This window comes from Pseudorasbora parva, chromosome 9, assembly GCF_024679245.1.
Source record: "Pseudorasbora parva isolate DD20220531a chromosome 9, ASM2467924v1, whole genome shotgun sequence".
Lineage (NCBI taxonomy): Eukaryota > Metazoa > Chordata > Actinopteri > Cypriniformes > Gobionidae > Pseudorasbora > Pseudorasbora parva.
In genome coordinates this window covers 22,658,336-22,727,253 of record NC_090180.1, presented here as the reverse complement: position 1 = coordinate 22,727,253, position 68,918 = coordinate 22,658,336, and the positions used below count along the sequence as shown (strand labels likewise).

Here is a 68,918-nt window from a genome sequence, read left to right as displayed (position 1 = left end):
GTTCTGCAAAAACAGTTTGAGGTAAATAAATAATTTTGTAATGTGCTGCTGCTGTGGCTGGATGTGCAAATGTTTGCCCTTTGTTTCTGTTTGATAGAATTGTAAATATATATATTAAAATACTGAAATTCTGCTCTATAACTCCTCCCTGAACCTCCTGCTGCCCTGTATCTCACTCTCTCATTGGCTGTCGGTGTAATTTTCAGTCAGAACGCAGTTCACACAGCAGGAGTTTGAATCGCCGACAGGTCCAGATATTTAGCATGCCAAATATCTCACCGGCGTCGGCGACTCGTCGGCGATTCTCTCTGATCGCGTCTTTGATTATTCACACTGCGTGATTGTCACTCGCGTGCACGAGCACCGATTTGCTTGTGATATCGGGCATTTGTCGGCGATTTCACAAAACCTGTCGGCGACTCAAAATCGGGGCAAAAATCGGGCAGTGTGAACTAGGCTTAAGAGATGCAGATAACTTGATCTTGACCCTTTAAGAAACTTTAATTAATGCTGCCATGTAACAAATCTACTTAAAATGTATTTAAAAATGTAATGAATTGCTAATTACAACATTTTTTAATGTGTCAAGTTTTTTGCCAGGTGGCTTTTTTAATTATATGATGTCATTACGTTGTCTTGACGCCAGCCAATCACTGCATTGCTGATCGTGATTTCGAGTATTGATGCATCTGCTCTCTTCAGTAAATGCAGGAGCGCGCAGTAATCTTAGATAACTTAATTCAGATATTATGATCCAATCCACAAATTCGTGTGAAGAACCAAATCAGCCAGAGATCAGTTATCACGATTAAAAGATCTGGGATCTGACAAATCATCTCAGATGTATTAAGCTATGTGCGAAGAACGGAACCCTGTTCAGTCCCTGTTGGTGTCATGTGTGTTCCTGTCTTCAGTCTTGACCCCACCCCTCTTGTTGTCTGATTATTGATTAATTTGTCCCACCTGATGTTCCCCATTACTTGCCTTGTTTGCCCCCTATTTAATCTCCTTGCGTTTTCAGTCCTGTGCTGGTTTGTTGTCTTTGTTATGTTGTCTGATGGCTCCTGTTCCTTGTTCCTGATCCCGTTGTGTGTCTTTATTATGTTTGATTTTCCCGCTTGTGGGTTTTTGTTTTGTGTTTATTTTTATCTTTAATCTTATCTCTACTGCAGTTGAGTTCTTACTCCATTCCTTTTCTACCCATATGTGACATAATGAACCACCCTACAGAGGACTCAGCAGGAGATGGATTTCCTTCATTCGTCGTCTCCCCCCATGGAACTCTTCACACATCTGTGATCATGAGATATGTGAACTCTAAATACATCCATCAGCAGGGGGCTGATATGAGAGATTTTGCTTGCCAGTTCCTTGTGGAGGTGGATCATATAGAGGCGGAGAGCAAGGAGGTTTTTAATGTCTGCCTGGACATGCCATTCTGTCACTCTCAGATGGAGAGTCTTGGGAAGCTGGGATTCTGGGACTTTGACTCCCAAAGGAGTCTGAACATCTTCGACCAGCAGCATCCCAGGCCCACTGATTAAACACTCTGTCCATCTACAGTCAGTGGAGGCCCCAGCCGCAGCCCCAGAGTCCGGTTGATCTCGAGGCTGAACATGGCCAGGAGGGCTGTACGTTTTTTTTTTTGTGGTGGCAGTCCTACGTGCTTGGGATGAACAAAGGGCTTCCAGTGGAGATTTGGGGCCTTTTACTGAGCAGCCTGCAGTGGTCTTGGAGGAGTATCCAGAGCCTACTGCAGGAACTTTCCCTAGGAACTAGTAACTTTGGGCTGGTACTCGGTGTGTCTTTGGGCTGGTACCACTGCAGGAACCAGGGTCTAAATTAAGATCTGGGTACATATTTCCCCCTTTGATACTCTCAGCACGCAAAGTAGTACTTTTTCAAAGTTCCGGAACTTTCGGGGGTGGGACTTGGGTTCTGAACATGCTGTTTGGTTTAGCTCACGCAAGTAGTTTATTTCAACCACCGTTTTTAAAAGTCTTTTGCAAGGTTCGTTTTGAGTTCAGTAAATATCAGTCTTGCTCTTTCTGTCTGATCTCACAGTCATTGTCCGTATAGCTGATAATAACGTGTTGTCTTATTTTAAATCTAGCTTTACAAGCTTTAAGCAGAATACGCTTTAGTATCAAATCTGTACCAGCTATAACGTGTTCCTGCTGCCCGTTCAGAAGAAGTGAGTGTAGTTTGAAACATGTGCCTGCTTCACAATGAATGCAGCCAAAGTGGGTAAGTTAAATTACGGCATTCTTTCTATGTATGATGTTCTCATTCATAATCCCACGTTTAAAATTAACAACACGTTATGGTTACTGTGTTATTACAAACTGTTTACGCTGGTTTTAAAGTTAACGTGGATGTGGTAAAACTACACTAAGCTTAATTATCTAGATGGTTTATAATGGTGTCTGTTACTGTCAAAAAATGTTTTGTGTTGTAAAAGTTATTACAATGCATAGATAGCATTACGCATCACTGACATACTGACATTAACAGAAAAAAAAGGTTTTATTGGCTTTAGCTGTAACATCAATCTGTCAATGAACTAACGTATACATCAGTAAACACATAGCATTTGTACTACGCTAACGTTACCCTGCCAGTACATAAATCCAGATCAATGTGGCATTACATTAACCAACTAGTCAGAAACGTCCTGTTCGAGCCTTAATTGTCGAATTTCATTGGGGCTGTCTTCTTGTCCCATCCTGTTCTTGTTCTGTATCAAATTGATACAGTTGCACAGATGTGTCCTCAGCAACTCCTGTCGCCATTCTTTCCCCTCCAATGTTTTCTAGGCAACGACTCCACGTGAAAGCACCCCACAGAACAGAGGAGCAGGTGGGCAAAGCTCATTATCATTAAAGTTGTATGCACTGAAATGTGAAAACTTGGTGAAAATAGAGCTGATTTTGACCAGGTAAAATGATAGTTTTCTTACAATACTAATGAGAATTTTTCATTAAAGTATATTACAAAGTTTTCAATTAGATACAAAAGAATCATTTTAACTTGTACACAAATGGCATTATATGACCACTTTAAGATAATGTTGGAATAATGTCACAGACATAGCCTGGCTATATGCAATCTCATCTGACAGCGTTTGTCCAAGCACTTTCTACTTCCACTGCGCCTGACAGAATCATATATTTTTCTGAGGTGTTTCTTACAGCAACACCAGATCGGTTTAGATAATGTCTCATGTAAACTGGCCACAGAATCGTTCAATCGGAATCTTTTTAATCGGAATGACATAAAGTTGTGCAGGTAAACATGGCTATTAAAGCATCCACGTCACACGCATGAGGAGTGCAGATGTCGCTCTGCAGATTCAGGAGCACAGAAACTTGTTCTCAGCGCCAGCCTGCGACTTTTAGCAATAATAATAATAATAATAATAATAATAATAATAATAATAATAATAATAATAATAATAATAATAATAATAATTCATTACATTTATATAGCGCTTTTCTAGACACCCAAAGCGCTTTACATATAGAAGGGGGGAATCTCCTCCACCACCACCAATGTGCAGCTTCCACCTTGATGATGTGACGTCAGCCATATTGCGCCAGAATGCCCTCCACACACCAGCTGATTGGGGGAGGGGAGACAGAGTGATTAGGCCAATCATAAAATAAAACAACTAAGCTACTAGACATTATGTTGATGATGGGGTTACATCGCTATTTTTAAGTAATAAACACATGAGTTCTTCCTAGTTCTTCCATTGTTCTTCCTAGAAACTCTCTCTCTCTCTCTCTCTCTCTCTCTCTCTCTCTCTCTCTCTCTCTCTCTCTCTCTCTCTCTCTCTCTCTCGATAATTCATTCAAATAAATGCTATAATCAATTTATTCAAATAAATGTAATCTTACGCATTAGTTTCTCTGTGTCTGATTCAAAGGAGGCAGAATGCTAGATCTCACAAGCCGTAACTAATGAAAATAACCGTCAGTTACCCTTCCAATCAAATATTGCGCATCAAACATCAATAACAGCTGTAAGTTGTCAATGCTTTGTCAGTTGTCAAGAGGGCTGGCATTTTGTAACCAAGCTCCTTTTTAGGTACTAAATCGTCATTGGAGGCTGATGCTGCTCTTCGTGTATACTCTCAGACAGGTGTTGTTGTGTGCACTAGGGAAAGTAAATGCGCCATACGTCATTGCGTCGCTATATTGATATTGCGATATGACACTTTTTTTATCATGTAAAAATGTATACCGGTATTATTGTGGACGGTATGATATGCCATACTCCTACTGCACAGTCAGTCAGATTATTTATCCCAAGACATTATTAGAAATTACAAGGATTTATGAAAACTCTCTGAAGAGCAACAGACCCAGGAATGGTAAGTGTGAATGTTACAGATGAAATATATTTAAATGACATTTTCATTTAATTACAAATAGCATGCAATTACGTGTCCAAAAAAATTACATTTACACATATGTCTACACATAGTACTGTCTTTAAAAGGTTGCTAAAGTGTACTTAATTTTCACAAGATGCACTTTAAAATCTTGAATAAGCAGAGTTGTGCATTTGCTTCAATCAAAACAGTTGCTAGAACAGAAGTTCTCTAGTGAACCTGTCTAGACAAATATAGGTGAACTTTGGGCAGTTCAGGAGGCTTCTTACACTTTAAATTTAATTGATATCTCTCTTTTGTGATGAATAAGTCTCTTTTATTTGAAACGGACGTCCTGAGACAGGGATTTGAAGAATAATGAGAAGGGCAGTGAATTTTGTCAACAAAAAAGCTAATAGAGACCAATTAAGATGATGGATATCAAAAATGAAAACAGCAGGGATCTTCTTTTTCTTGGAGTTGAGGCTTAATTGGCCAGGTTCACATAAACCTTTTAAAGTGAATAAGTATCAGATTTTATCCTTACAACAGTTCAAAATAAATACACATGTCAGTGACGGGGTTGGAAATTGCGTGATAAAAAATAAAGCGCTTCTACTTGTCATTGCATATCTTCTCTAATGAGAGACAGGAATGCGAATCAGGACATTTGCAATGGCTACAATATAGAACTATGGCTTCATTGTAAAGTTGTCAATATGGCTGGTGCACTGCGGATGTAAAAATAAATAAATAAAATAACAAAAAGAAAGGTCTAAAAAACATATAATGCGTTAAAATCTTTTGTGAGCAGAAAATAAGAAAATGGATTCAATTTAAAGAAGCCATCAGGGAGTACCATTAAATAGCTCACAAATAGCTTGATGTGGACAGAAGCTTCCCCAGGCAAGTCTTATTCTTCAAAAAACACAAGGAGTGCATGATTTTTGTCAGTTTTGTGTGTATTATTAAAGCAGGAAACATAATATTTGTTGTTGTTATTGAAACGTGAATAAGCAATCATATTGTGAAGGAAATTTGGAGAAAATATGCTCAGCATGACATTGTGAATTGCATCAGCTAAGCTTTACCTTGAGCACCTGCAGTAATCCTTTCTCTCACTGCAAATATTACAATAATTATATTTCTCCTTTCGAAGTCTTGGGTACAATTCTTCCATCTTCTATAATTTTTCGGTTCAACCACTGGTTATCATTGTAATACATAACACTGAGATGTCTTGTGCTAATATTGTTATTCTAATTACACGGTATTAGTCTTACTTATTCTTTATTTACTTTAGTAAAGAATTAAATAAAATAACATAAATAAATGTTATATAAATAATAAATTAAATAAAATAACAAATCATATTTAATAAAATATTTAGTAATGTATTAAACTGCAGTAGGTAACTTTTGTTAAAATGTATTTTTTTACATATTTGGATAACACTTTAGAATACTGTTTCTTACTTAATGCATAACTAATAAAGAGTTACTGCAGTACTAATGAATAATTCTTCATTAACACTCAAGTCACTAATATTAACTACTAAGGAATGCGTGTTAACTAATCAATATATAATAGCATTTTCTAATTGTGTTAAGTATCAATTAGTTAAACAGTAACTATTCAATTCAGTCATGCCTCCTTAAGAACTACTATTAAGTAACTACTAATTTAGCTTCACAAGGAATAACTATTAGGTAACTACTAATTAACAGTGATGCACAGTATCAGATCGAGGCCCTTTCTTCTTCTTTAGTACTAATGTTGTTAGATAAATGTACTAGCCGGTACTATATGTAAATATTCATTTACATTCACTCGCAAATGTGCCGATTAATGTTTCTGTCTGTGTGTGCCCACGCTATAATGTTGCAGTTCTTACAGTATTAAATCAGAGAAAACAATTCTAGTGAAAGAGTACACAAAGATTAATGAATGCACATGCAGGTCAAAATGTGAGCGCACACGCAATTTCTGTGAGTCCAGTTTTGTGCGAGAGAATGGATTGAGATTCCGCTTGTAAGCAGAGATTCGTTGCTTGTAAACTTGATGTGCTCTCGCGGTACAATATTAATACTACATTAATGAGGATGTTGATGATTTTTTTTAATTATTTTTTTTTAATGTAAGTATTGTCTGCAACCAGAAGTTCAGGACGGAACCCCATCCCCAATCTAAGTGCGTTGCCAACATGGCTCAGGCATTTTATGTTTATGTGATACCAAATGATATCTGTATTTAAGGCAATGACTGAGGGGAAAATGAGAATACAGGGAACCTATGAGTCATTAAAAAATAATTACCAAATAGTTCTCAAGGAATTACTTAGAACCTGGAACAGTATTCTAAAGTGAAAACATAAGAAACCCATTCATAATTAATGAAGAATGACTAAAATGGTTCTCAAGGAGTTACTAAGAACCTGGAACAGTATTCTAAAGTGAAAACATAAGGAACCCATTCATAATTAAGGAAGAATTATGAGAAAGAGAAGGAATTGGGGGAGAGGGGGTCAACAGGGAAAGATGTAGATTAGTTGATAGTGAGGTGAGACTTGCGTCTCCAGTGGTGTGTGAGGGACAGTTCAGATGTTAGTTTCCTTTATTTTCTCAGAGGGTCCTCGTTCCTCATTTAGACATTTCGGCATCTACTAGCTTTTCCAGCCTTACATTCTATTTCATATTTCTGTATTCAAATCATTTTGTATAAAACATAAAACTAATGTCATTGCATTAGGCCAGTTGTTCCCAAACTCTTTTACCTGCTGTGCCTTTCTATGTCCCGAACGGGATGGCGCACCCCCAATTCCCACTTAAAATGCCACATAAAGACTCATGTCTAATCATGCACAAATAACCAGAACACGAATGACAATAACATTAAAAAAAAAGTTTCAATATAATGCAACAAAGCTACGCACAAGCTTCCACTTTTAAGAGGATATGACACACACAGGGTCAGTAACAGAAAGCATGGTTATTTTCAGCCGCATAAAAGAAAGATTGTAGCAATGGGCCACTATTCAATGACTGTGGAGCTACCATCATCATCATCATCATCATAACACAACGGTTATGGAAATAGAACGACAGTACATTGAATTAAATTGCAATGAAGTTAGAAACGATCCACAACATTAAAGAGAATAAGGTCAGAGATAGATCAAATAAATAAAAACGAGGATCAATCTGAAACTTTTCAAGCGCGACAATAAAATTAGCCTACACATGATCCACAACATAACAAAGTAACAAAGAGATTAATAACGGAGCAGATCAATGCGAGTAGGCTACTTTCAATGAATTCCTATGAAAGTTAAGCTTCCATATGCATCAACTGAAACCGCGCCAGTGCGCACACACCGTGAATGACAGCTCGTCAGTAAATGCTTGCTCTGTGCGGCCGAGCAGATTTTAGTTTCGGTTTAGAATTAGCACTGATTCGGAAGCGGGTTGCTTGAACTGTAGGTTAATTGGCCTATTATTCTTAAGGAAAAACACAACAACACACAATGAAAAATTCACTTCAATAGGCACTTTTACATTTCATTTTGAATCCAAATCTTCCGTGATCATCTTGTATTTTTTATTGTATGGAAAATCCCTTTAAAAAAACAGACTGCCATTACATTTTTCCTCTCGCGCACCCCCTGGTGGCAGCTTGCGTACCCCTGGGGGTACGTGCACCCTACTTTGGGAATCCCTTACCTAGACTTATACCTTCTGTAAAAAGGTCCAGAAAAATGACCTCGGTTAATAATAATCCTGTTTGACTAGACCTGCTGTAAAAATGTATGGTAAAATTCTGTCATTTCCTGTTTAAAAGTTAAAGCGTGTTTTCTGAGCATGGAGGTGCTTGAAGCATTTGGTTGTGTTGTAGGTGGTGGGACAACTCTGTTGCAAACATCTAGTTTTTTCCACATATTATTTAAAGCAAAAAGCTAATTTAAAGATCAAAAGCACTTATTAGAGGCACAACACTTATTTTAGCTCTAGGAAAGTGTCTATTACCAACACAATTCTAACCAACACAAGACTGTACCTAACTGTTTTATAAAACATGTACAGTCTTGTTCAAAATAATAGCAGTACAATGTGACTAACCAGAATAATCAAGGTTTTTCGTATATTTTTTTATTGCTACGTGGCAAACAAGTTACCAGTAGGTTCAGTAGATTCTCAGAAAACAAATGAGACCCAGCATTCATGATATGCACGCTCTTAAGGATGTGCAATTGGGCAATTAGTTGAATTAGTTGAAAGGGGTGTGTTCAAAAAAATAGCAGTGTGGCATTCAATCACTGAGGTCATCAATTTTGTGAAGAAACAGGTGTGAATCAGGTGGCCCCTATTTAAGGATGAAGCCAACACTTGTTGAACATGCATTTGAAAGCTGAGGAAAATGGGTCGTTCAAGACATTGTTCAGAAGAACAGCGTACTTTGATTAAAAAGTTGATTAGAGAGGGGAAAACCTATAAAGAGGTGCAAAAAATGATAGGCTGTTCAGCTAAAATGATCTCCAATGCCTTAAAATGGAGAGCAAAACCAGAGAGACGTGGAAGAAAACGGAAGACAACCATCAAAATGGATAGAAGAATAACCAGAATGGCAAAGGCTCAGCCAATGATCACCTCCAGGATGATCAAAGATAGTCTGGAGTTACCTGTAAGTACTGTGACAGTTAGAAGACGTCTGTGTGAAGCTAATCTATTTTCAAGAATCCCCTGCAAAGTCCCTCTGTTAAAAAAAAAGGCATGTGCAGAAGAGGTTACAATTTGCCAAAGAACACATCAACTGGCCTAAAGAGAAATGGAGGAACATTTTGTGGACTGATGAGAGTAAAATTGTTCTTTTTGGGTCCAAGGGCCACAGGCAGTTTGTGAGACGACCCCCAAACTCTGAATTCAAGCCACAGTACACAGTGAAGACAGTGAAGCATGGAGGTGCAAGCATCATGATATGGGCATGTTTCTCCTACTATGGTGTTGGGCCTATTTATCGCATACCAGGGATCATGGATCAGTTTGCATATGTTAAAATGCTTGAAGAGGTCATGTTGCCCTATGCTGAAGAGGACATGCCCTTGAAACGGTTGTTTCAACAAGACAATGACCCAAAACACACTAGTAAACGGGCAAAGTCTTGGTTCCAAACCAACAAAATTAATGTTATGGAGTGGCCACCCCAATCTCCAGACCTTAATCCAATTGAGAACTTGTGGGGTGATATCAAAAATGCTGTTTCTGAAGCAAAACCAAGAAATGTGAATGAATTGTGGATTGTTGTTAACGAATCATGGAGTGGAATAACAGCTGAGAGGTGCCACAAGTTGGTTGACTCCATGCCACACAGATGTCAAGCAGTTTTAAAAAACTGTGGTCATACAACTAAATATTAGTTTAGTGATTCACAGGATGAAATGATTGTACAAAATAGTTTTGAGTTTGTACAGTCAAAGGTAGACACTGCTATTTTTTTGAACACACCCCTTTCAACTAATTCAACTAATTGCCCAATTGCACAGCCTTAAGAGCGTGCATATCATGAATGCTGGGTCTTGTTTGTTTTCTGACAATCTACTGAACCTACTGGTAACTTGTTTGCCACGTAGCAATAAAAAATATACTAAAAACCTTGATTATTCTGGTTAGTCACATTGTACTGCTATTATTTTGAACAAGACTGTATATAGAAGAGTTCATACTGGTGCTCATGTTGTATGTTTGCTCAGGTGATAACGGCAACATCATACGCACATGACGACATGGTATTTCTGGAAGAGAGAAGCTCTAAACGGGAAGCAGTTCGTCGCACTCGACATGAACGGCCATAGTAGTAGTAGTAGTATGGTTCTGTTCTGGGCAAGAACTACCTGTGCATCATGGATAAGAGCAGGGAGAGCAGTGACACCCCCCCCCCCCCCCAAAAAAAAAAACAAACAAAAAAAAAAAACAATACTGATATCCCCCAATCAAAACTAATGAGAACCACAAGCAAGCTGCCAATAATATCAGAAAGCCTTAAGCAACAAGCATGTTGCCCTTACCCAGATGACCTAACAAAATATATTGCCAAAACAGTAAGCATTAGGCCCATACTTGAAGCTAAAGCAACACAAAATTTTCATGAAAAATATGCCATCTGGAATAAAGTGAACATGCTGCTTGCTTATGGTTCTATATCAGCAGTCCAAGTTCCAGTTCTTGAGTTGTGAATGCTACTGCCACCTGCTGGTCTGGACTTTTATTCCCGTCATGCAGATGTGCATGCCTGTTATTCATAGTCTTGTGGTAAACCTTCATCCCTGCAAGCTGTTTTAAATAATCTTTACTCAATATGAATATGTGTTCCTTCTTCGAAACGTCAGATGACCACATTGAGCTTATTAGCTCTGGAGAAACACGATTTTGGCTGATAATACTGAAGGGGCTTATATATGAAGGCTCTGTTAGGCATTCTATTCCTATAGGTAGACGTAATCAGCTGATGAGAGCTTGACTAACGTGGTCTGCCAGAACTAATGGGGAATGGGGACAGGAATTTATATTGGCAATGAAACGTTTCATTGGAATAGAACTAAGACATTGGGATTTCATATCTCTTCCGAACATGGGATGCCCACATTAAGTACATGATTACAAAAGTACGCCCTAGAATCTACTTTCTTTGTGTTGCTAAAAAGCGGGTCTCTCTTGTGATGTTTTAACACAAATGAGAATTCTAGCCTAGTATGGGGTGGATTACCTAAAGTTCTCTCTGATGAGTTAGAGAGGGTTCAAAAACATTGCAGCCAGATAAAAGGTATTCTGACATCAACACATTTTACTGAATTAATTAAGAACAATCCAACACCTAGTTATCTACTTCGGCAGTGCAGGAACTTTGCCATGCCCAGGAGTAAAACAAAAAGACATTAAATTTATTTTATCCCACATGCATTTAAATTGCTTTACAAATAACTTTTAGGTGTCTGATTGTATGAAGTCTATTTCTGCTATTTTTTTCCTGTGTATTTGGGCTGTTTGCAATTTGGGCAAGCTCCAGGGGCCCGTTCTTCGTACCTCACTTAATACATCCAAGATGATTTGACAGATCCCAGATCTTTTAATCCTGATAACTGGCTAATTTGGTTCTTCAAACGAATTTGCGGATTGGATTAATATATCTGGATTAAATTATCTGAGATCACTGCTCGTGCCTGTGTTCCCTGAAGAGGGCAGATGCATCGATACTCGAAACCATGATCAGCAACGCAGCGATTGGCAGGCGTCAAGACAACGTAATGACATCATATAATTAAAAAAGCCACCTGGCAAAAAATATTTTTAGGAGACATTGACATTCTGAAACACAGTTGTACTAATAAACATATTAGGGATATTATAACAGGTGAAACAGCTACTCATAAAAGTGTATTGTGGAACAGTGTATTTAGGAATATAAACTGGCATGGTGTATTTGTGAAGCATACTGCTTAAATAATAAAGTAAAAGAAGTTACATTTAAAATTTTACATGGTATATATCCAGCTAAAAATGTATTAGAGAGGTTTAATTTAGATATTGATTATTCATGTGATTTGTGTTCAATAGAAAAAATAATCTATTATTCATCTCTTTTGTGTGTATACACAAATATTTTTTTGGGTGGACATTGAAAATTTAATTAGAAGGAAAACAAATGTTATATTTAAATTAAATAATTTTGATATACGTATATATTATTCCAATGAACGTGATAATAATAATTTCACCTTTATTGTACAACTTTTTATTATTTTAGGAAAAATTCATATACACAAGAAGAAATGGTCAGGATCCAAGCCACATTTTATTCATTTTCTTCTGGAGGCTTAGGACTATTGCACCAGTTTAAAGAATATTATGAATAAAAAAGCAAGAAAGACTTGTAATATTCTTAAAGAATATAATTTTTTTATTAATTTATCAAGGTTTGTATACTCTGGCATTTTTTTATTGTTTAAAACATCTTAACCGTCACGAGGACGAGGACGCACTGAAGCTCTCTTTGCTTAAATTAGCTCAAAATTACTATCAGATGTAAGTAATTACCTTGACAAACTATATATCATTAAAAAGATCTAAGACTAAAGTTTAATTTTTTTTTTAAAGTTTTTTTTACCTCTGTTTTATTCTCAAAGTCTTATAGTGACCGTAATGTCTTAATATGTGCCAGGAGTTATTAATGATCATGGGCGTCGTTACCGTTTGATTGTTATATGCGCGTCATTTGCTCCCATTCATAAAAAACTCCTCTGTGGTCGTCATGAAGACACTTGACAAAACAACTTCCCTCAGTGCTTTTACTTCAAATGTGTGCAGATGTTGAGAAATATTGATAGATTCTCACATGTTTGAGTCAAATTTCTATACAGAGAAGTATTATTTATTCAATCTTTATCCAAAATCCATGGATGTATCATTATGAGCGCAGTATACTGTGATATGCTGTGTTTTCAATTCATTCTGGCAGCCAGAGGGCACTGGAAAGCTGTACTACTGAAAATTCACTCCATATATGGATAGATGAAGAACAGACACACCATGTGACATTCAGGAAGTATAACCAAAACAGCTTCCAGAGATCGTCAGATCGCTATTTTATGCAGATAGACACGTTTTAAGACAATAAACACACAATCATAATCTGTGTTCTTTATGCCATGTTGGGTGGTTTCATAATAGATTATATTTATAATGCAATGCTATTCCACATAGCTTTTAGCATTGTATATTTTCTGTCAGATTTTTTGACCCGAAGCTACATGAGATCACATATTGTTATATAAAACACTCGACTTATAAATTATAAAGTAATATGAAGCAAGTTTTGAATAAAACATTATTTTAATCGTATAAATTGTTGTTTTGCTGGTGTGCTAAGCTAACATGCTAGCTTGCCCTAGATGCACCTGCCACTGAGTAAATACTTAATTTTTATGAACATTTTTTAAATGTAAAACTACTGAAATGCTTATTTGGACGCAATGCATTCGATAGAGTCTCAGTGAGGGTAAAGTGAGAGGTTTGATTTAGAAATGAGGTTTGAATAGAACAGATTGAATAGAGAATCGTTAGTAATTATAATGCAGACAAAAGAATAATAATTAGAGCCATAACCAGTCCACAGAAGTATGAATGTGTGCCGGGAAGACAAATTGAATGGGGCAGTTTGCACCTCTAAACATTAGAGGCAATACACTGAATGAAAGCTGAGAAGACATGGCAATAAACATCAGTTGATATTTTAGAGATATCTCAAAATAAAATCACATGAAACGATCTTGTAAAACGTTTAATACAATTCAGAGTTTTAGACTTATCATCTTCAGATCTGAAATATAACATGGTCAGGCTTTAGCTGTAGTGCATTTCTAGATTGCTACAAGGCCAACTTCGATTTTATTTTCATAAAGATTATATTATATTTCATGCAAATGAATTTCTAATAACTTTACAAAACTTTGAAGCTTATTAAAGCTTTTTTGATTATAAAAAATATTATCATTTTGACTTTACAGTAAACTGCCAGGTGTCTGCTTTCAAATGAGACCATAATTATGCTTTTAGTGCAAAGGATTCACAAACTGTATTTGTTTTAGACTGAGTATGCGTTTCTTCCCAGATAGCCATTGGACGCTGTAACGGAACAGTGCCGCAAACGGAAAACGATAGAGCCGGTCTGGCTCGCATCCGCCTCACGGACTCGTTGCTGAGTCCAAACGCACATCGGGCCGAAGCCGTTTCTGGTCTGTTTTTAGTTGCGGATATGTGCCAGCGCCGATCCAGCACCGCCTGATCATCCCGTTACAGATGCGTAACGAGTGCGTGAAACGATTCCCCCTGCCGGAGCTGTGCCGGATGTGTTACGATTCCGCTTAAATCACCACTGGATTGTTATAATAACCTATGCATAGGCCTACATTTTTCACAGTCTGTGGAATGTGCAGAAAAACATTTTCAGCCTTGGCTATGAATAAAAAGCTTGACTTTACTTGATAAAGGTTAGTTTCACTTGGAGCAATGCGTAGGCCTATAGGCTATAGCTGAAATAAATAGTTTTAATGATTAAAACGCATAGTACTAAAACAATGTGAACAAAGTTAACAAACACAGAATTAATGACCACAAATTCAGATTTAATTTTACAAAACAAACAATTAAGTAATGAACAAAGTAATGAACAAAGTCAAAAATTAACAGATCAGTCAACAACAAACACATTATTAATGGATACAAAAAACACCTATTGCTATTAACACAACGTGAAAAAAACAGTCTCTCCTGGCGCTCTCCTCTCCTGTCCACCGAAAGGGCAAACCACCTGATTGCATGCCTCCATATTTCATCTTCTGTTGCCGTTGCTGCACCTGGAAAACAGCATTAGGCTACTGATTAGGTTGCATGAGAAATTTGGATCAGTGCTAGGCCTACATGACAAAACAGGCAGAAGTATATTGCATTTGCTCAAAATGAAGATAGCATCCTTCTAATTCGGCCTACTTCTATAATGGTTTGTGCATTAGTTGATGGAGCTGTAATAAAATAATAGCCTAATAATAATAAAAAAAACTGGTCATGTAAAACTGAATAAGACAAATTAACTGTATGTAACCATTGAGGTTAACACGTAGCCCCAATTAGGCCTAATAAAAAGAATAAGAAGAATAAACAGAAGGCATTATTGTTGGTGTATGCTGTTTTACGAAGTCGTCAAAACTGGAAGAATTGAATCTCTCGCGATATAGGTCATTCCAAAATGATAGCACTTGGTAGGTTTGTATATCCCATCCACCATTATTTTTATTGGAAGGAGACGTGTGTTATCCAAGCATTAATGGCAAGGAAAGCCCCTTAGGTTACTTAAGCGGCACGGATATGAGGTGTGTGTGTGTGTGTGTGTGTGTCAGATCTGCTTCAAGGTCTTCATGATAATGTAGCATTTCTGTGTTTAGAATCCAGTATTACTGTAATCCTATTGTTTTTTATGAGTTTAATAAAGAACTCCGCCTTGTCTTCTCTCCAAACAAACCGAAACCATCATCTGTAAAAAATGATCGGCTTTTACGCGCGCCAGGTTGACGCATAGCAACCCGAGAAGAGCGAAATGTTTGAATTTGCATGGTAACTTCAATGTTTTTATTTTATTTTTTTATTTATTTATTTTTACCACTTTCGTTATTTTGGCTAGATATTTCGTTTGTTGGACATATTAACTGAATTTAGAAATGCTTTGGAAAAGAAACAATAGTCATTTAATAAACAAAATTTTTTTTTTTTTTAAATGAAGACAGCGTTTGGAGTGAGTGCAAAATAATTATCGATGCATCTGCCCTCTTCAGGGAACACAGGCACGAGCAGTGATCTCAGATAATTTAATCCAGATATATTAATCCAATCCACAAATTTGTTTGAAGAACCAAATTAGCCAGAGATCAGTTATCAGGATTAAAAGATATGGGATCTGTCAAATCATCTTGGATGTATTAAGCGAGGTACGAAGAACGGGCCCCAAGCCCCAGTAGCAAACCTAAGCATGAACCTATTTACTTGTCTTCAATATGACAAATCTGGCCAATTGGAATCAAGAACTATCACACGTGTATAACTTTAAGAACCAATGAGAATCTTCTGGTAGCATAAGCTCCCATTTCGGCAAGTCTGGAGAATTGTGACTGTTAATGAAGAGGGGAGGGATTATCGTTAATTAGCCAAAATCTGTAGAATACAAAAAGACCCTATCACTACTCTCTCACCTCTGGGAACAGTCTGCATCACTTCCTCCAACTCGCTCCAGAATCTGTCTTTCTCAGCTTGCTTACAACCTACTTGTGGAGCATAGGCACTAACAACATTCAACATCACACCTTCAATATCTAGCTTCAGACTCATCAACCTATCTGACACTCTCTTTACCTCCAGAACATTCTTCACAAACTCCTCCTTCAGGATCACTCCAACTCCATTTTTCTTCCTGTCCACACCATTATAAAACAGTTTAAACCCTGCTCCAATTCTTCTAGTCTTGCTCCCTTTCCACCTGGTCTCCTGGACACACAGAATGTCAACTTTCCTCCTCTGCATCATATCTACTAGCTCTCTGCCTTTACCTGTCATTGTACCAACATTCAAAGTCCCTACTTTCAGTCCTAAACTCTTGCCTTTCCTCTTCTCTTTCTGCCTACTGACACGCTTTCCTCCTCTCCTTGTTTGACTAACAGTAGCCCAATTTCCACCAGTGCCCTGTAGGTCAACAGCACTGATGGCGGTCGTTGTTAACCCGGGACCCAACCGATCCGGTATGGAAGTCATATTCGTGATTCGCATAATGGATTATGCGAATGAATGGATTATTCGTGATTCGCATAATGGATTATGCAAAGTTAATGGATTATTAACTTTATTTTATCTCACATACTCTTAAATTGCTTTACAAATAACTTTTAGGTGTCTGATTGTATGAAGTCTGTTTCTGCCATTTTTTTCTGAGTATTTGGGCTGTATTACCTCACATAATTTAATGATAATATTATATCAGAAATATTTGATTGTACTTGCTCTTTCGATATTTAGATTTCTCTGTTTTAAAATAGGTATATAATGCTAGTTAATATTTCAGCATGTCTACAAGCAAAGCAGAATGCACCAAACATCTACCCAAAGTATTTTGGGCAAGCTCTAGTAGCAAACCTGTGCATGAACCTTTTTACTTGTCTTCAAGATGACAAATCTGGCCAATTGGAATCAAGAACTATCACACGTGTATAATTTTGAGAACCAATGAGAATCTTCTGGTAGCATAAGCTCCCATTTGGGCAAGTCTGGAGAATCGTGACTGTTAATGGAGAGGGGAGGGATTATCGTTAATTAGCCAAAATCTGTAGAATACAAAAAGACCAAAGGGCAGCATCTCAACAGTGTGACTAGCTGTTGAACAATGGCAGGAAGCTGGTGTGCAGTGCAGTCTCTGGCACTTTGTGTGTGGTTTTGTGCTTTCTGTCATGCTGTTCCACAGTGGAGTAATCTGCCCCAGAATCCGCAAGCTCTGATGTTACAGCAAACTGACCAGCGGCTTCAGAAGCAAGTTGGTCAACAGTTTCCTCAGTGGGTTCAACAACAAGCTAATCAGCAGGTTCAGAAACAAGCTAGTCAGCAGTCTCCTCAGAGGGTTCAGACACAAGCTAATCAGCAGGTTCAAAAACAAGCTAGTCAACAGTCTCCTCAGTGGGTTCAGACACAAGCTAATCAGCAGGTTCAAAAACAAGCTAGTCAACAATCTTCTCAGTGGGTTCAGACACAAGCTAATCAGCAGGTTCAGAAACAAGCTAGTCAACAGTCTCCTCAGTGGGTTCAACAACAAGCTAGTCAACAGATTCAACAGCAGGTTCAGTCTAAGCAGCCAGTGGTGCAGGCAGAGCCCCTTGACAAATGTGCTGTAGCTGATTATGAGCAGATCCAATGTGGCCCAGATGGTATCAGTGGTGCGGACTGTGGAGCGCTCAACTGCTGCTTTAACGGACAGCGGTGTTACTATGGGAAGGCAGGTAAGAGTGTTGAGTCAATGTAAAGGGGTTCATGTTAAACTCCTCTTCAGCAATAACCTGCTCTCTTTGTTCCAGTGACTGTCCAGTGTATAAGAGATGGTCAGTTTGTGGTAGTGGTGGCTAGAGATGTCACACTGCCTCGATTGAGCCTGGATTCAGTCCGTCTCCTGGGTGGAAACGACCCACCTTGCAGTCCTGTGGGATCCACACCTTCCTTTGCTATATACCAGTTCCCTGTCACTGCATGTGGCACGAGCATGATGGTGAGTAGCTGCATGTGCTTCTGTTCTGCTTAGAATGGACTGGATGCCAACAGTTACTATTTGCAGGAGGACAGTGGATATGTGGTGTATGAAAACAGAATGACCTCCTCGTATGAAGTGGGTGTCGGACCACTTGGTTCCATCACAAGGGACAGCCATTTTGAGTAGGTGACTTATTGTCTAGCATGCATGTTAATCCTTTACAAATGCTACAAGCTCTCTGTTTGTTGTCCAGGCTTCTCTTCCAGTGTAGGTACTCTGGTACTTCTGTGGAAGCTCTGGTTGTGGAGGTCAACACTGTTCCTGCACCTCCACCAGTAGCTGCTTCTGGACCCCTCAGGGTGGAGCTTAGACTGGCAAATGGTCAATGTGTCACCAAAGGCTGTGCAGAAGGCAAGTGTCTGCCCAAGTATGGATGATTTTCTACAACTCCAGGTTGCAGCAGTTTCTGTTTAAACGCTGTGTTCTTCCTCAGGGGATGAGGCGTACACGTCCTACTACAGTGATGCTGATTATCCGATCACAAAAGTCCTGCGGGAGCCTGTGTTTGTTGAGGTGCGCGTGTTGGAGAGGACTGACCCCAACATTGTCCTGATGCTGGGACGTTGCTGGGCAACATCAACCCCCAGTCCACTCAGTCTACCCCAGTGGGACCTTCTGGTCGATGGGTGAGTAAGGCTGGTCTTCATCCATCTAGTGTGCTGTAAGGCCTTTCTGACTGCCCCTTTGCCTTTCAGATGCCCTTACCGGGATGACCGTTACCTGACCACACTGGTTCCGGTGGCTGGCTTTTCTGGTCTTCAGTTCCCAACCCACTACAAGCGCTTTGTTGTGAAGATGTTCACATTTGTGGATCCAGCATCACTGGCTCCTCTGCAGGAAACCGTAAGCTCCACAGCCTTGCCTGAACCCTTGATATTAGTCTTTTTTTATAGTGGCTTGACCCTTTTCCCTCTCTGCTAGATCTTCATCCACTGTAGTACAGCGGTGTGCCATCCCTCTTCTGGCTCCTGTGAGCAAAGCTGCGCTAGGAAAAGTGAGTGCTTGCTGTAAACTGACTTCAGGAACCATGAGAAATTGGTTTTTAAATGCCCCTCACAATTCTGCCACTTCTTTTCCAGGAAGAGATGCTGATGTCAAGACAGTCTCCATTGGACAAACTGTGGTGTCTAGTGGAGAAGTTACCCTGGTCATGTGATTTTAATGGTCTTAATAAACATGAAACTCAACAGCAGTGTCTCTTTGGTCTTTGCTTTTTCATGACTGTTGGGTTTGCATTATTGGGTCACTAATCTAAACCAGATTTTATTTGAAATGGGTTGACTTAGAAAGTCCTAAGTGCATGTGTAGTCTCATCCTGTCATAATGAGTCAAGGGACTGTCCATAGAAACCTCCCCTGTCCACTTGTGGAACACTTCAAATTGGTGACAGGGGTTACCCTCGGTTATCCTCTATATTTAGCATATCGTTTAGCTTGGTGGTATGGTTCTGTTCCAGGCAAGAACTCCCTGTGCATTGTAGATAAGAGCAGCAACAAGAGCTCCCCTCCCCAACCACATGTAATGAAAGCCGTAAGTGTGCTGCTAATATCAAACATGCGCTCTCTTCTCTCTGCGCTGGAGAGAACTAGAGCTTGGACCAGGAGTTGTGTAGCCTGTTCTGATAGGAAGGGTATAATCGTTCTACTGTTGTATAAGGCAAATCTGCAGGACCGGGCTGTTGCAGTAATGTGGTCAGTGAGATTTTAAATGGTCATCAATCACAACTCCAAGGTTCCTGGCTGTCCTGGATGGAGTTATGGTTGATGAACCAAGCTGAATGGAGAAATTTTGAAGTGCTGGGTTGGTTGAGACAAGTACTTCTGTCTTTGCAAGATTGAGTTCAGTCAGAAATGTCTGTCAGACAGGCAGCGATACGAACACTACTTCTCATTTCAACCATATGATCCTACAGTCAGAGTTGAGTGTCATCACCATAGCAGTGATAGGAGAAGCCACTTCTCACTACTTCTCAAAGCCAATGTCCACTTCTCCCCTTAGCCTTGCTTCCACTACTCTTTCCCACAACTTCATTGTATGGCTCATCAGCTTAATACCTCTATAGTTTCCACAACTCTGCACATCTCCCTTTTTCTTAAAAATCGGCACCAAAACACTTCTCCTCCATTCCTCAGGCATCCTCTCACTCTCTAAGACCTTGTTGAACAACCTAGTTAAAAACTACTGCCATTTCTCCTAGACACTTCCATACCTCCACTGGTATGTCATCAGGGCCAACTGCCTTTCCTCTCTTCATCCTCTTCAAAGCTCTCCTAACTTCACCCTTGCTAATACTTTCTACTTCCTGTTCAACAATATTTGCCTCTACAACTCTTCTCTCCCTGTCATTTTCCTCATTCATCAGTTCTTCAAAGTACTCCTTCCATCTTTCCCTCACCCTCCTGTCACCTGTCAAAACATTTCCATCTCTATCTTAAATCACTCTAACCTGCTGCACATCCTTTCCATCTCTATCCCCCTGCCTCGCCAACCGATACACATCCCTCTCACCTTCCTTACTATCTAACCTTGCATACATGTCCTCATACGCTCTCTGTTTGGCCTTTGCCACCTCTATCTTAACCTCACGCTGCTTCGCCCTATATTCCTGTCTACTTTCCTCCGTCCTCTCACTGTCCCACTTCTTCCTAGCTAACTTCTTCCTCTGGATACTCTCCTGGACTTCCTCATTCCACCACCAAGTCTCCTTGTGTGCTTTCCTCCTTCCAGATGACACACCTAGCACCTTCCTACCCGTCTCCCTGATCACTTTGGCTGTAGTAGTCCAGTCATCCGGAAGCCCCTCCTAACCGCCTAAAGCTTGCCTCAACTCCTCCCTGAAAACCACACAGGACTTTTCCTTTTCCAACTTCCACCACTTTGTCTTCTGCTCTGCTTTTACTCTCTTCATCTTCCTCACCACCAGAGTCATCTTACACACCACCATCCTATGCTGTCTAGCTACACTCTCACCTACCACTACTTTCCACTACAATCGCTAATTTCCATTAAATTGCAGCGTCTACATAAGATATAGTCCACTTGTGTGCTCCTGCCAACACTCTTATATGTCACCCTGTGTTCCTGCCTCTTCTGAAAGTACGTGTTCACCACAGCCATCTCCATACTTTTAGCAAAGTCTACCAACCTCTGTCCTTCTGGGTTCCTTTCTTGAAGACCAAACCTGCCCATCACTTCCTCATCTCCACTAATCCTTCCCCAACATGTCCATTCAAATCTGCCCCTATCACTACTCTCTCACCTCTGGGAACAGTCTGCATCACTTCCTCCAACTCGCTCCAGAATCTGTCTTTCTCATCTTGCTTACAACCTACTTGTGGAGCATAGGCACTAACAAAATTCAACATCACACCTTCAATATCCAGCTTCAGACTCATCAACCTATCTGACACTCTCTTTACCTCCAGAACATTCTTCACAAACTCCTCCTTCAGGATCACTCCAACTCCATTTTTCTTCCTGTCCACACCATTATAAAACAGTTTAAACCCTGCTCCAATTCTTCTAGCCTTGCTCCCTTTCCACCTGGTCTCCTGGACACACAGAATGTCAACTTTCCTCCTCTGCATCATATCTACTAGCTCTCTGCCTTTACCTGTCATTGTACCAACATTCAAAGTCCCTACTTTCAGTCCTAAACTCTTGCCTTTCCTCTTCTCTTTCTGCCTACTGACACGCCTCCTCCTCCTCTCCTTGTTTGACTAACAGTAGCCCAATTTCCACCAGTGCCCTGTAGGTCAACAGCACTGATGGCGGTCGTTGTTAACCCGGGACCCAACCGATCCGGTATGGAAGTCATATTCGTGATTCGCATAATGGATTATGCGAATGAATGGATTATTCGTGATTCGCATAATGGATTATGCAAAGTTAATGGATTATTAACTTTATTTTATCTCACATACTCTTAAATTGCTTTACAAATAACTTTTAGGTGTCTGATTGTATGAAGCCTGTTTCTGCCATTTTTTTCTGAGTATTTGGGCTGTATTACCTCACATAATTTAATGATAATATTATATCAGAAATATTTGATTTTACTTGCTCTTTCGATATTTAGATTTCTCTGTTTTAAAATAGGTATATAATGCTAGTTAATATTTCAGCATGTCTACAAGCAAAGCAGAATGCACCAAACATCTACCCAAAGTATTTTGGGCAAGCTCTAGTAGCAAACCTGTGCATGAACCTTTTTACTTGTCTTCAAGATGACAAATCTGGCCAATTGGAATCAAGAACTATCACACGTGTATCATTTTGAGAACCAATGAGAATCTTCTGGTAGCATAAGCTCCCATTTGGGCAAGTCTGGAGAATCGTGACTGTTAATGGAGAGGGGAGGGATTATCGTTAATTAGCCAAAATCTGTAGAATACAAAAAGACCAAAGGGCAGCATCTCAACAGTGTGACTAGCTGTTGAACAATGGCAGGAAGCTGGTGTGCAGTGCAGTCTCTGGCACTTTGTGTGTGGTTTTGTGCTTTCTGTCATGCTGTTCCACAGTGGAGTAATCTGCCCCAGAATCCGCAAGCTCTGATGTTACAGCAAACTGACCAGCGGCTTCAGAAGCAAGTTGGTCAACAGTTTCCTCAGTGGGTTCAACAACAAGCTAATCAGCAGGTTCAGAAACAAGCTAGTCAGCAGTCTCCTCAGAGGGTTCAGACACAAGCTAATCAGCAGGTTCAAAAACAAGCTAGTCAACAGTCTCCTCAGTGGGTTCAGACACAAGCTAATCAGCAGGTTCAAAAACAAGCTAGTCAACAATCTTCTCAGCAGGTTCAGACACAAGCTAATCAGCAGGTTCAGAAACAAGCTAGTCAACAGTCTCCTCAGTGGGTTCAACAACAAGCTAGTCAACAGATTCAACAGCAGGTTCAGTCTAAGCAGCCAGTGGTGCAGGCAGAGCCCCTTGACAAATGTGCTGTAGCTGATTATGAGCAGATCCAATGTGGCCCAGATGGTATCAGTGGTGCGGACTGTGGAGCGCTCAACTGCTGCTTTAACGGACAGCGGTGTTACTATGGGAAGGCAGGTAAGAGTGTTGAGTCAATGTAAAGGGGTTCATGTTAAACTCCTCTTCAGCAATAACCTGCTCTCTTTGTTCCAGTGACTGTCCAGTGTATAAGAGATGGTCAGTTTGTGGTAGTGGTGGCTAGAGATGTCACACTGCCTCGATTGAGCCTGGATTCAGTCCGTCTCCTGGGTGGAAACGACCCACCTTGCAGTCCTGTGGGATCCACACCTTCCTTTGCTATATACCAGTTCCCTGTCACTGCATGTGGCACGAGCATGATGGTGAGTAGCTGCATGTGCTTCTGTTCTGCTTAGAATGGACTGGATGCCAACAGTTACTATTTGCAGGAGGACAGTGGATATGTGGTGTATGAAAACAGAATGACCTCCTCGTATGAAGTGGGTGTCGGACCACTTGGTTCCATCACAAGGGACAGCCATTTTGAGTAGGTGACTTATTGTCTAGCATGCATGTTAATCCTTTACAAATGCTACAAGCTCTCTGTTTGTTGTCCAGGCTTATCTTCCAGTGTAGGTACTCTGGTACTTCTGTGGAAGCTCTGGTTGTGGAGGTCAACACTGTTCCTGCACCTCCACCAGTAGCTGCTTCTGGACCCCTCAGGGTGGAGCTTAGACTGGCAAATGGTCAATGTGTCACCAAAGGCTGTGCAGAAGGCAAGTGTCTGCCCAAGTATGGATGATTTTCTACAACTCCAGGTTGCAGCAGTTTCTGTTTAAACGCTGTGTTCTTCCTCAGGGGATGAGGCGTACACGTCCTACTACAGTGATGCTGATTATCCGATCACAAAAGTCCTGCGGGAGCCTGTGTTTGTTGAGGTGCGCGTGTTGGAGAGGACTGACCCCAACATTGTCCTGATGCTGGGACGTTGCTGGGCAACATCAACCCCCAGTCCACTCAGTCTACCCCAGTGGGACCTTCTGGTCGATGGGTGAGTAAGGCTGGTCTTCATCCATCTAGTGTGCTGTAAGGCCTTTCTGACTGCCCCTTTGCCTTTCAGATGCCCTTACCGGGATGACCGTTACCTGACCACACTGGTTCCGGTGGCTGGCTTTTCTGGTCTTCAGTTCCCAACCCACTACAAGCGCTTTGTTGTGAAGATGTTCACATTTGTGGATCCAGCATCACTGGCTCCTCTGCAGGAAACCGTAAGCTCCACAGCCTTGCCTGAACCCTTGATATTAGTCTTTTTTTATAGTGGCTTCTGTGGCTTGACCCTTTTCCCTCTCTGCTAGATCTTCATCCACTGTAGTACAGCGGTGTGCCATCCCTCTTCTGGCTCCTGTGAGCAAAGCTGCGCTAGGAAAAGTGAGTGCTTGCTGTAAACTGACTTCAGGAACCATGAGAAATTGGTTTTTAAATGCCCCTCACAATTCTGCCACTTCTTTTCCAGGAAGAGATGCTGATGTCAAGACAGTCTCCATTGGACAAACTGTGGTGTCTAGTGGAGAAGTTACCCTGGTCATGTGATTTTAATGGTCTTAATAAACATGAAACTCAACAGCAGTGTCTCTTTGGTCTTGCTTTTTCATGACTGTTGGGTTTGCATTATTGGGTCACTAATCTTAACCAGATTTTATTTGAAATGGGTTGACTTAGAAAGTCCTAAGTGCATGTGTAGTCTCATCCTGTCATAATGAGTCAAGGGACTGTCCATAGAAACCTCCCCTGTCCACTTGTGGAACACTTCAAATTGGTGACAGGGGTTATCCTCTATATTTAGCATATCGTTTAGCTTGGTGGTATGGTTCTGTTCCAGGCAAGAACTCCCTGTGCATTGTAGATAAGAGCAGCGACAAGAGCTCCCCTCCCCAACCACATGTAATGAAAGCCGTTAGTGTGCTGCTAATATCAAACATGCGCTCTCTTCTCTCTGCGCTGGAGAGAACTAGAGCTTGGACCAGGAGTTGTGTAGCCTGTTCTGATAGGAAGGGTATAATCGTTCTACTGTTGTATAAGGCAAATCTGCAGGACCGGGCTGTTGCAGTAATGTGGTCAGTGAGATTTTAAATGGTCATCAATCACAACTCCAAGGTTCCTGGATGGAGTTATGGTTGATGAACCAAGCTGAATGGAGAAATTTTGAAGTGCTGGGTTGGTTGAGACAAGTAATTCTGTCTTTGCAAGATTGAGTTCAGTCAGAAATGTCTGTCAGACAGGCAGCGATACGAACACTGACTGTAGGATCATATGGTTGAAATGAGAAGTAGAGTTGAGTGTCATCACCATAGCAGTGATAGGAGAAGCCACTTCTCACTACTTCTCAAAGCCAATGTCCACTTCTCCCCTTAGCCTTGCTTCCACTACTCTTTCCCACAACTTCATTGTATGGCTCATCAGCTTAATACCTCTATAGTTTCCACAACTCTGCACATCTCCCTTGTTCTTAAAAATCGGCACCAAAACACTTCTCCTCCATTCCTCAGGCATCCTCTCACTCTCTAAGACCTTGTTGAACAACCTAGTTAAAAACTCTACTGCCATTTCTCCTAGACACTTCCATACCTCCACTGGTATGTCATCAGGGCCAACTGCCTTTCCTCTCTTCATCCTCTTCAAAGCTCTCCTAACTTCACCCTTGCTAATACTTTCTACTTCCTGTTCAACAATATTTGCCTCTACAACTCTTCTCTCCCTGTCATTTTCCTCATTCATCAGTTCTTCAAAGTACTCCTTCCATCTTTCCCTCACCCTCCTGTCACCTGTCAAAACATTTCCATCTCTATCTTAAATCACTCTAACCTGCTGCACATCCTTTCCATCTCTATCCCCCTGCCTCGCCAACCGATACACATCCCTCTCACCTTCCTTACTATCTAACCTTGCATACATGTCCTCATACGCTCTCTGTTTGGCCTTTGCCACCTCTATCTTAACCTCACGCTGCTTCGCCCTATATTCCTGTCTACTTTCCTCCGTCCTCTCACTGTCCCACTTCTTCCTAGCTAACTTCTTCCTCTGGATACTCTCCTGGACTTCCTCATTCCACCACCAAGTCTCCTTGTGTTCTTTCCTCCTTCCAGATGACACACCTAGCACCTTCCTACCCGTCTCCCTGATCACTTTGGCTGTAGTAGTCCAGTCATCCGGAAGCCCCTCCTAACCGCCTAAAGCTTGCCTCAACTCCTCCCTGAAAACCACACAGGACTTTTCCTTTTCCAACTTCCACCACTTTGTCTTCTGCTCTGCTTTTACTCTCTTCATCTTCCTCACCACCAGAGTCATCTTACACACCACCATCCTATGCTGTCTAGCTACACTCTCACCTACCACTACTTTCCACTACAATCGCTAATTTCCATTAAATTGCAGCGTCTACATAAGATATAGTCCACTTGTGTGCTCCTGCCAACACTCTTATATGTCACCCTGTGTTCCTGCCTCTTCTGAAAGTACGTGTTCACCACAGCCATCTCCATACTTTTAGCAAAGTCTACCAACCTCTGTCCTTCTGGGTTCCTTTCTTGAAGACCAAACCTGCCCATCACTTCCTCATCTCCACTAATCCTTCCCCAACATGTCCATTCAAATCTGCCCCTATCACTACTCTCTCACCTCTGGGAACAGTCTGCATCACTTCCTCCAACTCGCTCCAGAATCTGTCTTTCTCATCTTGCTTACAACCTACTTGTGGAGCATAGGCACTAACAAAATTCAACATCACACCTTCAATATCCAGCTTCAGACTCATCAACCTATCTGACACTCTCTTTACCTCCAGAACATTCTTCACAAACTCCTCCTTCAGGATCACTCCAACTCCATTTTTCTTCCTGTCCACACCATTATAAAACAGTTTAAACCCTGCTCCAATTCTTCTAGCCTTGCTCCCTTTCCACCTGGTCTCCTGGACACACAGAATGTCAACTTTCCTCCTCTGCATCATATCTACTAGCTCTCTGCCTTTACCTGTCATTGTACCAACATTCAAAGTCCCTACTTTCAGTCCTAAACTCTTGCCTTTCCTCTTCTCTTTCTGCCTACTGACACGCCTCCTCCTCCTCTCCTTGTTTGACTAACAGTAGCCCAATTTCCACCAGTGCCCTGTAGGTCAACAGCACTGATGGCGGTCGTTGTTAACCCGGGACCCAACCGATCCGGTATGGAAGTCATATTCGTGATTCGCATAATGGATTATGCGAATGAATGGATTATTCGTGATTCGCATAATGGATTATGCAAAGTTAATGGATTATTAACTTTATTTTATCTCACATACTCTTAAATTGCTTTACAAATAACTTTTAGGTGTCTGATTGTATGAAGCCTGTTTCTGCCATTTTTTTCTGAGTATTTGGGCTGTATTACCTCACATAATTTAATGATAATATTATATCAGAAATATTTGATTTTACTTGCTCTTTCGATATTTAGATTTCTCTGTTTTAAAATAGGTATATAATGCTAGTTAATATTTCAGCATGTCTACAAGCAAAGCAGAATGCACCAAACATCTACCCAAAGTATTTTGGGCAAGCTCTAGTAGCAAACCTGTGCATGAACCTTTTTACTTGTCTTCAAGATGACAAATCTGGCCAATTGGAATCAAGAACTATCACACGTGTATCATTTTGAGAACCAATGAGAATCTTCTGGTAGCATAAGCTCCCATTTGGGCAAGTCTGGAGAATCGTGACTGTTAATGGAGAGGGGAGGGATTATCGTTAATTAGCCAAAATCTGTAGAATACAAAAAGACCAAAGGGCAGCATCTCAACAGTGTGACTAGCTGTTGAACAATGGCAGGAAGCTGGCGTGCAGTGCAGTCTCTGGCACTTTGTGTGTGGTTTTGTGCTTTCTGTCATGCTGTTCCACAGTGGAGTAATCTGCCCCAGAATCCGCAAGCTCTGATGTTACAGCAAACTGACCAGCGGCTTCAGAAGCAAGTTGGTCAACAGTTTCCTCAGTGGGTTCAACAACAAGCTAATCAGCAGGTTCAGAAACAAGCTAGTCAGCAGTCTCCTCAGAGGGTTCAGACACAAGCTAATCAGCAGGTTCAAAAACAAGCTAGTCAACAGTCTCCTCAGTGGGTTCAGACACAAGCTAATCAGCAGGTTCAAAAACAAGCTAGTCAACAATCTTCTCAGTGGGTTCAGACACAAGCTAATCAGCAGGTTCAGAAACAAGCTAGTCAACAGTCTCCTCAGTGGGTTCAACAACAAGCTAGTCAACAGATTCAACAGCAGGTTCAGTCTAAGCAGCCAGTGGTGCAGGCAGAGCCCCTTGACAAATGTGCTGTAGCTGATTATGAGCAGATCCAATGTGGCCCAGATGGTATCAGTGGTGCGGACTGTGGAGCGCTCAACTGCTGCTTTAACGGACAGCGGTGTTACTATGGGAAGGCAGGTAAGAGTGTTGAGTCAATGTAAAGGGGTTCATGTTAAACTCCTCTTCAGCAATAACCTGCTCTCTTTGTTCCAGTGACTGTCCAGTGTATAAGAGATGGTCAGTTTGTGGTAGTGGTGGCTAGAGATGTCACACTGCCTCGATTGAGCCTGGATTCAGTCCGTCTCCTGGGTGGAAACGACCCACCTTGCAGTCCTGTGGGATCCACACCTTCCTTTGCTATATACCAGTTCCCTGTCACTGCATGTGGCACGAGCATGATGGTGAGTAGCTGCATGTGCTTCTGTTCTGCTTAGAATGGACTGGATGCCAACAGTTACTATTTGCAGGAGGACAGTGGATATGTGGTGTATGAAAACAGAATGACCTCCTCGTATGAAGTGGGTGTCGGACCACTTGGTTCCATCACAAGGGACAGCCATTTTGAGTAGGTGACTTATTGTCTAGCATGCATGTTAATCCTTTACAAATGCTACAAGCTCTCTGTTTGTTGCCCAGGCTTCTCTTCCAGTGTAGGTACTCTGGTACTTCTGTGGAAGCTCTGGTTGTGGAGGTCAACACTGTTCCTGCACCTCCACCAGTAGCTGCTTCTGGACCCCTCAGGGTGGAGCTTAGACTGGCAAATGGTCAATGTGTCACCAAAGGCTGTGCAGAAGGCAAGTGTCTGTCCAAGTATGGATGATTTTCTACAACTCCAGGTTGCAGCAGTTTCTGTTTAAACGCTGTGTTCTTCCTCAGGGGATGAGGCGTACACGTCCTACTACAGTGATGCTGATTATCCGATCACAAAAGTCCTGCGGGAGCCTGTGTTTGTTGAGGTGCGCGTGTTGGAGAGGACTGACCCCAACATTGTCCTGATGCTGGGACGTTGCTGGGCAACATCAACCCCCAGTCCACTCAGTCTACCCCAGTGGGACCTTCTGGTCGATGGGTGAGTAAGGCTGGTCTTCATCCATCTAGTGTGCTGTAAGGCCTTTCTGACTGCCCCTTTGCCTTTCAGATGCCCTTACCGGGATGACCGTTACCTGACCACACTGGTTCCGGTGGCTGGCTTTTCTGGTCTTCAGTTCCCAACCCACTACAAGCGCTTTGTTGTGAAGATGTTCACATTTGTGGATCCAGCATCACTGGCTCCTCTGCAGGAAACCGTAAGCTCCACAGCCTTGCCTGAACCCTTGATATTAGTCTTTTTTTATAGTGGCTTCTGTGGCTTGACCCTTTTCCCTCTCTGCTAGATCTTCATCCACTGTAGTACAGCGGTGTGCCATCCCTCTTCTGGCTCCTGTGAGCAAAGCTGCGCTAGGAAAAGTGAGTGCTTGCTGTAAACTGACTTCAGGAACCATGAGAAATTGGTTTTTAAATGCCCCTCACAATTCTGCCACTTCTTTTCCAGGAAGAGATGCTGATGTCAAGACAGTCTCCATTGGACAAACTGTGGTGTCTAGTGGAGAAGTTACCCTGGTCATGTGATTTTAATGGTCTTAATAAACATGAAACTCAACAGCAGTGTCTCTTTGGTCTTGCTTTTTCATGACTGTTGGGTTTGCATTATTGGGTCACTAATCTTAACCAGATTTTATTTGAAATGGGTTGACTTAGAAAGTCCTAAGTGCATGTGTAGTCTCATCCTGTCATAATGAGTCAAGGGACTGTCCATAGAAACCTCCCCTGTCCACTTGTGGAACACTTCAAATTGGTGACAGGGGTTATCCTCTATATTTAGCATATTGTTTAGCTTGGTGGTATGGTTCTGTTCCAGGCAAGAACTCCCTGTGCATTGTAGATAAGAGCAGCAACAAGAGCTCCCCTCCCCAACCACATGTAATGAAAGCCGTAAGTGTGCTGCTAATATCAAACATGCGCTCTCTTCTCTCTGCGCTGGAGAGAACTAGAGCTTGGACCAGGAGTTGTGTAGCCTGTTCTGATAGGAAGGGTATAATCGTTCTACTGTTGTATAAGGCAAATCTGCAGGACCGGGCTGTTGCAGTAATGTGGTCAGTGAGATTTTAAATGGTCATCAATCACAACTCCAAGGTTCCTGGCTGTCCTGGATGGAGTTATGGTTGATGAACCAAGCTGAATGGAGAAATTTTGAAGTGCTGGGTTGGTTGAGACAAGTAATTCTGTCTTTGCAAGATTGAGTTCAGTCAGAAATGTCTGTCAGACAGGCAGCGATACGAACACTACTTCTCATTTCAACCATATGATCCTACAGTCAGAGTTGAGTGTCATCACCATAGCAGTGATAGGAGAAGCCACTTCTCACTACTTCTCAAAGCCAATGTCCACTTCTCCCCTTAGCCTTGCTTCCACTACTCTTTCCCACAACTTCATTGTATGGCTCATCAGCTTAATACCTCTATAGTTTCCACAACTCTGCACATCTCCCTTGTTCTTAAAAATCGGCACCAAAACACTTCTCCTCCATTCCTCAGGCATCCTCTCACTCTCTAAGACCTTGTTGAACAACCTAGTTAAAAACTCTACTGCCATTTCTCCTAGACACTTCCATACCTCCACTGGTATGTCATCAGGGCCAACTGCCTTTCCTCTCTTCATCCTCTTCAAAGCTCTCCTAACTTCACCCTTGCTAATACTTTCTACTTCCTGTTCAACAATATTTGCCTCTACAACTCTTCTCTCCCTGTCATTTTCCTCATTCATCAGTTCTTCAAAGTACTCCTTCCATCTTTCCCTCACCCTCCTGTCACCTGTCAAAACATTTCCATCTCTATCTTAAATCACTCTAACCTGCTGCACATCCTTTCCATCTCTATCCCCCTGCCTCGCCAACCGATACACATCCCTCTCACCTTCCTTACTATCTAACCTTGCATACATGTCCTCATACGCTCTCTGTTTGGCCTTTGCCACCTCTATCTTAACCTCACGCTGCTTCGCCCTATATTCCTGTCTACTTTCCTCCGTCCTCTCACTGTCCCACTTCTTCCTAGCTAACTTCTTCCTCTGGATACTCTCCTGGACTTCCTCATTCCACCACCAAGTCTCCTTGTGTTCTTTCCTCCTTCCAGATGACACACCTAGCACCTTCCTACCCGTCTCCCTGATCACTTTGGCTGTAGTAGTCCAGTCATCCGGAAGCCCCTCCTAACCGCCTAAAGCTTGCCTCAACTCCTCCCTGAAAACCACACAGGACTTTTCCTTTTCCAACTTCCACCACTTTGTCTTCTGCTCTGCTTTTACTCTCTTCATCTTCCTCACCACCAGAGTCATCTTACACACCACCATCCTATGCTGTCTAGCTACACTCTCACCTACCACTACTTTCCACTACAATCGCTAATTTCCATTAAATTGCAGCGTCTACATAAGATATAGTCCACTTGTGTGCTCCTGCCAACACTCTTATATGTCACCCTGTGTTCCTGCCTCTTCTGAAAGTACGTGTTCACCACAGCCATCTCCATACTTTTAGCAAAGTCTACCAACCTCTGTCCTTCTGGGTTCCTTTCTTGAAGACCAAACCTGCCCATCACTTCCTCATCTCCACTAATCCTTCCCCAACATGTCCATTCAAATCTGCCCCTATCACTACTCTCTCACCTCTGGGAACAGTCTGCATCACTTCCTCCAACTCGCTCCAGAATCTGTCTTTCTCATCTTGCTTACAACCTACTTGTGGAGCATAGGCACTAACAAAATTCAACATCACACCTTCAATATCCAGCTTCAGACTCATCAACCTATCTGACACTCTCTTTACCTCCAGAACATTCTTCACAAACTCCTCCTTCAGGATCACTCCAACTCCATTTTTCTTCCTGTCCACACCATTATAAAACAGTTTAAACCCTGCTCCAATTCTTCTAGCCTTGCTCCCTTTCCACCTGGTCTCCTGGACACACAGAATGTCAACTTTCCTCCTCTGCATCATATCTACTAGCTCTCTGCCTTTACCTGTCATTGTACCAACATTCAAAGTCCCTACTTTCAGTCCTAAACTCTTGCCTTTCCTCTTCTCTTTCTGCCTACTGACACGCCTCCTCCTCCTCTCCTTGTTTGACTAACAGTAGCCCAATTTCCACCAGTGCCCTGTAGGTCAACAGCACTGATGGCGGTCGTTGTTAACCCGGGACCCAACCGATCCGGTATGGAAGTCATATTCGTGATTCGCATAATGGATTATGCGAATGAATGGATTATTCGTGATTCGCATAATGGATTATGCAAAGTTAATGGATTATTAACTTTATTTTATCTCACATACTCTTAAATTGCTTTACAAATAACTTTTAGGTGTCTGATTGTATGAAGCCTGTTTCTGCCATTTTTTTCTGAGTATTTGGGCTGTATTACCTCACATAATTTAATGATAATATTATATCAGAAATATTTGATTTTACTTGCTCTTTCGATATTTAGATTTCTCTGTTTTAAAATAGGTATATAATGCTAGTTAATATTTCAGCATGTCTACAAGCAAAGCAGAATGCACCAAACATCTACCCAAAGTATTTTGGGCAAGCTCTAGTAGCAAACCTGTGCATGAACCTTTTTACTTGTCTTCAAGATGACAAATCTGGCCAATTGGAATCAAGAACTATCACACGTGTATCATTTTGAGAACCAATGAGAATCTTCTGGTAGCATAAGCTCCCATTTGGGCAAGTCTGGAGAATCGTGACTGTTAATGGAGAGGGGAGGGATTATCGTTAATTAGCCAAAATCTGTAGAATACAAAAAGACCAAAGGGCAGCATCTCAACAGTGTGACTAGCTGTTGAACAATGGCAGGAAGCTGGTGTGCAGTGCAGTCTCTGGCACTTTGTGTGTGGTTTTGTGCTTTCTGTCATGCTGTTCCACAGTGGAGTAATCTGCCCCAGAATCCGCAAGCTCTGATGTTACAGCAAACTGACCAGCGGCTTCAGAAGCAAGTTGGTCAACAGTTTCCTCAGTGGGTTCAACAACAAGCTAATCAGCAGGTTCAGAAACAAGCTAGTCAGCAGTCTCCTCAGAGGGTTCAGACACAAGCTAATCAGCAGGTTCAAAAACAAGCTAGTCAACAGTCTCCTCAGTGGGTTCAGACACAAGCTAATCAGCAGGTTCAAAAACAAGCTAGTCAACAATCTTCTCAGTGGGTTCAGACACAAGCTAATCAGCAGGTTCAGAAACAAGCTAGTCAACAGTCTCCTCAGTGGGTTCAACAACAAGCTAGTCAACAGATTCAACAGCAGGTTCAGTCTAAGCAGCCAGTGGTGCAGGCAGAGCCCCTTGACAAATGTGCTGTAGCTGATTATGAGCAGATCCAATGTGGCCCAGATGGTATCAGTGGTGCGGACTGTGGAGCGCTCAACTGCTGCTTTAACGGACAGCGGTGTTACTATGGGAAGGCAGGTAAGAGTGTTGAGTCAATGTAAAGGGGTTCATGTTAAACTCCTCTTCAGCAATAACCTGCTCTCTTTGTTCCAGTGACTGTCCAGTGTATAAGAGATGGTCAGTTTGTGGTAGTGGTGGCTAGAGATGTCACACTGCCTCGATTGAGCCTGGATTCAGTCCGTCTCCTGGGTGGAAACGACCCACCTTGCAGTCCTGTGGGATCCACACCTTCCTTTGCTATATACCAGTTCCCTGTCACTGCATGTGGCACGAGCATGATGGTGAGTAGCTGCATGTGCTTCTGTTCTGCTTAGAATGGACTGGATGCCAACAGTTACTATTTGCAGGAGGACAGTGGATATGTGGTGTATGAAAACAGAATGACCTCCTCGTATGAAGTGGGTGTCGGACCACTTGGTTCCATCACAAGGGACAGCCATTTTGAGTAGGTGACTTATTGTCTAGCATGCATGTTAATCCTTTACAAATGCTACAAGCTCTCTGTTTGTTGTCCAGGCTTCTCTTCCAGTGTAGGTACTCTGGTACTTCTGTGGAAGCTCTGGTTGTGGAGGTCAACACTGTTCCTGCACCTCCACCAGTAGCTGCTTCTGGACCCCTCAGGGTGGAGCTTAGACTGGCAAATGGTCAATGTGTCACCAAAGGCTGTGCAGAAGGCAAGTGTCTGCCCAAGTATGGATGATTTTCTACAACTCCAGGTTGCAGCAGTTTCTGTTTAAACGCTGTGTTCTTCCTCAGGGGATGAGGCGTACACGTCCTACTACAGTGATGCTGATTATCCGATCACAAAAGTCCTGCGGGAGCCTGTGTTTGTTGAGGTGCGCGTGTTGGAGAGGACTGACCCCAACATTGTCCTGATGCTGGGACGTTGCTGGGCAACATCAACCCCCAGTCCACTCAGTCTACCCCAGTGGGACCTTCTGGTCGATGGGTGAGTAAGGCTGGTCTTCATCCATCTAGTGTGCTGTAAGGCCTTTCTGACTGCCCCTTTGCCTTTCAGATGCCCTTACCGGGATGACCGTTACCTGACCACACTGGTTCCGGTGGCTGGCTTTTCTGGTCTTCAGTTCCCAACCCACTACAAGCGCTTTGTTGTGAAGATGTTCACATTTGTGGATCCAGCATCACTGGCTCCTCTGCAGGAAACCGTAAGCTCCACAGCCTTGCCTGAACCCTTGATATTAGTCTTTTTTTATAGTGGCTTCTGTGGCTTGACCCTTTTCCCTCTCTGCTAGATCTTCATCCACTGTAGTACAGCGGTGTGCCATCCCTCTTCTGGCTCCTGTGAGCAAAGCTGCACTAGGAAAAGTGAGTGCTTGCTGTAAACTGACTTCAGGAACCATGAGAGATTGTTTTTTAAATGCCCCTCACAATTCTGCCACTTCTTTTCCAGGAAGAGATGCTGATGTCAAGACAGTCTCCATTGGACAAACTGTGGTGTCTAGTGGAGAAGTTACCCTGGTCATGTGATTTTAATGGTCTTAATAAACATGAAACTCAACAGCAGTGTCTCTTTGGTCTTGCTTTTTCATGACTGTTGGGTTTGCATTATTGGGTCACTAATCTAAACCAGATTTTATTTGAAATGGGTTGACTTAGAAAGTCCTAAGTGCATGTGTAGTCTCATCCTGTCATAATGAGTCAAGGGACTGTCCATAGAAACCTCCCCTGTCCACTTGTGGAACACTTCAAATTGGTGACAGGGGTTACCCTCGGTTATCCTCTATATTTAGCATATCGTTTAGCTTGGTGGTATGGTTCTGTTCCAGGCAAGAACTCCCTGTGCATTGTAGATAAGAGCAGCGACAAGAGCTCCCCTCCCCAACCACATGTAATGAAAGCCGTAAGTGTGCTGCTAATATCAAACATGCGCTCTCTTCTCTCTGCGCTGGAGAGAACTAGAGCTTGGACCAGGAGTTGTGTAGCCTGTTCTGATAGGAAGGGTATAATCGTTCTACTGTTGTATAAGGCAAATCTGCAGGACCGGGCTGTTGCAGTAATGTGGTCAGTGAGATTTTAAATGGTCATCAATCACAACTCCAAGGTTCCTGGCTGTCCTGGATGGAGTTATGGTTGATGAACCAAGCTGAATGGAGAAATTTTGAAGTGCTGGGTTGGTTGAGACAAGTAATTCTGTCTTTGCAAGATTGAGTTCAGTCAGAAATGTCTGTCAGACAGGCAGCGATACGAACACTGACTGTAGGATCATATGGTTGAAATGAGAAGTAGAGTTGAGTGTCATCACCATAGCAGTGATAGGAGAAGCCACTTCTCACTACTTCTCAAAGCCAATGTCCACTTCTCCCCTTAGCCTTGCTTCCACTACTCTTTCCCACAACTTCATTGTATGGCTCATCAGCTTAATACCTCTATAGTTTCCACAACTCTGCACATCTCCCTTGTTCTTAAAGATCGGCACCAAAACACTTCTCCTCCATTCCTCAGGCATCCTCTCACTCTCTAAGACCTTGTTGAACAACCTAGTTAAAAACTCTACTGCCATTTCTCCTAGACACTTCCATACCTCCACTGGTATGTCATCAGGGCCAACTGCCTTTCCTCTCTTCATCCTCTTCAAAGCTCTCCTAACTTCACCCTTGCTAATACTTTCTACTTCCTGTTCAACAATATTTGCCTCTACAACTCTTCTCTCCCTGTCATTTTCCTCATTCATCAGTTCTTCAAAGTACTCCTTCCATCTTTCCCTCACCCTCCTGTCACCTGTCAAAACATTTCCATCTCTATCTTAAATCACTCTAACCTGCTGCACATCCTTTCCATCTCTATCCCCCTGCCTCGCCAACCGATACACATCCCTCTCACCTTCCTTACTATCTAACCTTGCATACATGTCCTCATACGCTCTCTGTTTGGCCTTTGCCACCTCTATCTTAACCTCACGCTGCTTCGCCCTATATTCCTGTCTACTTTCCTCCGTACTCTCACTGTCCCACTTCTTCCTAGCTAACTTCTTCCTCTGGATACTCTCCTGGACTTCCTCATTCCACCACCAAGTCTCCTTGTGTTCTTTCCTCCTTCCAGATGACACACCTAGCACCTTCCTACCCGTCTCCCTGATCACTTTGGCTGTAGTAGTCCAGTCATCCGGAAGCCCCTCCTGACCACCTAAAGCTTGCCTCAACTCCTCCCTGAAAACCACACAGGACTTTTCCTTTTCCAACTTCCACCACTTTGTCTTCTGCTCTGCTTTTACTCTCTTCATCTTCCTCACCACCAGAGTCATCTTACACACCACCATCCTATGCTGTCTAGCTACACTCTCACCTACCACTACTTTCCACTACAATCGCTAATTTCCATTAAATTGCAGCGTCTACATAAGATATAGTCCACTTGTGTGCTCCTGCCAACACTCTTATATGTCACCCTGTGTTCCTGCCTCTTCTGAAAGTACGTGTTCACTACAGCCATCTCCATACTTTTAGCAAAGTCTACCAACCTCTGTCCTTCTGGGTTCCTTTCTTGAAGACCAAACCTGCCCATCACTTCCTCATCTCCACTATTCCCTTCCCCAACATGTCCATTCAAATCTGCCCCTATCACTACTCTCTCACCTCTGGGAACAGTCTGCATCACTTCCTCCAACTCGCTCCAGAATCTGTCTTTCTCATCTTGCTTACAACCTACTTGTGGAGCATAGGCACTAACAAAATTCAACATCACACCTTCAATATCCAGCTTCAGACTCATCAACCTATCTGACACTCTCTTTACCTCCAGAACATTCTTCACAAACTCCTCCTTCAGGATCACTCCAACTCCATTTTTCTTCCTGTCCACACCATTATAAAACAGTTTAAACCCTGCTCCAATTCTTCTAGCCTTGCTCCCTTTCCACCTGGTCTCCTGGACACACAGAATGTCAACTTTCCTCCTCTGCATCATATCTACTAGCTCTCTGCCTTTACCTGTCATTGTACCAACATTCAAAGTCCCTACTTTCAGTCCTAAACTCTTGCCTTTCCTCTTCTCTTTCTGCCTACTGACACGCCTCCTCCTCCTCTCCTTGTTTGACTAACAGTAGCCCAATTTCCACCAGTGCCCTGTAGGTCAACAGCACTGATGGCGGTCGTTGTTAACCCGGGACCCAACCGATCCGGTATGGAAGTCATATTCGTGATTCGCATAATGGATTATGCGAATGAATGGATTATTCGTGATTCGCATAATGGATTATGCAAAGTTAATGGATTATTAACTTTATTTTATCTCACATACTCTTAAATTGCTTTACAAATAACTTTTAGGTGTCTGATTGTATGAAGCCTGTTTCTGCCATTTTTTTCTGAGTATTTGGGCTGTATTACCTCACATAATTTAATGATAATATTATATCAGAAATATTTGATTTTACTTGCTCTTTCGATATTTAGATTTCTCTGTTTTAAAATAGGTATATAATGCTAGTTAATATTTCAGCATGTCTACAAGCAAAGCAGAATGCACCAAACATCTACCCAAAGTATTTTGGGCAAGCTCTAGTAGCAAACCTGTGCATGAACCTTTTTACTTGTCTTCAAGATGACAAATCTGGCCAATTGGAATCAAGAACTATCACACGTGTATCATTTTGAGAACCAATGAGAATCTTCTGGTAGCATAAGCTCCCATTTGGGCAAGTCTGGAGAATCGTGACTGTTAATGGAGAGGGGAGGGATTATCGTTAATTAGCCAAAATCTGTAGAATACAAAAAGACCAAAGGGCAGCATCTCAACAGTGTGACTAGCTGTTGAACAATGGCAGGAAGCTGGTGTGCAGTGCAGTCTCTGGCACTTTGTGTGTGGTTTTGTGCTTTCTGTCATGCTGTTCCACAGTGGAGTAATCTGCCCCAGAATCCGCAAGCTCTGATGTTACAGCAAACTGACCAGCGGCTTCAGAAGCAAGTTGGTCAACAGTTTCCTCAGTGGGTTCAACAACAAGCTAATCAGCAGGTTCAGAAACAAGCTAGTCAGCAGTCTCCTCAGAGGGTTCAGACACAAGCTAATCAGCAGGTTCAAAAACAAGCTAGTCAACAGTCTCCTCAGTGGGTTCAGACACAAGCTAATCAGCAGGTTCAAAAACAAGCTAGTCAACAATCTTCTCAGCAGGTTCAGACACAAGCTAATCAGCAGGTTCAGAAACAAGCTAGTCAACAGTCTCCTCAGTGGGTTCAACAACAAGCTAGTCAACAGATTCAACAGCAGGTTCAGTCTAAGCAGCCAGTGGTGCAGGCAGAGCCCCTTGACAAATGTGCTGTAGCTGATTATGAGCAGATCCAATGTGGCCCAGATGGTATCAGTGGTGCGGACTGTGGAGCGCTCAACTGCTGCTTTAACGGACAGCGGTGTTACTATGGGAAGGCAGGTAAGAGTGTTGAGTCAATGTAAAGGGGTTCATGTTAAACTCCTCTTCAGCAATAACCTGCTCTCTTTGTTCCAGTGACTGTCCAGTGTATAAGAGATGGTCAGTTTGTGGTAGTGGTGGCTAGAGATGTCACACTGCCTCGATTGAGCCTGGATTCAGTCCGTCTCCTGGGTGGAAACGACCCACCTTGCAGTCCTGTGGGATCCACACCTTCCTTTGCTATATACCAGTTCCCTGTCACTGCATGTGGCACGAGCATGATGGTGAGTAGCTGCATGTGCTTCTGTTCTGCTTAGAATGGACTGGATGCCAACAGTTACTATTTGCAGGAGGACAGTGGATATGTGGTGTATGAAAACAGAATGACCTCCTCGTATGAAGTGGGTGTCGGACCACTTGGTTCCATCACAAGGGACAGCCATTTTGAGTAGGTGACTTATTGTCTAGCATGCATGTTAATCCTTTACAAATGCTACAAGCTCTCTGTTTGTTGTCCAGGCTTATCTTCCAGTGTAGGTACTCTGGTACTTCTGTGGAAGCTCTGGTTGTGGAGGTCAACACTGTTCCTGCACCTCCACCAGTAGCTGCTTCTGGACCCCTCAGGGTGGAGCTTAGACTGGCAAATGGTCAATGTGTCACCAAAGGCTGTGCAGAAGGCAAGTGTCTGCCCAAGTATGGATGATTTTCTACAACTCCAGGTTGCAGCAGTTTCTGTTTAAACGCTGTGTTCTTCCTCAGGGGATGAGGCGTACACGTCCTACTACAGTGATGCTGATTATCCGATCACAAAAGTCCTGCGGGAGCCTGTGTTTGTTGAGGTGCGCGTGTTGGAGAGGACTGACCCCAACATTGTCCTGATGCTGGGACGTTGCTGGGCAACATCAACCCCCAGTCCACTCAGTCTACCCCAGTGGGACCTTCTGGTCGATGGGTGAGTAAGGCTGGTCTTCATCCATCTAGTGTGCTGTAAGGCCTTTCTGACTGCCCCTTTGCCTTTCAGATGCCCTTACCGGGATGACCGTTACCTGACCACACTGGTTCCGGTGGCTGGCTTTTCTGGTCTTCAGTTCCCAACCCACTACAAGCGCTTTGTTGTGAAGATGTTCACATTTGTGGATCCAGCATCACTGGCTCCTCTGCAGGAAACCGTAAGCTCCACAGCCTTGCCTGAACCCTTGATATTAGTCTTTTTTTATAGTGGCTTCTGTGGCTTGACCCTTTTCCCTCTCTGCTAGATCTTCATCCACTGTAGTACAGCGGTGTGCCATCCCTCTTCTGGCTCCTGTGAGCAAAGCTGCGCTAGGAAAAGTGAGTGCTTGCTGTAAACTGACTTCAGGAACCATGAGAAATTGGTTTTTAAATGCCCCTCACAATTCTGCCACTTCTTTTCCAGGAAGAGATGCTGATGTCAAGACAGTCTCCATTGGACAAACTGTGGTGTCTAGTGGAGAAGTTACCCTGGTCATGTGATTTTAATGGTCTTAATAAACATGAAACTCAACAGCAGTGTCTCTTTGGTCTTGCTTTTTCATGACTGTTGGGTTTGCATTATTGGGTCACTAATCTTAACCAGATTTTATTTGAAATGGGTTGACTTAGAAAGTCCTAAGTGCATGTGTAGTCTCATCCTGTCATAATGAGTCAAGGGACTGTCCATAGAAACCTCCCCTGTCCACTTGTGGAACACTTCAAATTGGTGACAGGGGTTATCCTCTATATTTAGCATATCGTTTAGCTTGGTGGTATGGTTCTGTTCCAGGCAAGAACTCCCTGTGCATTGTAGATAAGAGCAGCGACAAGAGCTCCCCTCCCCAACCACATGTAATGAAAGCCGTTAGTGTGCTGCTAATATCAAACATGCGCTCTCTTCTCTCTGCGCTGGAGAGAACTAGAGCTTGGACCAGGAGTTGTGTAGCCTGTTCTGATAGGAAGGGTATAATCGTTCTACTGTTGTATAAGGCAAATCTGCAGGACCGGGCTGTTGCAGTAATGTGGTCAGTGAGATTTTAAATGGTCATCAATCACAACTCCAAGGTTCCTGGATGGAGTTATGGTTGATGAACCAAGCTGAATGGAGAAATTTTGAAGTGCTGGGTTGGTTGAGACAAGTAATTCTGTCTTTGCAAGATTGAGTTCAGTCAGAAATGTCTGTCAGACAGGCAGCGATACGAACACTGACTGTAGGATCATATGGTTGAAATGAGAAGTAGAGTTGAGTGTCATCACCATAGCAGTGATAGGAGAAGCCACTTCTCACTACTTCTCAAAGCCAATGTCCACTTCTCCCCTTAGCCTTGCTTCCACTACTCTTTCCCACAACTTCATTGTATGGCTCATCAGCTTAATACCTCTATAGTTTCCACAACTCTGCACATCTCCCTTGTTCTTAAAAATCGGCACCAAAACACTTCTCCTCCATTCCTCAGGCATCCTCTCACTCTCTAAGACCTTGTTGAACAACCTAGTTAAAAACTCTACTGCCATTTCTCCTAGACACTTCCATACCTCCACTGGTATGTCATCAGGGCCAACTGCCTTTCCTCTCTTCATCCTCTTCAAAGCTCTCCTAACTTCACCCTTGCTAATACTTTCTACTTCCTGTTCAACAATATTTGCCTCTACAACTCTTCTCTCCCTGTCATTTTCCTCATTCATCAGTTCTTCAAAGTACTCCTTCCATCTTTCCCTCACCCTCCTGTCACCTGTCAAAACATTTCCATCTCTATCTTAAATCACTCTAACCTGCTGCACATCCTTTCCATCTCTATCCCCCTGCCTCGCCAACCGATACACATCCCTCTCACCTTCCTTACTATCTAACCTTGCATACATGTCCTCATACGCTCTCTGTTTGGCCTTTGCCACCTCTATCTTAACCTCACGCTGCTTCGCCCTATATTCCTGTCTACTTTCCTCCGTCCTCTCACTGTCCCACTTCTTCCTAGCTAACTTCTTCCTCTGGATACTCTCCTGGACTTCCTCATTCCACCACCAAGTCTCCTTGTGTTCTTTCCTCCTTCCAGATGACACACCTAGCACCTTCCTACCCGTCTCCCTGATCACTTTGGCTGTAGTAGTCCAGTCATCCGGAAGCCCCTCCTAACCGCCTAAAGCTTGCCTCAACTCCTCCCTGAAAACCACACAGGACTTTTCCTTTTCCAACTTCCACCACTTTGTCTTCTGCTCTGCTTTTACTCTCTTCATCTTCCTCACCACCAGAGTCATCTTACACACCACCATCCTATGCTGTCTAGCTACACTCTCACCTACCACTACTTTCCACTACAATCGCTAATTTCCATTAAATTGCAGCGTCTACATAAGATATAGTCCACTTGTGTGCTCCTGCCAACACTCTTATATGTCACCCTGTGTTCCTGCCTCTTCTGAAAGTACGTGTTCACCACAGCCATCTCCATACTTTTAGCAAAGTCTACCAACCTCTGTCCTTCTGGGTTCCTTTCTTGAAGACCAAACCTGCCCATCACTTCCTCATCTCCACTAATCCTTCCCCAACATGTCCATTCAAATCTGCCCCTATCACTACTCTCTCACCTCTGGGAACAGTCTGCATCACTTCCTCCAACTCGCTCCAGAATCTGTCTTTCTCATCTTGCTTACAACCTACTTGTGGAGCATAGGCACTAACAAAATTCAACATCACACCTTCAATATCCAGCTTCAGACTCATCAACCTATCTGACACTCTCTTTACCTCCAGAACATTCTTCACAAACTCCTCCTTCAGGATCACTCCAACTCCATTTTTCTTCCTGTCCACACCATTATAAAACAGTTTAAACCCTGCTCCAATTCTTCTAGCCTTGCTCCCTTTCCACCTGGTCTCCTGGACACACAGAATGTCAACTTTCCTCCTCTGCATCATATCTACTAGCTCTCTGCCTTTACCTGTCATTGTACCAACATTCAAAGTCCCTACTTTCAGTCCTAAACTCTTGCCTTTCCTCTTCTCTTTCTGCCTACTGACACGCCTCCTCCTCCTCTCCTTGTTTGACTAACAGTAGCCCAATTTCCACCAGTGCCCTGTAGGTCAACAGCACTGATGGCGGTCGTTGTTAACCCGGGACCCAACCGATCCGGTATGGAAGTCATATTCGTGATTCGCATAATGGATTATGCGAATGAATGGATTATTCGTGATTCGCATAATGGATTATGCAAAGTTAATGGATTATTAACTTTATTTTATCTCACATACTCTTAAATTGCTTTACAAATAACTTTTAGGTGTCTGATTGTATGAAGCCTGTTTCTGCCATTTTTTTCTGAGTATTTGGGCTGTATTACCTCACATAATTTAATGATAATATTATATCAGAAATATTTGATTTTACTTGCTCTTTCGATATTTAGATTTCTCTGTTTTAAAATAGGTATATAATGCTAGTTAATATTTCAGCATGTCTACAAGCAAAGCAGAATGCACCAAACATCTACCCAAAGTATTTTGGGCAAGCTCTAGTAGCAAACCTGTGCATGAACCTTTTTACTTGTCTTCAAGATGACAAATCTGGCCAATTGGAATCAAGAACTATCACACGTGTATCATTTTGAGAACCAATGAGAATCTTCTGGTAGCATAAGCTCCCATTTGGGCAAGTCTGGAGAATCGTGACTGTTAATGGAGAGGGGAGGGATTATCGTTAATTAGCCAAAATCTGTAGAATACAAAAAGACCAAAGGGCAGCATCTCAACAGTGTGACTAGCTGTTGAACAATGGCAGGAAGCTGGCGTGCAGTGCAGTCTCTGGCACTTTGTGTGTGGTTTTGTGCTTTCTGTCATGCTGTTCCACAGTGGAGTAATCTGCCCCAGAATCCGCAAGCTCTGATGTTACAGCAAACTGACCAGCGGCTTCAGAAGCAAGTTGGTCAACAGTTTCCTCAGTGGGTTCAACAACAAGCTAATCAGCAGGTTCAGAAACAAGCTAGTCAGCAGTCTCCTCAGAGGGTTCAGACACAAGCTAATCAGCAGGTTCAAAAACAAGCTAGTCAACAGTCTCCTCAGTGGGTTCAGACACAAGCTAATCAGCAGGTTCAAAAACAAGCTAGTCAACAATCTTCTCAGTGGGTTCAGACACAAGCTAATCAGCAGGTTCAGAAACAAGCTAGTCAACAGTCTCCTCAGTGGGTTCAACAACAAGCTAGTCAACAGATTCAACAGCAGGTTCAGTCTAAGCAGCCAGTGGTGCAGGCAGAGCCCCTTGACAAATGTGCTGTAGCTGATTATGAGCAGATCCAATGTGGCCCAGATGGTATCAGTGGTGCGGACTGTGGAGCGCTCAACTGCTGCTTTAACGGACAGCGGTGTTACTATGGGAAGGCAGGTAAGAGTGTTGAGTCAATGTAAAGGGGTTCATGTTAAACTCCTCTTCAGCAATAACCTGCTCTCTTTGTTCCAGTGACTGTCCAGTGTATAAGAGATGGTCAGTTTGTGGTAGTGGTGGCTAGAGATGTCACACTGCCTCGATTGAGCCTGGATTCAGTCCGTCTCCTGGGTGGAAACGACCCACCTTGCAGTCCTGTGGGATCCACACCTTCCTTTGCTATATACCAGTTCCCTGTCACTGCATGTGGCACGAGCATGATGGTGAGTAGCTGCATGTGCTTCTGTTCTGCTTAGAATGGACTGGATGCCAACAGTTACTATTTGCAGGAGGACAGTGGATATGTGGTGTATGAAAACAGAATGACCTCCTCGTATGAAGTGGGTGTCGGACCACTTGGTTCCATCACAAGGGACAGCCATTTTGAGTAGGTGACTTATTGTCTAGCATGCATGTTAATCCTTTACAAATGCTACAAGCTCTCTGTTTGTTGCCCAGGCTTCTCTTCCAGTGTAGGTACTCTGGTACTTCTGTGGAAGCTCTGGTTGTGGAGGTCAACACTGTTCCTGCACCTCCACCAGTAGCTGCTTCTGGACCCCTCAGGGTGGAGCTTAGACTGGCAAATGGTCAATGTGTCACCAAAGGCTGTGCAGAAGGCAAGTGTCTGTCCAAGTATGGATGATTTTCTACAACTCCAGGTTGCAGCAGTTTCTGTTTAAACGCTGTGTTCTTCCTCAGGGGATGAGGCGTACACGTCCTACTACAGTGATGCTGATTATCCGATCACAAAAGTCCTGCGGGAGCCTGTGTTTGTTGAGGTGCGCGTGTTGGAGAGGACTGACCCCAACATTGTCCTGATGCTGGGACGTTGCTGGGCAACATCAACCCCCAGTCCACTCAGTCTACCCCAGTGGGACCTTCTGGTCGATGGGTGAGTAAGGCTGGTCTTCATCCATCTAGTGTGCTGTAAGGCCTTTCTGACTGCCCCTTTGCCTTTCAGATGCCCTTACCGGGATGACCGTTACCTGACCACACTGGTTCCGGTGGCTGGCTTTTCTGGTCTTCAGTTCCCAACCCACTACAAGCGCTTTGTTGTGAAGATGTTCACATTTGTGGATCCAGCATCACTGGCTCCTCTGCAGGAAACCGTAAGCTCCACAGCCTTGCCTGAACCCTTGATATTAGTCTTTTTTTATAGTGGCTTCTGTGGCTTGACCCTTTTCCCTCTCTGCTAGATCTTCATCCACTGTAGTACAGCGGTGTGCCATCCCTCTTCTGGCTCCTGTGAGCAAAGCTGCGCTAGGAAAAGTGAGTGCTTGCTGTAAACTGACTTCAGGAACCATGAGAAATTGGTTTTTAAATGCCCCTCACAATTCTGCCACTTCTTTTCCAGGAAGAGATGCTGATGTCAAGACAGTCTCCATTGGACAAACTGTGGTGTCTAGTGGAGAAGTTACCCTGGTCATGTGATTTTAATGGTCTTAATAAACATGAAACTCAACAGCAGTGTCTCTTTGGTCTTGCTTTTTCATGACTGTTGGGTTTGCATTATTGGGTCACTAATCTTAACCAGATTTTATTTGAAATGGGTTGACTTAGAAAGTCCTAAGTGCATGTGTAGTCTCATCCTGTCATAATGAGTCAAGGGACTGTCCATAGAAACCTCCCCTGTCCACTTGTGGAACACTTCAAATTGGTGACAGGGGTTATCCTCTATATTTAGCATATTGTTTAGCTTGGTGGTATGGTTCTGTTCCAGGCAAGAACTCCCTGTGCATTGTAGATAAGAGCAGCAACAAGAGCTCCCCTCCCCAACCACATGTAATGAAAGCCGTAAGTGTGCTGCTAATATCAAACATGCGCTCTCTTCTCTCTGCGCTGGAGAGAACTAGAGCTTGGACCAGGAGTTGTGTAGCCTGTTCTGATAGGAAGGGTATAATCGTTCTACTGTTGTATAAGGCAAATCTGCAGGACCGGGCTGTTGCAGTAATGTGGTCAGTGAGATTTTAAATGGTCATCAATCACAACTCCAAGGTTCCTGGCTGTCCTGGATGGAGTTATGGTTGATGAACCAAGCTGAATGGAGAAATTTTGAAGTGCTGGGTTGGTTGAGACAAGTAATTCTGTCTTTGCAAGATTGAGTTCAGTCAGAAATGTCTGTCAGACAGGCAGCGATACGAACACTACTTCTCATTTCAACCATATGATCCTACAGTCAGAGTTGAGTGTCATCACCATAGCAGTGATAGGAGAAGCCACTTCTCACTACTTCTCAAAGCCAATGTCCACTTCTCCCCTTAGCCTTGCTTCCACTACTCTTTCCCACAACTTCATTGTATGGCTCATCAGCTTAATACCTCTATAGTTTCCACAACTCTGCACATCTCCCTTGTTCTTAAAAATCGGCACCAAAACACTTCTCCTCCATTCCTCAGGCATCCTCTCACTCTCTAAGACCTTGTTGAACAACCTAGTTAAAAACTCTACTGCCATTTCTCCTAGACACTTCCATACCTCCACTGGTATGTCATCAGGGCCAACTGCCTTTCCTCTCTTCATCCTCTTCAAAGCTCTCCTAACTTCACCCTTGCTAATACTTTCTACTTCCTGTTCAACAATATTTGCCTCTACAACTCTTCTCTCCCTGTCATTTTCCTCATTCATCAGTTCTTCAAAGTACTCCTTCCATCTTTCCCTCACCCTCCTGTCACCTGTCAAAACATTTCCATCTCTATCTTAAATCACTCTAACCTGCTGCACATCCTTTCCATCTCTATCCCCCTGCCTCGCCAACCGATACACATCCCTCTCACCTTCCTTACTATCTAACCTTGCATACATGTCCTCATACGCTCTCTGTTTGGCCTTTGCCACCTCTATCTTAACCTCACGCTGCTTCGCCCTATATTCCTGTCTACTTTCCTCCGTCCTCTCACTGTCCCACTTCTTCCTAGCTAACTTCTTCCTCTGGATACTCTCCTGGACTTCCTCATTCCACCACCAAGTCTCCTTGTGTTCTTTCCTCCTTCCAGATGACACACCTAGCACCTTCCTACCCGTCTCCCTGATCACTTTGGCTGTAGTAGTCCAGTCATCCGGAAGCCCCTCCTAACCGCCTAAAGCTTGCCTCAACTCCTCCCTGAAAACCACACAGGACTTTTCCTTTTCCAACTTCCACCACTTTGTCTTCTGCTCTGCTTTTACTCTCTTCATCTTCCTCACCACCAGAGTCATCTTACACACCACCATCCTATGCTGTCTAGCTACACTCTCACCTACCACTACTTTCCACTACAATCGCTAATTTCCATTAAATTGCAGCGTCTACATAAGATATAGTCCACTTGTGTGCTCCTGCCAACACTCTTATATGTCACCCTGTGTTCCTGCCTCTTCTGAAAGTACGTGTTCACCACAGCCATCTCCATACTTTTAGCAAAGTCTACCAACCTCTGTCCTTCTGGGTTCCTTTCTTGAAGACCAAACCTGCCCATCACTTCCTCATCTCCACTAATCCTTCCCCAACATGTCCATTCAAATCTGCCCCTATCACTACTCTCTCACCTCTGGGAACAGTCTGCATCACTTCCTCCAACTCGCTCCAGAATCTGTCTTTCTCATCTTGCTTACAACCTACTTGTGGAGCATAGGCACTAACAAAATTCAACATCACACCTTCAATATCCAGCTTCAGACTCATCAACCTATCTGACACTCTCTTTACCTCCAGAACATTCTTCACAAACTCCTCCTTCAGGATCACTCCAACTCCATTTTTCTTCCTGTCCACACCATTATAAAACAGTTTAAACCCTGCTCCAATTCTTCTAGCCTTGCTCCCTTTCCACCTGGTCTCCTGGACACACAGAATGTCAACTTTCCTCCTCTGCATCATATCTACTAGCTCTCTGCCTTTACCTGTCATTGTACCAACATTCAAAGTCCCTACTTTCAGTCCTAAACTCTTGCCTTTCCTCTTCTCTTTCTGCCTACTGACACGCCTCCTCCTCCTCTCCTTGTTTGACTAACAGTAGCCCAATTTCCACCAGTGCCCTGTAGGTCAACAGCACTGATGGCGGTCGTTGTTAACCCGGGACCCAACCGATCCGGTATGGAAGTCATATTCGTGATTCGCATAATGGATTATGCGAATGAATGGATTATTCGTGATTCGCATAATGGATTATGCAAAGTTAATGGATTATTAACTTTATTTTATCTCACATACTCTTAAATTGCTTTACAAATAACTTTTAGGTGTCTGATTGTATGAAGCCTGTTTCTGCCATTTTTTTCTGAGTATTTGGGCTGTATTACCTCACATAATTTAATGATAATATTATATCAGAAATATTTGATTTTACTTGCTCTTTCGATATTTAGATTTCTCTGTTTTAAAATAGGTATATAATGCTAGTTAATATTTCAGCATGTCTACAAGCAAAGCAGAATGCACCAAACATCTACCCAAAGTATTTTGGGCAAGCTCTAGTAGCAAACCTGTGCATGAACCTTTTTACTTGTCTTCAAGATGACAAATCTGGCCAATTGGAATCAAGAACTATCACACGTGTATCATTTTGAGAACCAATGAGAATCTTCTGGTAGCATAAGCTCCCATTTGGGCAAGTCTGGAGAATCGTGACTGTTAATGGAGAGGGGAGGGATTATCGTTAATTAGCCAAAATCTGTAGAATACAAAAAGACCAAAGGGCAGCATCTCAACAGTGTGACTAGCTGTTGAACAATGGCAGGAAGCTGGTGTGCAGTGCAGTCTCTGGCACTTTGTGTGTGGTTTTGTGCTTTCTGTCATGCTGTTCCACAGTGGAGTAATCTGCCCCAGAATCCGCAAGCTCTGATGTTACAGCAAACTGACCAGCGGCTTCAGAAGCAAGTTGGTCAACAGTTTCCTCAGTGGGTTCAACAACAAGCTAATCAGCAGGTTCAGAAACAAGCTAGTCAGCAGTCTCCTCAGAGGGTTCAGACACAAGCTAATCAGCAGGTTCAAAAACAAGCTAGTCAACAGTCTCCTCAGTGGGTTCAGACACAAGCTAATCAGCAGGTTCAAAAACAAGCTAGTCAACAATCTTCTCAGTGGGTTCAGACACAAGCTAATCAGCAGGTTCAGAAACAAGCTAGTCAACAGTCTCCTCAGTGGGTTCAACAACAAGCTAGTCAACAGATTCAACAGCAGGTTCAGTCTAAGCAGCCAGTGGTGCAGGCAGAGCCCCTTGACAAATGTGCTGTAGCTGATTATGAGCAGATCCAATGTGGCCCAGATGGTATCAGTGGTGCGGACTGTGGAGCGCTCAACTGCTGCTTTAACGGACAGCGGTGTTACTATGGGAAGGCAGGTAAGAGTGTTGAGTCAATGTAAAGGGGTTCATGTTAAACTCCTCTTCAGCAATAACCTGCTCTCTTTGTTCCAGTGACTGTCCAGTGTATAAGAGATGGTCAGTTTGTGGTAGTGGTGGCTAGAGATGTCACACTGCCTCGATTGAGCCTGGATTCAGTCCGTCTCCTGGGTGGAAACGACCCACCTTGCAGTCCTGTGGGATCCACACCTTCCTTTGCTATATACCAGTTCCCTGTCACTGCATGTGGCACGAGCATGATGGTGAGTAGCTGCATGTGCTTCTGTTCTGCTTAGAATGGACTGGATGCCAACAGTTACTATTTGCAGGAGGACAGTGGATATGTGGTGTATGAAAACAGAATGACCTCCTCGTATGAAGTGGGTGTCGGACCACTTGGTTCCATCACAAGGGACAGCCATTTTGAGTAGGTGACTTATTGTCTAGCATGCATGTTAATCCTTTACAAATGCTACAAGCTCTCTGTTTGTTGTCCAGGCTTCTCTTCCAGTGTAGGTACTCTGGTACTTCTGTGGAAGCTCTGGTTGTGGAGGTCAACACTGTTCCTGCACCTCCACCAGTAGCTGCTTCTGGACCCCTCAGGGTGGAGCTTAGACTGGCAAATGGTCAATGTGTCACCAAAGGCTGTGCAGAAGGCAAGTGTCTGCCCAAGTATGGATGATTTTCTACAACTCCAGGTTGCAGCAGTTTCTGTTTAAACGCTGTGTTCTTCCTCAGGGGATGAGGCGTACACGTCCTACTACAGTGATGCTGATTATCCGATCACAAAAGTCCTGCGGGAGCCTGTGTTTGTTGAGGTGCGCGTGTTGGAGAGGACTGACCCCAACATTGTCCTGATGCTGGGACGTTGCTGGGCAACATCAACCCCCAGTCCACTCAGTCTACCCCAGTGGGACCTTCTGGTCGATGGGTGAGTAAGGCTGGTCTTCATCCATCTAGTGTGCTGTAAGGCCTTTCTGACTGCCCCTTTGCCTTTCAGATGCCCTTACCGGGATGACCGTTACCTGACCACACTGGTTCCGGTGGCTGGCTTTTCTGGTCTTCAGTTCCCAACCCACTACAAGCGCTTTGTTGTGAAGATGTTCACATTTGTGGATCCAGCATCACTGGCTCCTCTGCAGGAAACCGTAAGCTCCACAGCCTTGCCTGAACCCTTGATATTAGTCTTTTTTTATAGTGGCTTCTGTGGCTTGACCCTTTTCCCTCTCTGCTAGATCTTCATCCACTGTAGTACAGCGGTGTGCCATCCCTCTTCTGGCTCCTGTGAGCAAAGCTGCACTAGGAAAAGTGAGTGCTTGCTGTAAACTGACTTCAGGAACCATGAGAGATTGTTTTTTAAATGCCCCTCACAATTCTGCCACTTCTTTTCCAGGAAGAGATGCTGATGTCAAGACAGTCTCCATTGGACAAACTGTGGTGTCTAGTGGAGAAGTTACCCTGGTCATGTGATTTTAATGGTCTTAATAAACATGAAACTCAACAGCAGTGTCTCTTTGGTCTTGCTTTTTCATGACTGTTGGGTTTGCATTATTGGGTCACTAATCTAAACCAGATTTTATTTGAAATGGGTTGACTTAGAAAGTCCTAAGTGCATGTGTAGTCTCATCCTGTCATAATGAGTCAAGGGACTGTCCATAGAAACCTCCCCTGTCCACTTGTGGAACACTTCAAATTGGTGACAGGGGTTACCCTCGGTTATCCTCTATATTTAGCATATCGTTTAGCTTGGTGGTATGGTTCTGTTCCAGGCAAGAACTCCCTGTGCATTGTAGATAAGAGCAGCGACAAGAGCTCCCCTCCCCAACCACATGTAATGAAAGCCGTAAGTGTGCTGCTAATATCAAACATGCGCTCTCTTCTCTCTGCGCTGGAGAGAACTAGAGCTTGGACCAGGAGTTGTGTAGCCTGTTCTGATAGGAAGGGTATAATCGTTCTACTGTTGTATAAGGCAAATCTGCAGGACCGGGCTGTTGCAGTAATGTGGTCAGTGAGATTTTAAATGGTCATCAATCACAACTCCAAGGTTCCTGGCTGTCCTGGATGGAGTTATGGTTGATGAACCAAGCTGAATGGAGAAATTTTGAAGTGCTGGGTTGGTTGAGACAAGTAATTCTGTCTTTGCAAGATTGAGTTCAGTCAGAAATGTCTGTCAGACAGGCAGCGATACGAACACTGACTGTAGGATCATATGGTTGAAATGAGAAGTAGAGTTGAGTGTCATCACCATAGCAGTGATAGGAGAAGCCACTTCTCACTACTTCTCAAAGCCAATGTCCACTTCTCCCCTTAGCCTTGCTTCCACTACTCTTTCCCACAACTTCATTGTATGGCTCATCAGCTTAATACCTCTATAGTTTCCACAACTCTGCACATCTCCCTTGTTCTTAAAGATCGGCACCAAAACACTTCTCCTCCATTCCTCAGGCATCCTCTCACTCTCTAAGACCTTGTTGAACAACCTAGTTAAAAACTCTACTGCCATTTCTCCTAGACACTTCCATACCTCCACTGGTATGTCATCAGGGCCAACTGCCTTTCCTCTCTTCATCCTCTTCAAAGCTCTCCTAACTTCACCCTTGCTAATACTTTCTACTTCCTGTTCAACAATATTTGCCTCTACAACTCTTCTCTCCCTGTCATTTTCCTCATTCATCAGTTCTTCAAAGTACTCCTTCCATCTTTCCCTCACCCTCCTGTCACCTGTCAAAACATTTCCATCTCTATCTTAAATCACTCTAACCTGCTGCACATCCTTTCCATCTCTATCCCCCTGCCTCGCCAACCGATACACATCCCTCTCACCTTCCTTACTATCTAACCTTGCATACATGTCCTCATACGCTCTCTGTTTGGCCTTTGCCACCTCTATCTTAACCTCACGCTGCTTCGCCCTATATTCCTGTCTACTTTCCTCCGTACTCTCACTGTCCCACTTCTTCCTAGCTAACTTCTTCCTCTGGATACTCTCCTGGACTTCCTCATTCCACCACCAAGTCTCCTTGTGTTCTTTCCTCCTTCCAGATGACACACCTAGCACCTTCCTACCCGTCTCCCTGATCACTTTGGCTGTAGTAGTCCAGTCATCCGGAAGCCCCTCCTGACCACCTAAAGCTTGCCTCAACTCCTCCCTGAAAACCACACAGGACTTTTCCTTTTCCAACTTCCACCACTTTGTCTTCTGCTCTGCTTTTACTCTCTTCATCTTCCTCACCACCAGAGTCATCTTACACACCACCATCCTATGCTGTCTAGCTACACTCTCACCTACCACTACTTTCCACTACAATCGCTAATTTCCATTAAATTGCAGCGTCTACATAAGATATAGTCCACTTGTGTGCTCCTGCCAACACTCTTATATGTCACCCTGTGTTCCTGCCTCTTCTGAAAGTACGTGTTCACTACAGCCATCTCCATACTTTTAGCAAAGTCTACCAACCTCTGTCCTTCTGGGTTCCTTTCTTGAAGACCAAACCTGCCCATCACTTCCTCATCTCCACTATTCCCTTCCCCAACATGTCCATTCAAATCTGCCCCTATCACTACTCTCTCACCTCTGGGAACAGTCTGCATCACTTCCTCCAACTCGCTCCAGAATCTGTCTTTCTCATCTTGCTTACAACCTACTTGTGGAGCATAGGCACTAACAAAATTCAACATCACACCTTCAATATCCAGCTTCAAACTCATCAACCTATCTGACACTCTCTTTACCTCCAGAACATTCTTCACAAACTCCTCCTTCAGGATCACTCCAACTCCATTTTTCTTCCTGTCCACACCATTATAAAACAGTTTAAACCCTGCTCCAATTCTTCTAGCCTTGCTCCCTTTCCACCTGGTCTCCTGGACACACAGAATGTCAACTTTCCTCCTCTGCATCATATCTACTAGCTCTCTGCCTTTACCTGTCATTGTACCAACATTCAAAGTCCCTACTTTCAGTCCTAAACTCTTGCCTTTCCTCTTCTCTTTCTGCCTACTGACACGCTTTCCTCCTCTCCTTGTTTGACTAACAGTAGCCCAATTTCCACCAGTGCCCTGTAGGTCAACAGCACTGATGGCGGTCGTTGTTAACCCGGGACCCAACCGATCCGGTATGGAAGTCATATTCGTGATTCGCATAATGGATTATGCGAATGAATGGATTATGCGTGATTCGCATAATGGATTATGCAAAGTTAATGGATTATTAACTTTATTTTATCTCACATACTCTTAAATTGCTTTACAAATAACTTTTAGATGTCTGATTGTATGAAGTCTGTTTCTGCCATTTTTTTCTGAGTATTTGGGCTGTATTACCTCACATAATTTAATGATAATATTATATCAGAAATATTTGATTGTACTTGCTCTTTCGATATTTAGATTTCTCTGTTTTAAAATAGGTATATAATGCTAGTTAATATTTCAGCATGTCTACAAGCAAAGCAGAATGCACCAAACATCTACCCAAAGTATTTTGGGCAAGCTCTAGTAGCAAACCTGTGCATGAACCTTTTTACTTGTCTTCAAGATGACAAATCTGGCCAATTGGAATCAAGAACTATCACACGTGTATCATTTTGAGAACCAATGAGAATCTTCTGGTAGCATAAGCTCCCATTTGGGCAAGTCTGGAGAATCGTGACTGTTAATGGAGAGGGGAGGGATTATCGTTAATTAGCCAAAATCTGTAGAATACAAAAAGACCAAAGGGCAGCATCTCAACAGTGTGACTAGCTGTTGAACAATGGCAGGAAGCTGGTGTGCAGTGCAGTCTCTGGCACTTTGTGTGTGGTTTTGTGCTTTCTGTCATGCTGTTCCACAGTGGAGTAATCTGCCCCAGAATCCGCAAGCTCTGATGTTACAGCAAACTGACCAGCGGCTTCAGAAGCAAGTTGGTCAACAGTTTCCTCAGTGGGTTCAACAACAAGCTAATCAGCAGGTTCAGAAACAAGCTAGTCAGCAGTCTCCTCAGAGGGTTCAGACACAAGCTAATCAGCAGGTTCAAAAACAAGCTAGTCAACAATCTTCTCAGTGGGTTCAACAACAAGCTAGTCAACAGTCTCCTCAGTGGGTTCAGACACAAGCTAATCAGCAGGTTCAGACACAAGCTAATCAGCAGGTTCAGAAACAAGCTAGTCAACAGTCTCCTCAGTGGGTTCAACAACAAGCTAGTCAACAGATTCAACAGCAGGTTCAGTCTAAGCAGCCAGTGGTGCAGGCAGAGCCCCTTGACAAATGTGCTGTAGCTGATTATGAGCAGATCCAATGTGGCCCAGATGGTATCAGTGGTGCGGACTGTGGAGCGCTCAACTGCTGCTTTAACGGACAGCGGTGTTACTATGGGAAGGCAGGTAAGAGTGTTGAGTCAATGTAAAGGGGTTCATGTTAAACTCCTCTTCAGCAATAACCTGCTCTCTTTGTTCCAGTGACTGTCCAGTGTATAAGAGATGGTCAGTTTGTGGTAGTGGTGGCTAGAGATGTCACACTGCCTCGATTGAGCCTGGATTCAGTCCGTCTCCTGGGTGGAAACGACCCACCTTGCAGTCCTGTGGGATCCACACCTTCCTTTGCTATATACCAGTTCCCTGTCACTGCATGTGGCACGAGCATGATGGTGAGTAGCTGCATGTGCTTCTGTTCTGCTTAGAATGGACTGGATGCCAACAGTTACTATTTGCAGGAGGACAGTGGATATGTGGTGTATGAAAACAGAATGACCTCCTCGTATGAAGTGGGTGTCGGACCACTTGGTTCCATCACAAGGGACAGCCATTTTGAGTAGGTGACTTATTGTCTAGCATGCATGTTAATCCTTTACAAATGCTACAAGCTCTCTGTTTGTTGTCCAGGCTTCTCTTCCAGTGTAGGTACTCTGGTACTTCTGTGGAAGCTCTGGTTGTGGAGGTCAACACTGTTCCTGCACCTCCACCAGTAGCTGCTTCTGGACCCCTCAGGGTGGAGCTTAGACTGGCAAATGGTCAATGTGTCACCAAAGGCTGTGCAGAAGGCAAGTGTCTGCCCAAGTATGGATGATTTTCTACAACTCCAGGTTGCAGCAGTTTCTGTTTAAACGCTGTGTTCTTCCTCAGGGGATGAGGCGTACACGTCCTACTACAGTGATGCTGATTATCCGATCACAAAAGTCCTGCGGGAGCCTGTGTTTGTTGAGGTGCGCGTGTTGGAGAGGACTGACCCCAACATTGTCCTGATGCTGGGACGTTGCTGGGCAACATCAACCCCCAGTCCACTCAGTCTACCCCAGTGGGACCTTCTGGTCGATGGGTGAGTAAGGCTGGTCTTCATCCATCTAGTGTGCTGTAAGGCCTTTCTGACTGCCCCTTTGCCTTTCAGATGCCCTTACCGGGATGACCGTTACCTGACCACACTGGTTCCGGTGGCTGGCTTTTCTGGTCTTCAGTTCCCAACCCACTACAAGCGCTTTGTTGTGAAGATGTTCACATTTGTGGATCCAGCATCACTGGCTCCTCTGCAGGAAACCGTAAGCTCCACAGCCTTGCCTGAACCCTTGATATTAGTCTTTTTTTATAGTGGCTTCTGTGGCTTGACCCTTTTCCCTCTCTGCTAGATCTTCATCCACTGTAGTACAGCGGTGTGCCATCCCTCTTCTGGCTCCTGTGAGCAAAGCTGCGCTAGGAAAAGTGAGTGCTTGCTGTAAACTGACTTCAGGAACCATGAGAAATTGGTTTTTAAATGCCCCTCACAATTCTGCCACTTCTTTTCCAGGAAGAGATGCTGATGTCAAGACAGTCTCCATTGGACAAACTGTGGTGTCTAGTGGAGAAGTTACCCTGGTCATGTGATTTTAATGGTCTTAATAAACATGAAACTCAACAGCAGTGTCTCTTTGGTCTTGCTTTTTCATGACTGTTGGGTTTGCATTATTGGGTCACTAATCTTAACCAGATTTTATTTGAAATGGGTTGACTTAGAAAGTCCTAAGTGCATGTGTAGTCTCATCCTGTCATAATGAGTCAAGGGACTGTCCATAGAAACCTCCCCTGTCCACTTGTGGAACACTTCAAATTGGTGACAGGGGTTATCCTCTATATTTAGCATATCGTTTAGCTTGGTGGTATGGTTCTGTTCCAGGCAAGAACTCCCTGTGCATTGTAGATAAGAGCAGCGACAAGAGCTCCCCTCCCCAACCACATGTAATGAAAGCCGTTAGTGTGCTGCTAATATCAAACATGCGCTCTCTTCTCTCTGCGCTGGAGAGAACTAGAGCTTGGACCAGGAGTTGTGTAGCCTGTTCTGATAGGAAGGGTATAATCGTTCTACTGTTGTATAAGGCAAATCTGCAGGACCGGGCTGTTGCAGTAATGTGGTCAGTGAGATTTTAAATGGTCATCAATCACAACTCCAAGGTTCCTGGATGGAGTTATGGTTGATGAACCAAGCTGAATGGAGAAATTTTGAAGTGCTGGGTTGGTTGAGACAAGTAATTCTGTCTTTGCAAGATTGAGTTCAGTCAGAAATGTCTGTCAGACAGGCAGCGATACGAACACTGACTGTAGGATCATATGGTTGAAATGAGAAGTAGAGTTGAGTGTCATCACCATAGCAGTGATAGGAGAAGCCACTTCTCACTACTTCTCAAAGCCAATGTCCACTTCTCCCCTTAGCCTTGCTTCCACTACTCTTTCCCACAACTTCATTGTATGGCTCATCAGCTTAATACCTCTATAGTTTCCACAACTCTGCACATCTCCCTTGTTCTTAAAAATCGGCACCAAAACACTTCTCCTCCATTCCTCAGGCATCCTCTCACTCTCTAAGACCTTGTTGAACAACCTAGTTAAAAACTCTACTGCCATTTCTCCTAGACACTTCCATACCTCCACTGGTATGTCATCAGGGCCAACTGCCTTTCCTCTCTTCATCCTCTTCAAAGCTCTCCTAACTTCACCCTTGCTAATACTTTCTACTTCCTGTTCAACAATATTTGCCTCTACAACTCTTCTCTCCCTGTCATTTTCCTCATTCATCAGTTCTTCAAAGTACTCCTTCCATCTTTCCCTCACCCTCCTGTCACCTGTCAAAACATTTCCATCTCTATCTTAAATCACTCTAACCTGCTGCACATCCTTTCCATCTCTATCCCCCTGCCTCGCCAACCGATACACATCCCTCTCACCTTCCTTACTATCTAACCTTGCATACATGTCCTCATACGCTCTCTGTTTGGCTTTTGCCACCTCTATCTTAACCTCACGCTGCTTCGCCCTATATTCCTGTCTACTTTCCTCCGTCCTCTCACTGTCCCACTTCTTCCTAGCTAACTTCTTCCTCTGGATACTCTCCTGGACTTCCTCATTCCACCACCAAGTCTCCTTGTGTTCTTTCCTCCTTCCAGATGACACACCTAGCACCTTCCTACCCGTCTCCCTGATCACTTTGGCTGTAGTAGTCCAGTCATCCGGAAGCCCCTCCTAACCGCCTAAAGCTTGCCTCAACTCCTCCCTGAAAACCACACAGGACTTTTCCTTTTCCAACTTCCACCACTTTGTCTTCTGCTCTGCTTTTACTCTCTTCATCTTCCTCACCACCAGAGTCATCTTACACACCACCATCCTATGCTGTCTAGCTACACTCTCACCTACCACTACTTTCCACTACAATCGCTAATTTCCATTAAATTGCAGCGTCTACATAAGATTTAGTCCACTTGTGTGCTCCTGCCAACACTCTTATATGTCACCCTGTGTTCCTGCCTCTTCTGAAAGTACGTGTTCACCACAGCCATCTCCATACTTTTAGCAAAGTCTACCAACCTCTGTCCTTCTGGGTTCCTTTCTTGAAGACCAAACCTGCCCATCACTTCCTCATCTCCACTAATCCTTCCCCAACATGTCCATTCAAATCTGCCCCTATCACTACTCTCTCACCTCTGGGAACAGTCTGCATCACTTCCTCCAACTCGCTCCAGAATCTGTCTTTCTCATCTTGCTTACAACCTACTTGTGGAGCATAGGCACTAACAAAATTCAACATCACACCTTCAATATCCAGCTTCAGACTCATCAACCTATCTGACACTCTCTTTACCTCCAGAACATTCTTCACAAACTCCTCCTTCAGGATCACTCCAACTCCATTTTTCTTCCTGTCCACACCATTATAAAACAGTTTAAACCCTGCTCCAATTCTTCTAGCCTTGCTCCCTTTCCACCTGGTCTCCTGGACACACAGAATGTCAACTTTCCTCCTCTGCATCATATCTACTAGCTCTCTGCCTTTACCTGTCATTGTACCAACATTCAAAGTCCCTACTTTCAGTCCTAAACTCTTGCCTTTCCTCTTCTCTTTCTGCCTACTGACACGCCTCCTCCTCCTCTCCTTGTTTGACTAACAGTAGCCCAATTTCCACCAGTGCCCTGTAGGTCAACAGCACTGATGGCGGTCGTTGTTAACCCGGGACCCAACCGATCCGGTATGGAAGTCATATTCGTGATTCGCATAATGGATTATGCGAATGAATGGATTATTCGTGATTCGCATAATGGATTATGCAAAGTTAATGGATTATTAACTTTATTTTATCTCACATACTCTTAAATTGCTTTACAAATAACTTTTAGGTGTCTGATTGTATGAAGCCTGTTTCTGCCATTTTTTTCTGAGTATTTGGGCTGTATTACCTCACATAATTTAATGATAATATTATATCAGAAATATTTGATTTTACTTGCTCTTTCGATATTTAGATTTCTCTGTTTTAAAATAGGTATATAATGCTAGTTAATATTTCAGCATGTCTACAAGCAAAGCAGAATGCACCAAACATCTACCCAAAGTATTTTGGGCAAGCTCTAGTAGCAAACCTGTGCATGAACCTTTTTACTTGTCTTCAAGATGACAAATCTGGCCAATTGGAATCAAGAACTATCACACGTGTATCATTTTGAGAACCAATGAGAATCTTCTGGTAGCATAAGCTCCCATTTGGGCAAGTCTGGAGAATCGTGACTGTTAATGGAGAGGGGAGGGATTATCGTTAATTAGCCAAAATCTGTAGAATACAAAAAGACCAAAGGGCAGCATCTCAACAGTGTGACTAGCTGTTGAACAATGGCAGGAAGCTGGTGTGCAGTGCAGTCTCTGGCACTTTGTGTGTGGTTTTGTGCTTTCTGTCATGCTGTTCCACAGTGGAGTAATCTGCCCCAGAATCCGCAAGCTCTGATGTTACAGCAAACTGACCAGCGGCTTCAGAAGCAAGTTGGTCAACAGTTTCCTCAGTGGGTTCAACAACAAGCTAATCAGCAGGTTCAGAAACAAGCTAGTCAGCAGTCTCCTCAGAGGGTTCAGACACAAGCTAATCAGCAGGTTCAAAAACAAGCTAGTCAACAGTCTCCTCAGTGGGTTCAGACACAAGCTAATCAGCAGGTTCAAAAACAAGCTAGTCAACAATCTTCTCAGTGGGTTCAGACACAAGCTAATCAGCAGGTTCAGAAACAAGCTAGTCAACAGTCTCCTCAGTGGGTTCAACAACAAGCTAGTCAACAGATTCAACAGCAGGTTCAGTCTAAGCAGCCAGTGGTGCAGGCAGAGCCCCTTGACAAATGTGCTGTAGCTGATTATGAGCAGATCCAATGTGGCCCAGATGGTATCAGTGGTGCGGACTGTGGAGCGCTCAACTGCTGCTTTAACGGACAGCGGTGTTACTATGGGAAGGCAGGTAAGAGTGTTGAGTCAATGTAAAGGGGTTCATGTTAAACTCCTCTTCAGCAATAACCTGCTCTCTTTGTTCCAGTGACTGTCCAGTGTATAAGAGATGGTCAGTTTGTGGTAGTGGTGGCTAGAGATGTCACACTGCCTCGATTGAGCCTGGATTCAGTCCGTCTCCTGGGTGGAAACGACCCACCTTGCAGTCCTGTGGGATCCACACCTTCCTTTGCTATATACCAGTTCCCTGTCACTGCATGTGGCACGAGCATGATGGTGAGTAGCTGCATGTGCTTCTGTTCTGCTTAGAATGGACTGGATGCCAACAGTTACTATTTGCAGGAGGACAGTGGATATGTGGTGTATGAAAACAGAATGACCTCCTCGTATGAAGTGGGTGTCGGACCACTTGGTTCCATCACAAGGGACAGCCATTTTGAGTAGGTGACTTATTGTCTAGCATGCATGTTAATCCTTTACAAATGCTACAAGCTCTCTGTTTGTTGTCCAGGCTTCTCTTCCAGTGTAGGTACTCTGGTACTTCTGTGGAAGCTCTGGTTGTGGAGGTCAACACTGTTCCTGCACCTCCACCAGTAGCTGCTTCTGGACCCCTCAGGGTGGAGCTTAGACTGGCAAATGGTCAATGTGTCACCAAAGGCTGTGCAGAAGGCAAGTGTCTGCCCAAGTATGGATGATTTTCTACAACTCCAGGTTGCAGCAGTTTCTGTTTAAACGCTGTGTTCTTCCTCAGGGGATGAGGCGTACACGTCCTACTACAGTGATGCTGATTATCCGATCACAAAAGTCCTGCGGGAGCCTGTGTTTGTTGAGGTGCGCGTGTTGGAGAGGACTGACCCCAACATTGTCCTGATGCTGGGACGTTGCTGGGCAACATCAACCCCCAGTCCACTCAGTCTACCCCAGTGGGACCTTCTGGTCGATGGGTGAGTAAGGCTGGTCTTCATCCATCTAGTGTGCTGTAAGGCCTTTCTGACTGCCCCTTTGCCTTTCAGATGCCCTTACCGGGATGACCGTTACCTGACCACACTGGTTCCGGTGGCTGGCTTTTCTGGTCTTCAGTTCCCAACCCACTACAAGCGCTTTGTTGTGAAGATGTTCACATTTGTGGATCCAGCATCACTGGCTCCTCTGCAGGAAACCGTAAGCTCCACAGCCTTGCCTGAACCCTTGATATTAGTCTTTTTTTATAGTGGCTTCTGTGGCTTGACCCTTTTCCCTCTCTGCTAGATCTTCATCCACTGTAGTACAGCGGTGTGCCATCCCTCTTCTGGCTCCTGTGAGCAAAGCTGCGCTAGGAAAAGTGAGTGCTTGCTGTAAACTGACTTCAGGAACCATGAGAGATTGTTTTTTAAATGCCCCTCACAATTCTGCCACTTTTCCAGGAAGAGATGCTGATGTCAAGACAGTCTCCATTGGACAAACTGTGGTGTCTAGTGGAGAAGTTACCCTGGTCATGTGATTTTAATGGTCTTAATAAACATGAAACTCAACAGCAGTGTCTCTTTGGTCTTGCTTTTTCATGACTGTTGGGTTTGCATTATTGGGTCACTAATCTAAACCAGATTTTATTTGAAATGGGTTGACTTAGAAAGTCCTAAGTGCATGTGTAGTCTCATCCTGTCATAATGAGTCAAGGGACTGTCCATAGAAACCTCCCCTGTCCACTTGTGGAACACTTCAAATTGGTGACAGGGGTTACCCTCGGTTATCCTCTATATTTAGCATATCGTTTAGCTTGGTGGTATGGTTCTGTTCCAGGCAAGAACTCCCTGTGCATTGTAGATAAGAGCAGCGACAAGAGCTCCCCTCCCCAACCACATGTAATGAAAGCCGTAAGTGTGCTGCTAATATCAAACATGCGCTCTCTTCTCTCTGCGCTGGAGAGAACTAGAGCTTGGACCAGGAGTTGTGTAGCCTGTTCTGATAGGAAGGGTATAATCGTTCTACTGTTGTATAAGGCAAATCTGCAGGACCGGGCTGTTGCAGTAATGTGGTCAGTGAGATTTTAAATGGTCATCAATCACAACTCCAAGGTTCCTGGCTGTCCTGGATGGAGTTATGGTTGATGAACCAAGCTGAATGGAGAAATTTTGAAGTGCTGGGTTGGTTGAGACAAGTAATTCTGTCTTTGCAAGATTGAGTTCAGTCAGAAATGTCTGTCAGACAGGCAGCGATACGAACACTGACTGTAGGATCATATGGTTGAAATGAGAAGTAGAGTTGAGTGTCATCACCATAGCAGTGATAGGAGAAGCCACTTCTCACTACTTCTCAAAGCCAATGTCCACTTCTCCCCTTAGCCTTGCTTCCACTACTCTTTCCCACAACTTCATTGTATGGCTCATCAGCTTAATACCTCTATAGTTTCCACAACTCTGCACATCTCCCTTGTTCTTAAAAATCGGCACCAAAACACTTCTCCTCCATTCCTCAGGCATCCTCTCACTCTCTAAGACCTTGTTGAACAACCTAGTTAAAAACTCTACTGCCATTTCTCCTAGACACTTCCATACCTCCACTGGTATGTCATCAGGGCCAACTGCCTTTCCTCTCTTCATCCTCTTCAAAGCTCTCCTAACTTCACCCTTGCTAATACTTTCTACTTCCTGTTCAACAATATTTGCCTCTACAACTCTTCTCTCCCTGTCATTTTCCTCATTCATCAGTTCTTCAAAGTACTCCTTCCATCTTTCCCTCACCCTCCTGTCACCTGTCAAAACATTTCCATCTCTATCTTAAATCACTCTAACCTGCTGCACATCCTTTCCATCTCTATCCCCCTGCCTCGCCAACCGATACACATCCCTCTCACCTTCCTTACTATCTAACCTTGCATACATGTCCTCATACGCTCTCTGTTTGGCCTTTGCCACCTCTATCTTAACCTCACGCTGCTTCGCCCTATATTCCTGTCTACTTTCCTCCGTACTCTCACTGTCCCACTTCTTCCTAGCTAACTTCTTCCTCTGGATACTCTCCTGGACTTCCTCATTCCACCACCAAGTCTCCTTGTGTTCTTTCCTCCTTCCAGATGACACACCTAGCACCTTCCTACCCGTCTCCCTGATCACTTTGGCTGTAGTAGTCCAGTCATCCGGAAGCCCCTCCTGACCACCTAAAGCTTGCCTCAACTCCTCCCTGAAAACCACACAGGACTTTTCCTTTTCCAACTTCCACCACTTTGTCTTCTGCTCTGCTTTTACTCTCTTCATCTTCCTCACCACCAGAGTCATCTTACACACCACCATCCTATGCTGTCTAGCTACACTCTCACCTACCACTACTTTCCACTACAATCGCTAATTTCCATTAAATTGCAGCGTCTACATAAGATATAGTCCACTTGTGTGCTCCTGCCAACACTCTTATATGTCACCCTGTGTTCCTGCCTCTTCTGAAAGTACGTGTTCACTACAGCCATCTCCATACTTTTAGCAAAGTCTACCAACCTCTGTCCTTCTGGGTTCCTTTCTTGAAGACCAAACCTGCCCATCACTTCCTCATCTCCACTATTCCCTTCCCCAACATGTCCATTCAAATCTGCCCCTATCACTACTCTCTCACCTCTGGGAACAGTCTGCATCACTTCCTCCAACTCGCTCCAGAATCTGTCTTTCTCATCTTGCTTACAACCTACTTGTGGAGCATAGGCACTAACAAAATTCAACATCACACCTTCAATATCCAGCTTCAAACTCATCAACCTATCTGACACTCTCTTTACCTCCAGAACATTCTTCACAAACTCCTCCTTCAGGATCACTCCAACTCCATTTTTCTTCCTGTCCACACCATTATAAAACAGTTTAAACCCTGCTCCAATTCTTCTAGCCTTGCTCCCTTTCCACCTGGTCTCCTGGACACACAGAATGTCAACTTTCCTCCTCTGCATCATATCTACTAGCTCTCTGCCTTTACCTGTCATTGTACCAACATTCAAAGTCCCTACTTTCAGTCCTAAACTCTTGCCTTTCCTCTTCTCTTTCTGCCTACTGACACGCTTTCCTCCTCTCCTTGTTTGACTAACAGTAGCCCAATTTCCACCAGTGCCCTGTAGGTCAACAGCACTGATGGCGGTCGTTGTTAACCCGGGACCCAACCGATCCGGTATGGAAGTCATATTCGTGATTCGCATAATGGATTATGCGAATGAATGGATTATGCGTGATTCGCATAATGGATTATGCAAAGTTAATGGATTATTAACTTTATTTTATCTCACATACTCTTAAATTGCTTTACAAATAACTTTTAGGTGTCTGATTGTATGAAGTCTGTTTCTGCCATTTTTTTCTGAGTATTTGGGCTGTATTACCTCACATAATTTAATGATAATCTTATATCAGAAATATTTGATTGTACTTGCTCTTTCGATATTTAGATTTCTCTGTTTTAAAATAGGTATATAATGCTAGTTAATATTTCAGCATGTCTACAAGCAAAGCAGAATGCACCAAACATCTACCCAAAGTATTTTGGGCAAGCTCTAGTAGCAAACCTGTGCATGAACCTTTTTACTTGTCTTCAAGATGACAAATCTGGCCAATTGGAATCAAGAACTATCACACGTGTATCATTTTGAGAACCAATGAGAATCTTCTGGTAGCATAAGCTCCCATTTGGGCAAGTCTGGAGAATCGTGACTGTTAATGGAGAGGGGAGGGATTATCGTTAATTAGCCAAAATCTGTAGAATACAAAAAGACCAAAGGGCAGCATCTCAACAGTGTGACTAGCTGTTGAACAATGGCAGGAAGCTGGTGTGCAGTGCAGTCTCTGGCACTTTGTGTGTGGTTTTGTGCTTTCTGTCATGCTGTTCCACAGTGGAGTAATCTGCCCCAGAATCCGCAAGCTCTGATGTTACAGCAAACTGACCAGCGGCTTCAGAAGCAAGTTGGTCAACAGTTTCCTCAGTGGGTTCAACAACAAGCTAATCAGCAGGTTCAGAAACAAGCTAGTCAGCAGTCTCCTCAGAGGGTTCAGACACAAGCTAATCAGCAGGTTCAAAAACAAGCTAGTCAACAATCTTCTCAGTGGGTTCAACAACAAGCTAGTCAACAGTCTCCTCAGTGGGTTCAGACACAAGCTAATCAGCAGGTTCAGACACAAGCTAATCAGCAGGTTCAGAAACAAGCTAGTCAACAGTCTCCTCAGTGGGTTCAACAACAAGCTAGTCAACAGATTCAACAGCAGGTTCAGTCTAAGCAGCCAGTGGTGCAGGCAGAGCCCCTTGACAAATGTGCTGTAGCTGATTATGAGCAGATCCAATGTGGCCCAGATGGTATCAGTGGTGCGGACTGTGGAGCGCTCAACTGCTGCTTTAACGGACAGCGGTGTTACTATGGGAAGGCAGGTAAGAGTGTTGAGTCAATGTAAAGGGGTTCATGTTAAACTCCTCTTCAGCAATAACCTGCTCTCTTTGTTCCAGTGACTGTCCAGTGTATAAGAGATGGTCAGTTTGTGGTAGTGGTGGCTAGAGATGTCACACTGCCTCGATTGAGCCTGGATTCAGTCCGTCTCCTGGGTGGAAACGACCCACCTTGCAGTCCTGTGGGATCCACACCTTCCTTTGCTATATACCAGTTCCCTGTCACTGCATGTGGCACGAGCATGATGGTGAGTAGCTGCATGTGCTTCTGTTCTGCTTAGAATGGACTGGATGCCAACAGTTACTATTTGCAGGAGGACAGTGGATATGTGGTGTATGAAAACAGAATGACCTCCTCGTATGAAGTGGGTGTCGGACCACTTGGTTCCATCACAAGGGACAGCCATTTTGAGTAGGTGACTTATTGTCTAGCATGCATGTTAATCCTTTACAAATGCTACAAGCTCTCTGTTTGTTGTCCAGGCTTCTCTTCCAGTGTAGGTACTCTGGTACTTCTGTGGAAGCTCTGGTTGTGGAGGTCAACACTGTTCCTGCACCTCCACCAGTAGCTGCTTCTGGACCCCTCAGGGTGGAGCTTAGACTGGCAAATGGTCAATGTGTCACCAAAGGCTGTGCAGAAGGCAAGTGTCTGCCCAAGTATGGATGATTTTCTACAACTCCAGGTTGCAGCAGTTTCTGTTTAAACGCTGTGTTCTTCCTCAGGGGATGAGGCGTACACGTCCTACTACAGTGATGCTGATTATCCGATCACAAAAGTCCTGCGGGAGCCTGTGTTTGTTGAGGTGCGCGTGTTGGAGAGGACTGACCCCAACATTGTCCTGATGCTGGGACGTTGCTGGGCAACATCAACCCCCAGTCCACTCAGTCTACCCCAGTGGGACCTTCTGGTCGATGGGTGAGTAAGGCTGGTCTTCATCCATCTAGTGTGCTGTAAGGCCTTTCTGACTGCCCCTTTGCCTTTCAGATGCCCTTACCAGGATGACCGTTACCTGACCACACTGGTTCCGGTGGCTGGCTTTTCTGGTCTTCAGTTCCCAACCCACTACAAGCGCTTTGTTGTGAAGATGTTCACATTTGTGGATCCAGCATCACTGGCTCCTCTGCAGGAAACCGTAAGCTCCACAGCCTTGCCTGAACCCTTGATATTAGTCTTTTTTTATAGTGGCTTCTGTGGCTTGACCCTTTTCCCTCTCTGCTAGATCTTCATCCACTGTAGTACAGCGGTGTGCCATCCCTCTTCTGGCTCCTGTGAGCAAAGCTGCGCTAGGAAAAGTGAGTGCTTGCTGTAAACTGACTTCAGGAACCATGAGAAATTGTTTTTTAAATGCCCCTCACAATTCTGCCACTTCTTTTCCAGGAAGAGATGCTGATGTCAAGACAGTCTCCATTGGACAAACTGTGGTGTCTAGTGGAGAAGTTACCCTGGTCATGTGATTTTAATGGTCTTAATAAACATGAAACTCAACAGCAGTGTCTCTTTGGTCTTGCTTTTTCATGACTGTTGGGTTTGCATTATTGGGTCACTAATCTAAACCAGATTTTATTTGAAATGGGTTGACTTAGAAAGTCCTAAGTGCATGTGTAGTCTCATCCTGTCATAATGAGTCAAGGGACTGTCCATAGAAACCTCCCCTGTCCACTTGTAGAACACTTCAAATTGGTGACAGGGGTTACCCTCGGTTATCCTCTATATTTAGCATATCGTTTAGCTTGGTGGTATGGTTCTGTTCCAGGCAAGAACTCCCTGTGCATTGTAGATAAGAGCAGCGACAAGAGCTCCCCTCCCCAACCACATGTAATGAAAGCCGTAAGTGTGCTGCTAATATCAAACATGCGCTCTCTTCTCTCTGCGCTGGAGAGAACTAGAGCTTGGACCAGGAGTTGTGTAGCCTGTTCTGATAGGAAGGGTATAATCGTTCTACTGTTGTATAAGGCAAATCTGCAGGACCGGGCTGTTGCAGTAATGTGGTCAGTGAGATTTTAAATGGTCATCAATCACAACTCCAAGGTTCCTGGCTGTCCTGGATGGAGTTATGGTTGATGAACCAAGCTGAATGGAGAAATTTTGAAGTGCTGGGTGGTTGAGACAAGTAATTCTGTCTTTGCAAGATTGAGTTCTGTCAGACAGGCAGCGATACGAACACTGACTGTAGGATCATATGGTTGAAATGAGAAGTAGAGTTGAGTGTCATCACCATAGCAGTGATAGGAGAAGCCACTTCTCACTACTTCTCAAAGCCAATGTCCACTTCTCCCCTTAGCCTTGCTTCCACTACCCTTTCCCACAACTTCATTGTATGGCTCATCAGCTTAATACCTCTATAGTTTCCACAACTCTGCACATCTCCCTTGTTCTTAAAAATCGGCACCAAAACACTTCTCCTCCATTCCTCAGGCATCCTCTCACTCTCTAAGACCTTGTTGAACAACCTAGTTAAAAACTCTACTGCCATTTCTCCTAGACACTTCCATACCTCCACTGGTATGTCATCAGGGCCAACTGCCTTTCCTCTCTTCATCCTCTTCAAAGCTCTCCTAACTTCACCCTTGCTAATACTTTCTACTTCCTGTTCAACAATATTTGCCTCTACAACTCTTCTCTCCCTGTCATTTTCCTCATTCATCAGTTCTTCAAAGTACTCCTTCCATCTTTCCCTCACCCTCCTGTCACCTGTCAAAACATTTCCATCTCTATCTTAAATCACTCTAACCTGCTGCACATCCTTTCCATCTCTATCCCCCTGCC

The 68,918-nt window shown here is 43.6% G+C and overlaps 7 protein-coding genes across 7 annotated transcripts; all 7 read left to right on the top strand.

Annotated features, from left to right (window-relative positions):
- The first annotated feature begins 17,344 nt into the window (after nt 1-17,344).
- LOC137089833 (zona pellucida sperm-binding protein 4-like) lies at nt 17,345-19,412 on the top strand. The gene is made up of 8 exons (XM_067453407.1): nt 17,345-17,951; nt 18,027-18,214; nt 18,281-18,378; nt 18,450-18,607; nt 18,690-18,882; nt 18,952-19,099; nt 19,178-19,250; nt 19,336-19,412. Exons 1-8 carry the CDS (start codon nt 17,345-17,347, stop codon nt 19,410-19,412), a joined length of 1,542 nt encoding a protein of 513 aa, XP_067309508.1.
- A 3,286-nt stretch (nt 19,413-22,698) lies between these two features.
- LOC137089832 (zona pellucida sperm-binding protein 4-like) lies at nt 22,699-24,775 on the top strand. The gene is made up of 8 exons (XM_067453406.1): nt 22,699-23,305; nt 23,381-23,568; nt 23,635-23,732; nt 23,804-23,961; nt 24,044-24,236; nt 24,306-24,453; nt 24,541-24,613; nt 24,699-24,775. The coding sequence occupies exons 1-8, from the start codon at nt 22,699-22,701 to the stop codon at nt 24,773-24,775; spliced, it is 1,542 nt and encodes a 513-aa protein (XP_067309507.1).
- Nucleotides 24,776-33,397: 8,622 nt separating this feature from the next.
- LOC137089831 (zona pellucida sperm-binding protein 4-like) lies at nt 33,398-35,474 on the top strand. The gene is made up of 8 exons (XM_067453405.1): nt 33,398-34,004; nt 34,080-34,267; nt 34,334-34,431; nt 34,503-34,660; nt 34,743-34,935; nt 35,005-35,152; nt 35,240-35,312; nt 35,398-35,474. The coding sequence occupies exons 1-8, from the start codon at nt 33,398-33,400 to the stop codon at nt 35,472-35,474; spliced, it is 1,542 nt and encodes a 513-aa protein (XP_067309506.1).
- A 3,288-nt stretch (nt 35,475-38,762) lies between these two features.
- Nucleotides 38,763-40,839, top strand: LOC137089830 (zona pellucida sperm-binding protein 4-like). Its single transcript, XM_067453404.1, has 8 exons — nt 38,763-39,369; nt 39,445-39,632; nt 39,699-39,796; nt 39,868-40,025; nt 40,108-40,300; nt 40,370-40,517; nt 40,605-40,677; nt 40,763-40,839. The coding sequence occupies exons 1-8, from the start codon at nt 38,763-38,765 to the stop codon at nt 40,837-40,839; spliced, it is 1,542 nt and encodes a 513-aa protein (XP_067309505.1).
- An 8,622-nt stretch (nt 40,840-49,461) lies between these two features.
- LOC137089829 (zona pellucida sperm-binding protein 4-like) lies at nt 49,462-51,538 on the top strand. Its single transcript, XM_067453402.1, has 8 exons — nt 49,462-50,068; nt 50,144-50,331; nt 50,398-50,495; nt 50,567-50,724; nt 50,807-50,999; nt 51,069-51,216; nt 51,304-51,376; nt 51,462-51,538. The coding sequence occupies exons 1-8, from the start codon at nt 49,462-49,464 to the stop codon at nt 51,536-51,538; spliced, it is 1,542 nt and encodes a 513-aa protein (XP_067309503.1).
- A 3,286-nt stretch (nt 51,539-54,824) lies between these two features.
- LOC137089828 (zona pellucida sperm-binding protein 4-like) lies at nt 54,825-56,901 on the top strand. Its single transcript, XM_067453401.1, has 8 exons — nt 54,825-55,431; nt 55,507-55,694; nt 55,761-55,858; nt 55,930-56,087; nt 56,170-56,362; nt 56,432-56,579; nt 56,667-56,739; nt 56,825-56,901. Exons 1-8 carry the CDS (start codon nt 54,825-54,827, stop codon nt 56,899-56,901), a joined length of 1,542 nt encoding a protein of 513 aa, XP_067309502.1.
- An 8,628-nt stretch (nt 56,902-65,529) lies between these two features.
- LOC137089827 (zona pellucida sperm-binding protein 4-like) lies at nt 65,530-67,606 on the top strand. The gene is made up of 8 exons (XM_067453400.1): nt 65,530-66,136; nt 66,212-66,399; nt 66,466-66,563; nt 66,635-66,792; nt 66,875-67,067; nt 67,137-67,284; nt 67,372-67,444; nt 67,530-67,606. The coding sequence occupies exons 1-8, from the start codon at nt 65,530-65,532 to the stop codon at nt 67,604-67,606; spliced, it is 1,542 nt and encodes a 513-aa protein (XP_067309501.1).
- Nucleotides 67,607-68,918: the final 1,312 nt, after the last annotated feature.

What these genes read in the sequence shown, in the direction of transcription:
- LOC137089833 (XM_067453407.1), top strand. Translation starts at nt 17,345, where the DNA reads ATGGCAGGAAGCTGGTGTGCAGTGCAGTCTCTGGCACTTTGTGTGTGG. An exon ending in ACAAGGGACAGCCATTTTGA is followed by an intron (nt 18,379 to 18,449) that starts GTAGGTGACTTA and finishes TTTGTTGTCCAG; the next exon opens with GCTTCTCTTCCAGTGTAGGT. An exon ending in TGGGACCTTCTGGTCGATGG is followed by an intron (nt 18,883 to 18,951) that starts GTGAGTAAGGCT and finishes TTTGCCTTTCAG; the next exon opens with ATGCCCTTACCGGGATGACC.
- LOC137089832 (XM_067453406.1), top strand. Translation starts at nt 22,699, where the DNA reads ATGGCAGGAAGCTGGTGTGCAGTGCAGTCTCTGGCACTTTGTGTGTGG. An exon ending in GTGTTACTATGGGAAGGCAG is followed by an intron (nt 23,306 to 23,380) that starts GTAAGAGTGTTG and finishes TCTTTGTTCCAG; the next exon opens with TGACTGTCCAGTGTATAAGA. An exon ending in CACCAAAGGCTGTGCAGAAG is followed by an intron (nt 23,962 to 24,043) that starts GCAAGTGTCTGC and finishes GTTCTTCCTCAG; the next exon opens with GGGATGAGGCGTACACGTCC.
- LOC137089831 (XM_067453405.1), top strand. Translation starts at nt 33,398, where the DNA reads ATGGCAGGAAGCTGGTGTGCAGTGCAGTCTCTGGCACTTTGTGTGTGG. An exon ending in TGGGACCTTCTGGTCGATGG is followed by an intron (nt 34,936 to 35,004) that starts GTGAGTAAGGCT and finishes TTTGCCTTTCAG; the next exon opens with ATGCCCTTACCGGGATGACC. An exon ending in GCAAAGCTGCACTAGGAAAA is followed by an intron (nt 35,313 to 35,397) that starts GTGAGTGCTTGC and finishes CTTCTTTTCCAG; the next exon opens with GAAGAGATGCTGATGTCAAG.
- LOC137089830 (XM_067453404.1), top strand. Translation starts at nt 38,763, where the DNA reads ATGGCAGGAAGCTGGTGTGCAGTGCAGTCTCTGGCACTTTGTGTGTGG. An exon ending in ACAAGGGACAGCCATTTTGA is followed by an intron (nt 39,797 to 39,867) that starts GTAGGTGACTTA and finishes TTTGTTGTCCAG; the next exon opens with GCTTATCTTCCAGTGTAGGT. An exon ending in TGGCTCCTCTGCAGGAAACC is followed by an intron (nt 40,518 to 40,604) that starts GTAAGCTCCACA and finishes CCTCTCTGCTAG; the next exon opens with ATCTTCATCCACTGTAGTAC.
- LOC137089829 (XM_067453402.1), top strand. Translation starts at nt 49,462, where the DNA reads ATGGCAGGAAGCTGGTGTGCAGTGCAGTCTCTGGCACTTTGTGTGTGG. An exon ending in CACCAAAGGCTGTGCAGAAG is followed by an intron (nt 50,725 to 50,806) that starts GCAAGTGTCTGC and finishes GTTCTTCCTCAG; the next exon opens with GGGATGAGGCGTACACGTCC. An exon ending in GCAAAGCTGCACTAGGAAAA is followed by an intron (nt 51,377 to 51,461) that starts GTGAGTGCTTGC and finishes CTTCTTTTCCAG; the next exon opens with GAAGAGATGCTGATGTCAAG.
- LOC137089828 (XM_067453401.1), top strand. Translation starts at nt 54,825, where the DNA reads ATGGCAGGAAGCTGGTGTGCAGTGCAGTCTCTGGCACTTTGTGTGTGG. An exon ending in GTGTTACTATGGGAAGGCAG is followed by an intron (nt 55,432 to 55,506) that starts GTAAGAGTGTTG and finishes TCTTTGTTCCAG; the next exon opens with TGACTGTCCAGTGTATAAGA. An exon ending in CACCAAAGGCTGTGCAGAAG is followed by an intron (nt 56,088 to 56,169) that starts GCAAGTGTCTGC and finishes GTTCTTCCTCAG; the next exon opens with GGGATGAGGCGTACACGTCC.
- LOC137089827 (XM_067453400.1), top strand. Translation starts at nt 65,530, where the DNA reads ATGGCAGGAAGCTGGTGTGCAGTGCAGTCTCTGGCACTTTGTGTGTGG. An exon ending in GTGTTACTATGGGAAGGCAG is followed by an intron (nt 66,137 to 66,211) that starts GTAAGAGTGTTG and finishes TCTTTGTTCCAG; the next exon opens with TGACTGTCCAGTGTATAAGA. An exon ending in GCAAAGCTGCGCTAGGAAAA is followed by an intron (nt 67,445 to 67,529) that starts GTGAGTGCTTGC and finishes CTTCTTTTCCAG; the next exon opens with GAAGAGATGCTGATGTCAAG.